The 63,633-nt window shown below is 33.2% G+C and overlaps 1 protein-coding gene, 1 long non-coding RNA gene and 1 pseudogene across 5 annotated transcripts; all 3 read right to left on the reverse strand.

The window, feature by feature from the left end:
• Positions 1–6,342: 6,342 nt before the first annotated feature.
• Positions 6,343–25,467, reverse strand: LOC137837378 (uncharacterized). Of its 3 annotated transcripts, none has more exons than XR_016520580.1 (3): positions 25,275–25,467; positions 7,883–8,086; positions 6,343–6,621 (listed from the first exon to the last, which is right to left on the reverse strand). It is a non-coding gene; the product is annotated as an uncharacterized LOC137837378 (long non-coding RNA). The 3 variants fall into 3 exon arrangements; XR_016520579.1 differs by adding an exon at positions 8,778–8,894 and having other exon boundaries at positions 6,343–8,086; XR_016520578.1 differs by having other exon boundaries at positions 6,343–8,086.
• Positions 18,189–25,265, reverse strand: LOC150027985 (uncharacterized; annotated as a pseudogene). Its single transcript, XR_016520577.1, has one exon. The product of XR_016520577.1 is annotated as an uncharacterized LOC150027985 (transcript).
• Positions 25,468–37,043: 11,576 nt separating the features above from the next.
• LOC137838414 (uncharacterized) lies at positions 37,044–44,725 on the reverse strand. The gene is made up of 10 exons (XM_068647660.1): positions 44,651–44,725; positions 44,220–44,558; positions 44,021–44,110; positions 40,022–40,189; positions 39,754–39,821; positions 37,928–38,060; positions 37,795–37,850; positions 37,474–37,594; positions 37,208–37,387; positions 37,044–37,121 (listed from the first exon to the last, which is right to left on the reverse strand). Exons 1-10 carry the CDS (start codon positions 44,723–44,725, stop codon positions 37,044–37,046), a joined length of 1,308 nt encoding a protein of 435 aa, XP_068503761.1.
• Between the last annotated feature and the right edge of the window lie 18,908 nt (positions 44,726–63,633).

Genomic DNA, 63,633 nt, shown 5'->3' on the forward strand with positions numbered 1-63,633 from the left:
GGTTGTGGCATGTGGGTGGTCCTAGAAGGGTTTGGATGGCTACTTTTGGAACAATCCCTTCGCCTCGACATCAAACAATCAAGTCGAGTACAAGGCACCCATAGTAGAATTGACCTTGGCCCAATAAATAAAAATGTCATATGTAAAAGCTGCTCTCTAATGACAGTCAACCACATGATCAGGGAGTTTTAGGTAAAAGATCCACTTCTTCTCAGATATAAACACAAGGTGTTTGGTATAAAAAGTGATTGCATCGAGTACATAAAGAAATGTTCACGATGCTAAGAGTTCATAAACATGATGTACTCTAAGCCTGAAAAGCTACACAACATCAACCCTCTCTAGCACTTCACCGTTTGGGGAATGGACATCATAGGATTATTCCCACCCAAAAAAGTTCAATGCAAATTTTTATTAGTGGTCATCCACTACTTTACCAAATGGATTGAAATAAAACTCTTTATGTGGAGGAACATCATATGTCGATATGAAACTCCTCACAGTATCATAACTGACAATGAACGATAATTCATCGATCTAGGAATCATTAGTTTCTATGACAGTGTCTCGACATAAAGCATGTCACGAGCTCAATTGAGCACCTTCAAACCAATGGCCATGCCGAGGCTACAAACAAGGTCATCATGTACGAAGTAAAGAAATGATTAGGGGTCACTAAGGGTAAATGGAGAGAGGAACTTATACAGGTCTTATGGGCATACAAATGCACACCCTAGTTGGCAATTCAAGAAACTCCATACAGCCTAACGTATGGAACTAATGTTATGATCCTGATTAAGGTAGGAAAACCTTCATTAAGAAGACAACTCTTCGACATGGACATTAATAGCTGGAACCTTGATACCAACTTGTACTTGCTTAGCGAATTAAGAGACCATGCTCAAATTAGGGAGGAGGCTTGCAAAATTATAGCAACAAGGAGATACAATTCAAAGGTTAAGCCACGCTTCCATCGAGGAGATCCAGTTTGGTGAATGAGAAGCGAAGCTAGAAAGACTAACGGTAAATTCTCGACAAACTAAGAAGGGTCGTTTTGGATTCATAGTGAAAAATGGAACATACTGACTCAAGCACCTCTCGGGTAAACAAGTACTAAGAACCTGAAATGCAACACACTTGAAATTTTATTTTAGTTAATTTTGTGAACGAATTTATTTGTAGGTGCATTCTTTCCTCAGTCGGCCTTTCTCTAAGGAGGGTTTTAGCCGAGAAGGTTTTAATGAGACACTTGAATAAAATAATCTTAAAATTTCCAATTATGAAGAATATTTCGGATAAGGACAGTTCAATGTGAATACTCCCGACAATCTAGTCAGCCTAACACGATTCACGTTGATTACTCCCAAATTTAAAGAAATCGGCCTAGGAGGTTTCACGAACAAGCGATCCCTCTTGATTTAACTTAAAATAAAATATGATAAAGCACTAAAAATTAAAAGTAATGAAACAAAGAAAAATATATCACTAAAGAATATTGAGCTCAAAGTCGATCAACACTTACAAAAATAATACTATAGCCAACAACATTAAAAGGCTACACAAAAAATTACAAAAAAAGAGGGCTCTCAGCCACCTCATTCATCACACTCATCAGCCCCAATCTTGGCCCCCGACAGTAACTGTCCTTGGTACACGTCCTTACTGATGGAAAACCGTCCAGCCTCATACAACAATATAATAAGGAGGATGAAGACCTAGAGGTTGTTTATTGATTTAATTGCAAGTAGGGGTCTATTTGGGCCTTTGTTTATATTTGTAGGCCCAAATCAAGAGAACAACTCTAGGTTGAAGAAATGTGCAAACATATTCAAGAAGACCTCCAATTCATCAAAGCATAAACAACTACTGGAAGAGGTCAAGCCCAAGCCCAAATACAAGTTCAAGTTTCAGCTCAAGCCCAACACATAGAAGATCCGGGCCAACTAAAAGAGCTATGGCCAGAAGAATTCAAGAGAATTGGAACACTGCTACTGAGGGCAAAGAAACGTTCCTCTATATGTTCAAGCCACAAGCTTAATGTAGAGTAGAATTTATTTTCTGGCAAAATTAGTATAGGAAATTACTGTAAATTTTCTTAGAATTTAATTTTGGCACATAAAATCAACCTAGGTTAATTTAGAGTTTCTAAAACCTCTAAATTCACCTAGGCCAATTTAAGCAAGGTAAAAGAGTACACAATTAATACATGCTCCATGTGTTAAATGTGCTGCACGGCTACCTCCACATGATCCATATGAAACATGTGCTAAAAATCTTTTCAACACATGTTAAATATGTTTCATGTGCCAAGATGCATTAGGTGGACATTCCAAAGCTATTTCACTTGCATTTGAAATCCATTTGACCGATCCTCCAATACTATAAAAGGAGGAGCCTACCTCATGTAAAACCAAGATTAATCATAGAGTGAAATTGCTGCCAAATTTTTGTGCCAATTCTTCACTCTTGTCTACTTTCTCTCTAGGATAGGCAAGTTTAGTCTTCAACCTTCATCTTCCAAGTGAGCTGGCTGAACCACTCACCTTCATGCTTGACCTGCACCTCCAAGGCAACCGTGATCTCCATGTGAGAGCCTGGTTCGTGAGCAATCCATGTAAGCTTCCGCAACTCCACCAGAGTTAATCAATCGGATGAAAGCATGCACCTATCAAGTGGTATCTAGAGCCAAGGTCTTCAAGAGATAAGTGCTTTCATCTTGTTTCTCTTTTTGATTTTGTTCTTCCATTGTTCTTGCTTGTCTTGTTGTATTGAACCTTGTTTTTTTATTTATTTTGATTGTTGTTTGGATCAATCCAATCAGTGCAAACATGTTCAAATTGATCTTGAGCTTCTATATTGCAATTTTATGTAGGATTCTTTTGTATTTTGGTATACTGTTTTGATTTTGTTAGGTTTTGAGTATTTCTTGATGATTCAATCGGTGCAATCTGTTTAGTTTTTGAGTCTTTTGATTCTATGAATCTATACATGTTATGTTAAAGTCATGTGCTTCCAAGAATTGTCATCAAATCCTAGTAGTACTTTCCTTGATTGATTTGGTTTCTTGATTTGATCTTGAGTCCAGTTTATAATCTGAATTGTTTGATCCTTTGGTGCATTTTTCTTTTAGATTTGAGTTCATATTTGTGTGATAGATCCACACAAATTCTTATACAATCATTCTATTGTGTCTTTGCAAGTTCTCAAAACTATTTTAATTCCATATTAGGATTTATGGAAAAAGTTTGCTGACTGTTTTGATCAAAGAATTTGATTCTGATGTTCAAAAATTGTGAAATTCTTATATGACGAAGTATAAAGGGCAAGGAGAAATGTTCTTGGTTGACCAACCAGAGACAATCAACTGATTGGGTTGATAGACCAAGCACTATAAAACTAGAGAAAGACTTTAAGTTGAACATCTCACATAGCAAGTGAAAGGCTTGTATCAAGGCCTAAGAATTTAGATGTAAGTAGGTATGAATGACATTTAGAACTCCGAGAACACCCATGTTAAACTCATCAAAGGGAAAACAAACATGTGCATTTGTAAAGATACACACATACATGTAGAGAAATCCGTAGAGAGCTCCCTCTCGACCATGACACATGTATCTACACGCATTGAGTCTATACCAATCTCCACATCCTTTTAGAACTAGCGCACTTTTCGAGAAAGATTCGACCATAAATGACCACCAATGCTTAGAAAAGTACTCAGTCACAAACGTATATACCCAATCATAGCCTGACTAGAGTGGACGGTCACTCTCGGCCTGCTCCACGACAAGGTCCTCATCTCTACCCGGAGCATCAACCCAACATATTTTCATCCCAAAAGCTCAACTAACACCCACAATAGCAATCAAAGACTCGTCGAAATCTTTCGATGAGCACCCACCCGAAGAAGTCAACACGCTTGAAGAGGAGGACATCACTAACCTAGGAGAACAATGAGCTCTTTACATCTAGCCACTACTCAGATTGATAACATAAAGACCCACCCCTATTTATAGAAATTGAAACACAAGCAACCTAAACAACACATCTCCCCTAACCATTAGATCTCTTCGCATCCAACGATCGCAACCATACCAAGCACAAATAATTAGAGACAGCGTTTCAGACCCTTATCCAACTTGTACTAGAATATTCTAGACTCTTTTGAGACATGTCCGTCGAACCTGGGGGCTAGTGAGGATTGAGATGTAGTTGAGCATGTCTCGGTCAAATAGGTAAACACCTATCAATGAAAATAGGTAAAATTTTTTTGCAAAAGTATGCTCTCGAAGAAAGTTCTCGAGTCTAGGGGACTAATGTCCCGTATATGGCAAAAACCATATGGCCAATACCACATATGTAATATTAGGCCGAGAGCACCTTGACACATCTAGATGATGACAATAAATCTTTATTAAAAATCATTCACATAACAAAAATTATATAAACAATGAAATCGAAGACACATTGAAAATTCAACGTGAGAGAATAATTAAGTACGAGACTAATCCCAAATCAACTTAATAAATTGACCATATTATAAAACTAATACAAGGTTAATTATAATATTGATATTGATATAAATCCATTTGTGGTGATGTCCAATACAAATCTATAAATAAGTTGGTTTAAGACAAGTAAATGTTGTATTTTTAATAACATTTATCACTTTCAATATTGGAACTACTTAAGCGATAGAGAACTCGAGACAAAGAAGGAGACTTTCTTGACCCATTCAAAAACTATTATTTTGCATAAATTATTGAGATATTTTAGTTTGCATTGATCATGATATTGAAGGATTAGAGTTAACGATTTATGAAATGAGAATATTTTAGTGAGAAAAAAAAAATTAAAATTCTATCTTTACTGGGCAAATTTGCATGTAAACTTAGGCCCACTGACTAATTTAAAGACATTTTGCAATCTTTCAAATGTCTAACCATTGCACTTATAAACTTTCAAATCAAATTATGCTTTTAGTCAAGGTTTAAAATAGAACAATATAAAATAAATAGATCAAATTCAAAGTTTTGTTAACCAGAAATAGATAAAATAAATAGATATTTTAATGTTCTTAAAGTCACTTGCAATAATAAGAAAATTTCGCATAAAAACCATGAAATTAAATACATTAAAAGTAGATTCTAATAGTTGTAATGCATAAACTCTACCTCTATTTTCCTTATTAATATGCACTTCCAATTAATTATCAACACTTCATGTTAGAACGAATATTCTCACATTTTTAGGTTAGGATAAGTATCCACACCCCTTTTGGTTACACCATGTATTTACATCTCTCCAAATTATATCTTATTAAACTCCCTTGAGATTAAGAACACTCAATTCATTTCTGGTTAAAAAAGATTTACAGATATTCGCAATATATTACAACTGATAAAATCAATTTAAGCAATACAATTATAAAAAAAGATAATAAAGATATTTTGTTTCTTAAAATAAACGTTATCAATATCTTTTTGTTCCACAAAACTTGCAAATAAAATCTTTTGTTTTTTGATATTATATTACTTTAATTAATTGAGTTTTTAGCAAGTATATGTATTATGAAGATTTCAATTTTCACAATTAACTCTTAAATACACATTCAATTTGTTCATCAAACCATCATACTGTTTATTATGAACAAAAGTTACAAACACTTTGAAGGATCTACTATAATACTGCAATAGTACAAAACACTATTAGATAATTCAAATAACAAATAAAACATTCAGTCTGAATTTTTTGTTATGCAATTAATAAGTCTTATTAAACTATCTATTATAAACATATGTTGTAGACGCACAAAGAGTCTACAACATTCAAAATACAAATAAACCATTCAGATTGTTTTTTATATCATCAAAACATAAACTCTCATATATCTTATGGTCATCAAATTGTTTAATGAATCATAGATTGTTTATGACCATCCATCTTATATTCGATAATATAGGGTCTCAACAATTATCATGCAATATAATGCCGTGCTTAACCTCTAGCACAAGATTTTTGTTCAAAAGAAAAAGTAATTAGAAATGCAACTAGTTTAACTTTTACATAAAGACATGATAAAAGTTTGTGGTGGGTATCCACAAACTTTAGAAGCAGAATACAAAACAAGTAGGACAATTTGCAAGTCGCAATCAAAATAATAAACCAAAGTACTACAAAAGATTAAATTGAACACTTCAGCATCATAAATCAACGTCAACTATATTAGCTACTAGGTACAAGGTATTGCAACTTGTCCTTTTTGGCAGTTTTCACGTTTTATCTTCCCAAAACCTTTTTATCCTGTTGAACTAACACCACAGTAAACAACTTACACCATTCTTTTTGTATAATGATATTTATTTATTATATGATCACATCCTTTCACTCGATACCACAAAGGTCTTGTCATCCCTAGTGTATCAAATTGTTCATTTCAAATGTCATGTCATATCATATCTCTTCACTAACCTGTACTTGTTATATTTTGTAACACAATATCTTTAACTACTTATAAAATCAATAGAAATTACTACTTGGGTGTGTGGAAAACAATGGGTTAATAATTGTGGTAGTGGTACTAAAGAATCACTTGTCTAGTTTTTTACCTCACTGTAGAACCTGCACAAAAAAGAAAACGTTTTCTTTGATTTAAAAGCTCTAAGTTTATGCACAAAACTTGTGATCAATATCAGCTGCATATGAAAAAATGTATTTTGTTTTGAACATAGACAAAAGAGGGCGGGTAGAATATTGATCCTCCTATAACTCAACATTTGGTTTGGATAAATAAACAAAATGCAACCATTAATCATAATGAAAAAGAGAAAAGAAAAAAAAACTACCTTGACAACTTTAGCACTCTCAATTGTACAGTATACTCGTGGCCTTGTCTGAGTATAATAGTAAGTTGATACCTTGATGGGGCCAACTGAATTTAGATTAAGCTAGTTGACATTTCAGCAAAATTGTGAATGCAAGTGTTGTGTGAATAGCATTATTTCTTGAAAGAATAACTACTGACAAATGGAAAACTTCTTAGAAAAAGGATCATGTATAAAATAGTTTCTGCATTTGGCCAATTCAAAGTGATTTTTTGACTGACATTTTTAAAGCTAGACTCCACCAAGTAGATTTTTGTCAAACCAACTAAATCCACGGATCCAATGCAAAAACTGATTAAGCATCATATTTACCAAGACCTGGCTCCATGCAACTAATTTAATATTTATAACAATGATGTCCAGAGAAGTAAAATGAAGGGGTAAAAACCAAACCTATTAGATAAACATCTAGAGTTTGAGAAGCAGTGCAGTAAATTTCAAATATTAAATTCTTACAGGTCTCAAATGGAAAAGTTCCTTGGATACCACACAAGATAGATTTTTTGAACACTAAGACATTTAATTAATTAGTCTTTCTACTTTAGTCCACACTTGTGCTTCAAAAGCATTATTGATTTGCCATCACAAATTAATACCAATACATTTAGTGTACACTGGGACACAGTAGACAGTGATATTAGAAAAAGACTTGGAAGAATGGTCTATCTCTTAACGTTGAACTCAATAAGAAATTTTTTAATTGATTCAAGTATGATATCGACATCACTTTTGACTTAGGCAATAGGATCTTAACAGAAAGCGAAGTCGTCATAAAATGCACTCGATAATATTCCGCCATTGGCTTGCAATGGACAAATGAACCATTACGTGGAACTTCTTTTATCATTATCAAAACTTCAACACTTTAGAACTCATTCCATTTCTTCAGTTTTAAGAAAAAGATCCAACCACGAGAAGTAAAACAAAGCAACAAAAGATTCAAATGAAGGAAAAGAAAACAAGCTAACAAGGAAAATAGTAGCAGGGTTGAAATGTACCTTTCATGGGGTCCAAAGAAGTCTGCAATTCAATGTATATAACTCTCCACATTTGACTTATGGACAAAAGCAATAGTCTTCCACTCATGATCCATTATTCTTGTACGCCAAAAAATGTTTAGTCTTGCATTTTTGGCCCACGCCAGTTTTGTCTAGAGCATCCACATCCACCAAACTAGTGTGATGACCAAATTTCAAGCATGACTTTGCAGGCAATCACATATTCTAATTAGAGTTTAATTAAAAGAAGAGGAACATACACTTATATAACGAAATAAATAATACAGAAATAGAAAGTGACTAAACGGAAGTAGCGGAAATGACCATGTCAAATGAAGCTCTAATAATAGTGAAAATGATTACTGCAAGCCATATGACCCATGTCATCCTAAACAAGTATTTTTCAAAGACCAGTGACACAAGATCCAAAGGTAAAAAAGAAGCCTTATGGAGAATGGTGGGTTAATTACTAGAATTTGATACAATGACTACATGTGAAATAATTGGACTAAAAGATGTGCAAGAGAGGATCTTCATCAACCATGTTACAAGAATTACATATGATGTTGACAACTAACAACCAGTGCCAACCCAGAGAAGAAAAAAAAAGTTTATGCTTTAATACTATTCCTAGGTAAGACATTTTGAAGTATGTGTTTCCCATAATTTCTGCTTTTACTGTAATAAAAACTCAATTTAAATAACATGATCATCACAAGGTTAAGAGAAGTGTCAAAGGTGATTCAATGATATTATCAATAGCAAGTTTTTTCTAAATAATTTACAATTTTTTTAGACAATTCCATGAGAAAGATATAGTAAAGTTTTAATAAAGCCACAAAGCGTGTAATCCGCTTTATATATCAATATAGATAATCTGAACAATACAAAATACCTTAGCAGCAGTCTCAATAATGCAAAGCCAGTTAAAATGTGAGAAGTAGTAGTCTCAACAATGCAAAACCAATCAAAATGTCAGAAGTATAAAGTGCAGATCCTAGGAATCCTTTACCTGCAACCATCAATACTGAATGTGACTTTTAATCTCCAGAGATACTTATAACTGACTAACCAAGTCAGTTAGGTAACTGATAACACCCTACTATAGTTACTGCAAGAGTTTGATTTGATACAAAGGAGACACACACTCACCTCTTCTCATACTCATTCTATACAAGGGTCAAGAATTCATTCAGAACAAAACAAATTTGTGAGCATATCTTTCTCTCTTTTTCAACACAATGAAAATAGATTACAAAGAAAAAGTAATTGAAACAAGGTCTGATTAATAAGAATCATAAAACAGTGTGAAATAACAAAAAAGTTAAAGCAAAAATTATTCTAGTTCTCTGATAGACACATTTGTTTTTAAATTTAGTCCTTCACAAGTCTAGTTTTAGCAATTAAATTCTATAAAGTTTTGATTTAGTTCTAGCATACTTTTATTATGGTGTATGAAAAATGGCACAGAAGAACTAAAGCATCAAAGGATTCACTTGATAAACCACCAGCACATGATAAGCTAAGGAACTATTATTTTACTTTAGATTGAAATATATCATATTAAAAGAAAAGAAAAGAAGAATAGGATAGTTGAGTGAGCTCTCTAAATTACAATTATTTAAGTAACTGTTTAAGTCATTTCACAAGTAACCGAGACCATAGCTCTATATTCTACTTCTGCACTAGATCTCACCACAACACTTTGTTTCTTGCTCTTCCAAGAGATCAAGTTATCACCAATGGAGATACAATAGTTGATCTTCTATCAGATGAAGATCTACCTAATTAGCATCTTAATAACAAACGACTTTAGTATGGTTCTTTTGACCATACAACAAACCTTTTCTAGGAGAGTCTTTAATGTACTTCAGTTACAAATGACAACATTCCAATGGTCTTCACATGGAGAATTAAGAAATTGACTCACCACACTGACTGCAAAGGAAATATCAAGACGAGTAACTGTGAAATAGTTCAATTTTCCAATTAATCTTTTGTACTTCTCAGGATCTGAAAGAGGCTCCCCCTGATTGGGTAGAAGTTTGACATTGTGATCCATGGGAGTATCAATAGATTTCAAATTCATCAACCCAATTTACTCCAAAATATCCAATGCATATTTTCTTAGAGAGATAACAATACCAGTATTGGATTGTGCTACCTCAATCCCCAAGAAATATCTGAGTTTGCCAAGATCATTGGTCTGAAAGTGTTGACAAAGGTATTGTTTTACTTGTGAGATGCCATGATGATCACTTCTTTAAAGAACAATGTCATCAACATATACTACAAGATAGATACACCCATCACTTGAGTGACGATAAAAAACTAAATCTCCTTCACTGCAAGTCATACCAAATTGTTGAACAACATTGCTAAATTTTCCAAACCAAGCCCTAGGAGACTGCTTGAGGCAATATAAGGATTTGCAAAGACGACATACCAATCCAGAAGACTCCCCTGATAAAAAAACCGGAAGGTTGCTCCATATAAATTTCTTCATGCAAATCCCCATTAAGAAAGGCATTCTGAACATCCAGTTGATAAAGAGGTCATCGTTTAAGAGCAACCATGGCTATGAATAAGCGAACATAAGCCATCTTTGCCACTGGAGAAAAAGTATCACTAGTCTAAACCAAAAATTTCAAGACGAGCTTTGAGACGATCAATAGTACCATCAAGACCAACTTTGATAGCAAAAATCCACCTGCAACCAACAACAAATTTCCTAGAAGGTAAAGGAACAAGTTTCGAAGTTCCATTATTCGTAAGCATGTTCATTTCATCAAGCATGGCCTGACGCTAAGAAGAAATAGACGAAAGGCAAGTATAAAAAGATTGAGATAGTCCATGGTAACTCAAAGCAGTATAATGTGGGTAGAACGTATATCTTTACGGATGGCAATAGGAAGATCAGGTTCAACTATCGGAGCCAGAGGGGGTGGAGGTGTTGGCACTAGTAGAGAGTCAACTAATGAACGATGGGACGTCTGACGACGACTATTCACCTAAAGAGTTGGTGGAGGTGGTGAATCTTTAGGTGCATTAGGAACAAGGGGAATATTAACTTTGATTAGATGAAAACACATACGGACAAGGACAACACTTAAAGTAAAGGGAAGACTCACTGAAGATAACATCAACTGAAATAAAATAACGGTTAACAGAAGGTGAGAAACATTTATATCCCTTTTGTAATCTAGTGAACCCTAGAAAGAAACATTTGTGTGACCTAGGAGATAATTTATCAAGATCAGAACTAAAATGATGAACAAAGCATATGGACCTAAAAACTTTGGGAGGTAAGGGCTGGAGAGGGTCATGTGGAAATAAAATAGAATGAGGAATTTTATCCTCTAAAACAAAAGATGGCATGCGATTAATGAGATAACATGCACTAAGAACAACATCCCCCCAAAAACGCTGAGGAACATCACCATGGATTAAAATAATACGAGTTGTTTCAGTTACCCTATTTTGTTGAGTTGTATAAGCACATAAAGTTTGATGAAGAATACCATGAAAAGCAATAAAAATTTAAAAAAAATGAGAAAGATACTAACGTCCGTTATCATTGCACAAAATTCGAATGGAAATTCCAAATTGATTTTTAATTTTATTGTAAAAGATTTGAAATATCGAAAACAACTCAGAATGATTTTTCATTAAAAGCACTCAAGTACATCTTGAATAATCATTAATAAAAGTAACAAAATACTAAAATCTTAAATTAGACTTCATACGACTTGATCCCCAAATGTCAGAGTGAACTAAGGCAAAAGGAGATGAAACATGTTGTGAGACACTACTAGGAAAAGAACTACGACTAATATGATATGTGGCATCCGAATCTAGAACCCAAGGACCAAGGAAATTAGAATGGGTAAGGCCAATAAAAGATGTACCTGAATGTGCAACAAAAGCAGTAGAACCAATGTTCTGGCGATCTTTTAGGGTTTAGGATTTAAGATTTAAGGTTTTTAGGATTTAGGGTTTAGGGTTTACTCAGATATTCTGTCATTGTACCATCAAGATGTTTGGGAGCAACAACTATGAGGAGATTTTGACACACCATAAAGACGTGGGAAAAATTGAAAAAAAAAGATTTTTTTTTCAATGATTCAATTTTCAATCGATTTGTAAATAACAAACGGATTACGAGTCATTTGTGTCGATCTCACTAAATTCGATAACAATATACATATCAATATATGCAAAAATATGTTTTTTTCATTTACAACGTATCATTGGTGTATAATAATTTTGCCTGTTCTCAAACTTCTGCACATGTCTCAGGTTCGAAAAAATTGTTTAAAAGATGAGTGGATGGTAAATTTTATAACAATGCTTGATTGAGCATCAATTTTCAACCAACAGGAGACCTCATCTTCAACAACACTGGATGGGTAAGATGATCAACATAACGATTTAAAGAAATAGGTGAAATATATTTATGACATAATTTACAAATGTGATTACAGTCTCTATTTATAGATTATTTACAACCTAATTAAGTAAAGAAATAATAGGTAATGAAAGCCATAAATAATGGGTAATTAAAGTTGTACAAATCAAATCAAATCACTAACAAATATGTCCTAATAAATAGAGAATGGAATCTGCACTTAATTACGAAATCATTCTTCTGATTATGCAACACTCCCCCTCAAACTGGTGAATGTTTATCTATCATTCCCAGCTTGCAAGTAAGATCTTCAACCTGTTTTGTGGGAAGTCCCTTAGTAAATATATCTACCAATTGGAGTCTTGAAGGGATGTACTCAGTGGCTATAAGACCATTATCCAACTTCTCCTTAATAAAGTGTCGGTCTATCTCTACGTGCTTTGTTCGATCATGTTGAACTAGATTGTGTGCAATACTGATAACGGACTTATTATCACACGCCAAACTCATAGAAGCTTCATATTTTATTTTGAGGTCATCAAGTATGATCTTCATCCACAATAGTTCACACACCCCTTGAGCCATGACTCTAAATTCTGCCTCTGCACTTGATCTTGCAACTACATTTTGCTTCTTGCTCCTCCATGTCACCAGATTTCCACCCAAGAAAATGCAGTAGCCTGTAGTGGATCTCCTATCAACGATCAATCCTGCATAGTCAGCATTAGTATATACTTTCATGGATAACTTTTCCCCCTTTTTGAATAGCAATCCTTTTTCTGGAGAGGCTTTTAAGTACTAAATAATTCTATTTATTGTCTGCAAGTGTCTTTCTCTTGGATCATGCATAAATTGGCTAATCACACTAACTGCATAGGCTATGTCTGGCCTAGTGTGTGATAGATAAAGGAGTTTTCCCACAAGTCTTTGATATTGTGTCTTCTCCACTTTTGGGATTTCCTCATCATTCCCAATAGTTGAAAGAAATAGATGAAATATATTTCTGAGATGATTTACAAATGTGATTACAGTCTCAATTTATAAACTGTTTACAACCTAATTAAGGAAAAAAATAATAGATAATGAAAGCAAGAAATAATGGTTGTATAAATCAAATCAAATCACTAACAAATCTATCCTAATAAGTAGAGAATGAAATCTGCACTTAATTACAGAACATTTCTCCTGATAATGCAACACTCCCCCCTCAAGTTGGTGAATGTGTATCTATCATTCCCAACTTGCAAGTAAGATCTTTGAATTGTTTTGTAGGAAGTCCCTTAGTAAACATATCTACCAATTGGAGTGTTGAAGGGATGTACTCGATGGCTATAAGACCATTATTCAGCTTCTCCTTAATGAAATGTCGGTCTATCTCTACGTGCTTTATTCGGTCATGTTGAATTGGATTGTGTGCAATACTGATGGCAGACTTACTATCACACACAAACCCATAGGAGCTTCATATTTTATTTTGAGATCATCGAGGATGATCTTCATCCATAATAGTTCACACACACCTTCAGCCATGGCTCTAAATTCTTCTTCTACACTTTATCTTGCAACTACATTTTGTTTTTTGCTCCTCCATGTCACCAAATTTCCACCCAGGAACATGCAATAGCCTGTGGTGGATCTCCTATCAACAATTGATCGTGCATAGTTAGCATCAGTATATATTTTCATATAGCAATTTTTTCCCTGAAGAGGCTTTTAAGTACTGAATAATTCTATTTACTGCTTGCAAGTATTTTTCTCTTGGATCATTTATGAATTGGCTCCCCACACTAACTGCATGAGTTATGTCTGGCCTAGTGTGTGATAGATAAATGAGTTTTCCCACAAGTCTTTGATATTGTGTCTTCTCCACCTTTGGATTTTCGTCATCATTCTCAATCCTATGATTATGCTCTATTGGCACTTCTGTGGTCTTGCAACCCACCTTAGCAGTCTCTTTGAGGAGATCAAGGATGTATTTTCTTTGAGAAATAAAGATGCTCGGTCTATAGTAAGCAACCTCTATCCTAAGTGTTGCATAATCAGGAGAATTATGCTATAATTAAGTGTAGATTCCATTCTATATTTATTAGGACAAATTTGTTAGTGATTTTATTTTATTTGATTTGTACAGCTTTAAACACCCATTATTTTTTGCTTTCATTACCTATTATTTCTTTCCTTAATTAGGTTGTAAAACAGTTTATAAATAGAGACTATAATCACATTTGTAATACACATCAAAAATACATTCCATCTATTTCTTTCAACTTGGTGTCTAAGAGACTCTGTTTCTGCAATCTTTTGGCAGCCTTCATTGCTACAAATACTTTTCCGAACAACCTTCATTGTTGTAACTTTTCTTCTCCTCCGTTGATCACTACCATCGTCGACCGCCGACCATCGCCGACCGCCGACCATCGCCGACCGCCGTTGACCGCTGCTGCCAGAAAATTTTACCAGCATTTTTTTTCCCAAACAAAATCACCACCAGTTTTTCCTTGCAAAGCCCAATTGGTTTTGTCTTATTTCTGTCAACTCTTACCAATGTCGACTAACAATACAAGCTCTCTTAGCTCCAATGATTTGCCGATGTTGCAAAGCAGCTATCGTCTCGATGGAAACAACTACCTGCAATGGGCCTAGTTGGTTCATGCTACTCTCAAAGGAAGGAAGAAATTGAATCACCTAGAAGGGAACCCTTAAGCCAAAACCGATTCTAAATATGAAGACTGGGATGATGAAAACTCTTTTATCATGACCTGGTTATGGAATTCTGACACCAGAGATTAGCCGAAATTGTATGTTCTTCTCCACTGCTAATGAGATTTGGGAAAACCTTTGTCAAACATACTCTATGAAAAAAATACTACAACATGGTACGAGATAGAAAACAAGATCTTTCATACCAGTCAAGGGAGCCTTTCAGTAACAAACTACTATGGTATGTTGAATGGTTTATGGATCGAATTAGATCAATATCAAAATTTGAGAAATAAAGATGCCCTGTCTCGAGTAAGCAACCTCCATCCCAAGGAAGTACTTCAGCTTCTCAAGATCCTTCATCTCAAATTGAGCAGCCAGTCTCTCCTTCAAAGTTTGTTTTTCAATCTCATCATCACCTATAATAATCATATCATCTATATAGAGCAAAAGTAAAGTGAGTTTACCATTTTGAGAATGTTTTATAAACAGAGTATGGTCACCTTGGCTTTGTCGGTACCCCAAAGATACCATAGCTTGAGTAAACCTTCCAAACCAAGCACGAGCTGATTGTTTAAAACCATATAGGGTCTTCTTAACTCTGCACACCTTATTCCCTTCATTAATAGCACCATAACCAGGTGGAATCTCCATGTATACTTCTTCCTCCAAGCTTCCATGCAAGAAGGCATTTTTAACATCAAATTGATGCATCGCCCAACCAAAGTGTGCTGCCAAGGAGAGAATAATCCTGACTGTATTCATTTTTGCCACTAGAGCAAAAGTCTCCTCATAATCAATCTTTTAGGTTTGAGTATACCCTTTTGCAACCAACCTTGCTTTATACCGATCCAGTGTGTCATTAGACTTATACTTAACTGTGTATATCCACTGACAACCCACTGCCTTCTTAACTTTTGGTCTCTCTACAATCTCCCAATTCTCATTTCTTTCTAATGCGCTCATTTTTTCATTCATGGCTCGAACCCAGTTTTCATCTTTTAAGGCTTCTTGTATTGATGTAGGGATTCTGAAAGAATCAATAGCTGAAAGAAAACTTCGGTGCGGCATAGAAAGTCTTTATGTGGACACAAATTGGGATATAGGATATTTGGCACAAGATCTTTGTTCTTTTCTCAAGGCAATAGGTAAATCATTTAGGTTAGGTTCAAAAGAAGTATTTAAGATGTCCTCAAGAGTCACATGGGTATGAGTTCTTACCTCCGATTCAGACAATTGAAGTTGTTGTTCGTCTAGGACGGGTTCTTATTGCCTTCGCTGATATTGTTTTCCAAAATATTTGTCCTCATTATTCTTCTCTGATAATGATATTGGTGCAGGGTCTTTGTCATCCTCCTTAAGAATGAAATCCTGCAACAAAGGAAAAGGTGACAACTCAAGAACCTCAGCTTCTCGAATACTCTTTCCCCTTAAAGCTAAGAACTAGGAAAGAAAGACTCTGTTTCATGAAAGTGACATCTTTGGAAACATAGACTTTACGACTTTGAGGGTGATAACATTTGTAACCCTTTTTGTTGGGGGCATAACCGATGAAGACACATTTGATGGCGTGAGGATCTAACTTACCCCGATAAGGATTATGAACATGGACAAAAGCAGGACAACCAAAGACACGAGTTTGAAGAGTAGTCAACATGGGAATTGAAGGATAGAATGTGGTCATAAGCTGAATAGAAGTAACACCCTTTAGAACCCGAGAGGGAAACCTATTAATCAAATAAAAGGCAGTCAGGACTACTTCCCCCAGTAAGATTTAGGAACAGACATTTGAAAAAGTAAAGCTCTAGTAACCTTAAGGAGATGACGATTTTTCCTTTCAGCAACCCCATTTTGTTGAGGAGTGTCCAGACAAGTTAATTCATGAACAACTCCATTTTCCTGAAGGAACTTGGAAAAGTTTTGGTTCACATATTCTCTTCCATTATCATAACGCAATCTCTTAATTGGATTTTGAAATTGTGTTTGAATCATTCTGTAAAAGTTTACAAACAAGTGAAAAACTTCAGACTTATCTTTCATGAGGAATATCCAAGTAACCCGAGTACAATCATCAATAAATGAAACAAACCATTTTGCACCCGAGATATTGGGAATAGGTGAAGGTCCCCATACTTATAAATGAATAAGATCAAAAGGTTTAGAACTTTTATTACCATTGGGAAGAAAAGTTGTCCGATGGTGTTTAGCAAACTGACAAACATCACAATGAAAAGACTCAACAGACACTTTTGTAAATAAAACAGGAAATAAGGACTTTAGGGTACTAAATGGAGGATGACCAAGACGTCTGTGTTGAAGTCATATCTAAGAGGATGACCAAGATTCAAGGCCTTGCTCAAGATTAGAAGTGTGTGCCTATAGTCTAGCACACTTTTTATTTTCCTCATGTTGTAAATAATATAACCCGCACTGTTTTTTAGCAATTCCAATAGTCTTACCCATGGCAAGATCCTGAAAAACACAATGGAAATGAAAACATACCACTACACAATTTAAATCTTGGGTAACCTTTTGAATAGACAAGAGGTTATTGGATAGTTTAGGAACATGAAGCACATTTTTTAAAGGAAAGGAAGGTTGAAGGTAGATGTTACCACGACCAATAATGGGGTATTGGAACCATTAGCAATAGTAATGTACTGATTACTAGATAAAGCAGTGTAGGATGAAAAATAAGAGCAATGAGGTGTCATATGATCAGTAGCACCAGAGTCTATAATCCAGATATTTTCAATACTAGAAGCATTACAGGATAAGAAACTAATACACTTACCACTCATAGTTAAGGAACCATAGCTAGATGTCTTACTAAGGCAGTCCATGAGAGCTCAAAACCAACTGAGCTTTGCAGATTGGAAAAATTTGGTCCTGTCCCCAAAAAAAAGTTCGCGAAAATTTTTTCTGGTGGCGGTTTTCGGCGATCAATGGTCTGCAGGGTCGACGTTGGCGGTCAATGGCGGTGGCAGTGACGATCAATGGTGCAAGGTGGTGGTTAATGGAGAAAAGAGAAGGAAAAAAAGAAACAACAGTTGCAGCAATTAAGGTTGTCCAGAAAAATAATTGCAACAATGAAGACTGCCCAGAAAAATAATTACAACAATGAAGGCTGCTAATAAAAAAAAGATTGCAGAAGTAGAGTCTTCCAGATCAGGAGCTCTGATACCAATTTGAAAGAAATAGGTGAAATATATTTCTGACATAATTTACAAATGTGATTACAGTCTCTATTTATAGACGGTTTACAACCTAATTAAGGAAAGAAATAATAGGTAATGAAAGCTAGAATTAATGGGTGATTAAAGTTGTACAAATTAAATCAAATCAAATCACTAACAAATTTGTCCTAATAAATAGAGAATGGAATGTGCACTTAATTACGGAATCATTCTCCTGATTATGCAACAATAACCTTGACTCTTAATATCTGAGGCCCAAGTATCATAATTGGTTACATCCAATTTGTCAATGGAGAGATGAACATTGACATAATTAGTATATATAGACGGATCAGGCATAGTGGCAGCGGAAGAAGCTATACATGACAAGGACAAGTCCAGTCACCGACCAATTGGCGGCAACAACGACGACGACTCCGGCGAGACTCCAGTGGCAGCTTTGGCAAACTCTGACGGTGACTCTGGTGGCAGCTCTGATGGTGACTTCGGTGGCAGCTCCAATGAAGACTCCGGCGTCAAGGAGGCGGTGGGACGACGGCTGGAAAATACCAATGAACAGTGGGTTCACCAAAAAAAATTGAATCTTTAACCTATGCTCTAGATACCATATTAAAATAAAATATAAGAATAATATAAATACCTTGTGTATATAGAACACATAGGCTTATGTTTATATAATAAAAAAAAACATATGGACTAAACCCATTACATAAATAGAAATATCTAACAATATCTATAATATCTAATAATATCTAACCAAAATTCCTCCTTGATAAGAGAAAATTTTGGCCTCATGATATTTATTGTTATGAGCTGCATCGGTAAACACCTAAAAACATTGAGACAATGCCACTTGGAGCCCCCATCAAATTCCATGAAAGTATTGGCATCATAAACATTCTAAGTAGAAATATCAATCACTTCGGCTACTGCTGACGAGATCTTGCACACTGCTTTTACACCTTTTTGGTTAGTAATGCATGTTAGCAAAGAATAACATGTATTACAAGCCAACACAACAAATTGAGAAAAATAGAAGTGTATATAAAAGAATTATCTCTTGTGAATAGCAGCGGATTCTTCAAAGTAATTTACATTAATAAATGCTGTCTTCTTTTATGGTTTACACTCACAAAGAAGTTATTCAACAACCACCAATAAGCACTTAAGCCTTTTCAGACTAGGTGGTGCCAGTGTATTAATAGCTAACTAGCATCTAACAAAAAACAAAGTTAACTAACTACCAACTGATGCAGTTGTTCAATACTAGTGTAATACAGTGAAATAGATCAAACAATGTTGTCGTGAATTATATTCATACAACACAAACCATTGACCTCTAAATCCTTCTTAATGGTTTCACCTGTTGTATGTATCACTGTAGTCAAGAAAAAACCACAAACAAATTATTTAAGGATGTAACCAATGGGACTATTGCACGGGAATGGGTAGAATTAGCAAAATAAAACAATGCATAACATCAAATGGAAAATTGTGATACCAAAGCCAAACATTGGTAATGAGCTGTAGACATCTGTGACCTACACATGCAAAATCTAAAACATAAATGATCTCATTAAAAAGTGAACCAATCTGCAGAATGGAAATATAATTTTATTTTTTATTTTCAGTATCTAGCAAGATTTGAAAAGTATAAAATAAATCTAGTACGTATGGTTTTATTAGCAATAGAGTGTCTTGTTTAATAAAATAAAACATATTAATAAAAAAGAAAATAACTACCGAAAGGAAGATTTGAATGCTAAAGAACCACAATTTATTGAAAATGGTTTATATTAGAGCGATTATGTGGACAGGTGAAAAGACAAAAGGGACACAATATAAGGTCTAACTCAGAAAAGTGGCTGAACAATATTTGTTCATGTGCGACAATTATGTATTACTCTATTTTTACAAGTGTATTACTAATGTTAGTCTTGGTTAGTGGTCAGTAGAGCAGTCACTATGATAGCTGTATATGTATGCTCTATATAAGAGCTTCTTGTAACAGATTGCAACTACTTCCAATAATAACATATTCAGTTTACTCTCTTTTTTTCCTCAAAATTATGTTTCAATTCTATTAGAGCTAGACTATCTAAAAGACTCAAAATCTTCCTCCTTCCCCTTCCGCTACTGCCTATGTGAATATTTCTGAGAAGCTCAATGATTCGAACTGTTCTGCTATGGCAACAACATGTGGGATTGTGCATCAAATTACACTGATTGCAGCATTGTGTAGTTGAATCCTATTATTCCGCTTTGATTTCTCATCAAAGCTGATTACGATTCTGGAAAGTACTTATCCAGCCTTCATTCCTCTCAAGAATGGGATAAGATCCATGAATATTTTCAGACAAACAAGAACAGGAGTGAGGCAGCACGCATTGAGCTCCAATCGAAGGTTCTTGAAGATTGATCTGTCAGACTTTTTTCGCATCAAAGCCCTTGTTGATTGCCTGGCTTCTATTCACAATCCGTAGTTTGCTTCAAGAACAGATGGATGTTGTTCTAGAAGGACTACTACAAGAGTATTAAAATCAATTATTATCCAACACGTTTTCACAACTGTGATTGCAATCCAAGGTTTAAAATCATGAACTGTAGATCACCTGACACGGACATAATATCTTAATTGTGGCCACCACTGCCATTGCATTTTTGCATTTAACAGCCACAATCATGACAGAAACTGAGATTTAAAATCCCGCAAAGACATAAATCTCTATTTATTCTTAAACTATGACCATGCAAAGACAACTACACCCTCTACTCATTATGTACTGAAGTGGCCACTTACATAACCAAGATGACGAAAATCATTATACAAACCGAGCCTGTTCAATATATAACATCCAACTAAACTACATTTCAGCTGAGATAGTTAATGAGCAGTGACTATTTCAAAGGAGCCTATTCAAGTGATATATCGAGAGATGAGTAGCTGGGTTCAAAACAAAAATTAAAAGAAGGATTTAGAGTATGTGAAGTTATGAACCATAGGAATCCAAAGACCAAAACATTTTAACATCTTACTCATATTCTTCTTAAAACAAAACTTGAGAAATGCCTCCCAACACAAGATAAGCAAGGGGGAAAACAAAAAACAGACCTACTCAAGGTGAATTTCTGGAAGCTTACATGAACTAGATTAATCTAATATTCAGCGTCCAGTCATTCTGAGAGGCATCATATGTATTTTTTTAACCATTCTTTGCCAAGGAGAATATTTTCATCAGGAAAATGTCATGATCACTTAAGTCTTCTGGTTTTAAGATTAACCTTAATGCCAACAGGCACTTGAGACAAAGAAATAATCATTATCCGTGGACAAACCATCTTGTTAAATGTGCTACCAGGCATAGGCAGTGAAGAAATTCTTAAACATGCAAGCCATTTAGCAATAAGCCAGTATTGGATACTGAATCACCAAGACCATCAGAGTCCATCTTCAATAACCAGAGAAAAAGTACATAATAAAAAAACACAAGGCTAGTTGGATACGTTCTTAGTGTATTATTGAAATTCCGAAATGGATGCAAGAACAGGAAAAGGGTCACAACTCAGTATGAGTCATACCCTACACTCACTAACAGAATTCAGACAGAGACAAGAAGGACAGGTAGAGAAAGAATTCAGTACAGAAAGGTTACACACCGATTTCCCCCTTTTTTTCCATCTCCATGATCCTTAAATCATGTAATCTTCACGTAGTCACCCCACTTTCTATTAGGCACCTTCTCTCTCTCTCTCTCTCAGTCTTATGTGTGTCTCTTATTTTTTTATCCTGTGCCATGTGTCTCATGCCTCGAACCGACTCAGATTTTTTCCCTTTGCTGCTTGGTCCTTCAGTAACCTTTTTTTTTTATATTTGAGTCCCTTACAATTCCCCCTCCATTGACACTAACCTTGTCCTCAAGGTTGAAATTGGGATAATGCTTCTGTATCACTGCGACCTCCCTCTTCCTAAGTTGCTACCATTTCAAGCATGCCTTCCCACTAAAGCAATACCTGCGGTATCTGCTGTCTATTTTTTATCATAATTACCAATTTACCACAGTCCAACACTTTTATTGGCTGAAGTAATGGACCTTTTTCATTAGTCAATAGCGAAATTGGCATATAAGGTTGTGATGCATCTCCCTTAAATGATTTAAGGACTGATACATGGAACACAGGGTGGATCATTGCACAAGTAGGTAGTTTGAGTTTTATAAGTCATCATCATTATTCTCTTCTTATCGACTTGTATCTTCATATGTAGTTGAGCTCTTTCTAGATTTTTCTTCAACTAATCCAATGGAACATTTCTCTATTGCAATAGCTCCTTGATTGAAAGAGGATCTGAATCATTAACGTTGCTATTGTTGCAAGATTTGTAAGACTGTCTCTAAGTGTTGTAGATGTGTGTATCAACATGGACTGTAAACCAAGATATCATAAAGAAAAACAATAATGATTTTCACAACTGTTGTTGAAAGATCTTATTCATGAGGCTCTGATAGGTTGTTGAGGCATTAGTCAACCCAAAAGTCATGACTAGCCATTCGTAATGTTCTTGGTGTGTCCTAAAGGTTGTTTTCATCCTATATTCAGGCCTCATCAGAATTTGGTGATAGCCAGACCTCAAATCCAGCTTGGAGAAATATTGATCCCCATATAATTCATCTAGCAATTCATCCACAGTCGGCATTGGAAAAGCATCTTTTATTGATACCGCATCTAAAGGCTCTATAATCTGTGCAGAACCTCCAACTCCCATCTTTTTTTTTCTTAACCAAGACAACAGGAGAAGGAAATGAATTGTTGTTTGGTTGTATGAGGCCTTTTTTCAACATCTTTTGTATCATCTTTTCAATTTGATTCTTGTGGATGTGCGGGTATCTATACAGTCTTACTTTCACTGGGTCAACTCCATGAACCAAATTAATCGCATGATTTTGATCACTTTTTGGTGGCAACCCAGTAGGAGTATCAAAAACCTTTCTATACGTATGCAGTAATTGAGTCAACTTAGGTTCCACATCACTCGGAATTCCCTACAATTGGTCCTTGAGATTTTCAGTCGGTTGACATTGCAACAGGGAGGATTGTTCAGTGGAATTAGTGTTTTGCAACCTTCTCAAATGATGAAATTCAACTTGTATCATGTAATTAGATTTTTTTCCTTGTGATGTGACAAAATGGCCATCCACATAGAGCTTTAGGGTGCTGAAATCTGCCACATGTGGTCCCAACGTTGCCAACCAAGAAGCTCCAATACTAAATCTACTCCAGTTATAGGCAATAGGAAAGTTGATAAATACAAGACATGGTTTTGTATTTTCACCTGTATGTTTCTTACACACCCTTCCGCAGTCATTGTACTGCAATTCCCCACCAAAACTTTGAACTGAGGGGTCAGCTCAATTGGTAACTTCAGAAAATTAACAATTTGTGGTTGAATAAAATTGACTAATGAATACAATACACACCCTACATTTGTCCTTGAAATTTCAAGGTGCCCAAACCATTAGCTCTTTTTAAAGCATTGTAAGAGAGATAATGCTCTGTCTCCAATATTTCTACATAGGGAGGAGGGTCTGGATCTATTGTTTGCTTCTCGAATTCATGAACTTGCAGCAAAAACATGTGTTTATTTGGGCATCTATGGTTTGGGGTGAACTTCTCATCACTTGTGTAACATAAATTCTTTTCTCTTCTAATTTGCATATCTGTTGGAGTCATTCTCTTCACATTGCTAGCGTTCACCACTTGAGAAAGAGGTCTAATGTTTGGTGTATGGAGGAATGGGGAAGGTTGGTGTTTTTGTTTTGATGTGATGGTATATTTGAGTGGAACCTATTGGCTAAATATAGAAGGGTTTTTATTAGTATATTTTTCCTCATACAATCTAGCTAGGGCCACACCTTTTGGAATGAATTATGGGCCCTGAGCAATCACGTCCCTTTGGATTTCTGGTTTTTACCCACTCAAAAAAACAAACCAACAGTGCATCAGTTGACAAGCATGTAACTCGGTTTGATAAAGCTATGAATGAATGGTACAACTCACTCACCGATCCAGTTTGGGACAACTTGAACAAAGTAGAGAAAAATCAATGAAAGCACCAACGTAATAACCAGAGAAAAATCACCAAAAAAAACACAAGGCTAGTTGGATACATTCTCAGTGTATTATTCAAATTCCGAAATGGATACAAGGACAAGGAAAAGGGTCGCAACTGAGTATGAGTCATACCTTACACTCACTAATGGAATTCAGACGGAGACAAGAAAGACATATAGAAAGAGAATTCAGTACAGAAAGGTTACACCCTGATTTCCCTCTTTTTTCCCACCTCCATGATCCTTAAATCATGTAATCTTAACATAGTCACCTCACTTTCCGTTAAGCACCTTCTCTCTCTCAATCTTACGTGTGTCCCTTCTTTTTTGATCCTGTGCCATGTGTCACATGCCTCCAATTGACGCCGATTCTTCCCCTTTGTTGCTTGATCCTTAAATAACTTCTTTCTTTATATTTGAGTCCCTCACACCATCCTATCTAGGGCTTACTAGCAAAACCTCCTAACCAAGTGGATCCTATATCAACTACTATGACCAAATTATATTATATAAGCATATACACAATCACTTTAAAAGTTCCTTAAAATTCACTTACTAAGAGATCCCTTTTTAAATCTAGAGCCCGTCACCAAATCCCCCTATTAGCACCTTGAACTTCTTAAGACACCGTATTAGTGATTTTTGTCAATGTCATCTTTCTTAAAAGAAAAAACAAAACATTCATGTGTGTAAATAATTAGTATCTCGTAATGATTTCACAAACATCATCAGCAACAACAATAAAGGCGCCTTTTCTCTATTACTCTCACCACTCAAACACAATTCCTGTGTTCTCGTTCTCTAGCAAAGTCAGCAACTTTTGGGGCCAAAGACGCCACATTGTCAATCAACAAAAAAGAAAGCCAACCAAACCATTGAACAAACTCAGTCCAAAAAGGACAGACAACAAAAACAATCAAATTTACAACTTCACTACAAAATTTCACAAACCCATATTTTAAACAATAAAATAAAATTACCATGGCGGGCTTTCCAGCAACAAGTGAAGCACATTGTGCACCACCCCATCAATGAAAGGGGGTTTGAATGTGTAGAGCTCCAATGTCAATGTGCAGAGGAAAAGGGCAATAGAATTTTTCCCGCCAAAGCTTCACAGCGGATGAACTTGGGAAAACCCGAAACAGCATTTGCTTCGTTCTGCAGAATCTGATTCTATTTGCTATTCAATTTTATTGTTTCTTGGGTATTGGTAAAATTTAAAAGTATATAAAAAAATTATTTTATTATTTTGATTTATCTAGTATTAATTAAAATTAACCACATTGATGCTAAAAAAAGTAACTATATTTTAACAAAGAAAAAATAAGTGTTTAAGTTACCATATGTGAAATATTGTTAGTTTTGAACATTAGAATTCTATTACAATTTTTTCTTTATAGGATACTTCAGAAAATTTTAAAAATGTGTTTTTAAAATCATTGAATTTAATTTTTTAACGATGTCAGAAAAGAATAAGTAAACTAGGGTTATAGTACATTTTAATATCTAAAATATAAAAATAATTATATGAGTATAACTAATAAAACTAAATTGGTATGAGTACCATGTGAAGAAGTTAAGTTAAACTTTTAAAATAAAATAAAAAATGCATTCATTATTGTATTTTCTATCGAAATTGTTTTAGTTTTTATTGGTCAAAATAGTCAATGATTTGTATGCGAACAAATTTTTAATTTAACTTTTGAGGATTTAAAATGTTAGAAAAATATTTACTAAAACCAATTTTGATAAAAAAAAATAAAGGAACCAAAAGCAAATTTTCCTTTTATCGTTATGCATTAATTATAAATATTATTGTTAAGGAACAAGAAAATAGTTGATTTTGAAGTACAAGAACCAAGAGTGATTTTCTTCAATACTACTATCTATGTCAAATAAATTGATGAGGAGTTCTAACAATAAAATAAATATATTATGTGTTGAACAAGGTGTCTTGATTTCTCCAAATCTAAGTGGAATGCACGAAGATCCTTGTTGCTGGTTGTGTGTGTCTAGAAGTATTTCAATTTGTTAATTCACTCTTAATGATGATCCAAGGTTAATTAAAGCTTAAACATTTTGAAAAAGATGAGTTTTCTAATGAGTGTGAAAATTCAACCTGTTGAAATGTCGATTCAACCAAACACTTAGTGGTTTTTGAAAAGGATTTGAAAAAACTTGACTTTGTTGTCAAATCGATTCAACCGATTGATTCGTGATTTCAATCGACTGATTTTCTAAAAACCTTAACAAAATTCTATTAAGTTGTACAAATCTGATTTAAATGATTCAAACTGATTTTGGTTACTAAATTAAATGCTTTGACCAACTGATTGGAGTATAAAAAAGTTGTTTTACGCTCGTGGTCATGAATTCACATAAGAAAGTTCAATCAAAAGAGTTTTTCAAGATTTTAAAGTGCTTTGGATCATTCTCAAGTGTGGAATAGGATTGTCCTGTATTCTCTGTACTTTTAACCTTTGATGGTACACAGGTGTATTCCATTCCTTTCTTTCTTGATCACTGTATTTCTGTGTGACTTGGTGTTGTGTAGTTTCAGAGGTTGTTCTGAAAATTGTGTGGTGTTGCCAAAGGTGGTGTGTGTTCTTGAAGGGTTCAAGATCATCACTTTGGTGTGTTGTTTGTAATCAAGATTTAATTACTTAATGAATTCTCAGTGGTTGTTGAGGACTGGATGTAGCTCTTGATAAAGAGTGAACCAGTATAAACATTTTGTGTTAATCTTTCTATCCTTACTCTCTTTAAAACTACTTTAGCTTTGATTTTATAAACTGCTGGTATAAACAACTAGTTGTTTCGCAAAAACAACAAGTTGATTTTCTGCAATCAAACTAAAAACAACTTTCTAATTGGCTGAATTGATTTCTAATTGATTAATTCTTCATTTTCTTTCAAGAAGATCATACAATGATGATTCTTCCTCTAGCTCATCATCAAATGGAGATGAAGAGGAAAATTTGTGCTTGATGGCAAAGGGAGAATCAGAAACAAGCAGTGTAAGTTCCAGCACTTCCATAAACTTTGGAAATTACAGCCAACTTCATGATGCTTTTAAAAAGACTCATGAAGAAGCTAATAGGCTGACCCTTTTGAATAACCAATTGAAAGACTTGAATAATTGGTTGGAAAACAGAGTCAAAACGTTGAAAGAAGAGTTGAACTATTCAAAAACTAATTTTGAAAATCTGGAAATGATTTACAAAAACTCATCTTGCAAATGTGACTCTAGCTTTTTTGAAAATTGTGAATCACTTGAAAAGAAAGTCCACTATCTTTTAAAAACTATGGACAAGTTTTCCAAAGACCAATCAAACTTTGAAATTGTTCTTGCATCTCAAAAATGTGTTTTTAGCAAAGTTGGACTGGGTTTTAATCCACACAGCAAGAACAAATCAGTTTTAAAGCCATTTTCTAGCTTCTTTGAAAAACAACCGATTGATTTGTCGAAACAACCGGTTGTTTCGTGCTTTTACTGCATGAAGAGGGGCCACTCTGTTACATTCTGCAGAGTAAGGAAATATTATGTTCTTAAAGGTATTTTAAAGTGGATTCCTAAGGTTTCTAAGGTTCCCAAGGTTCCTACTAACACTCATGGATCCAAATTTATAAGGGGACCAAATCTTGCTCCTTGATCTTGTTTCTTGCAGAGTTCTTTGACAACAAACTAGCACTTATGATACCTGGATTGTGGTTGTTCTAAAGCACATAACAAAGGATAAATGCAAGTCTGTCAAATTTATTCCTTAAGCAAGAAAATCATGAGAAATACGGGGTTAACAACAAAGGCATTCTTGGGAATCAAGAAAAACTTGGATTAAAGAAGAGGTGCTATGATGAAGACTAATCAAAGTGATGCTTATTATTTTGGTTCAGAAGCATACACCTTACTCATATTCTTGACAAGTAAAAAATTCATTATCCATGTAAAGTTGTCTCTGTCCAAAGCTTTTTATGAATTACAATCACATTGGTGGTCATGGGGTTGATGAATATTTATAAATGTGATTACATTTGGAGTCTTCACCTTGCTTGGAGGTGGTGAATGCAAATATATCTTTGAAACAACTAGAATATTTGTTCTTAGCAGAAGAGAAAATATTTCTACCAAATCCACCTCTTGATCAAATTTTAGAAGTTGAGAGACTACTGCTTACATTTGCTTGTATGAGTGGTTTCAACTGTTTCAGATGGATGTGAAGAGTGCATTTCTCAATGGAATCATCAATGAAGAAGTATATGTATCACAATCATTCGGCTTTGAAAATCACCAACATCCTAACCATGTGTATAAGCTGAAAAAGGCCTTGTATGGACTCAAACAAGCCCCAAGACAGTGGTATGAGAGGCTTAGCAATTTTATCGTGTCTCTTGGCTATGAGAGAGGAAAAATTGATAAGACTCTTTTTATTAAAAAGTCAAAATCTACCATCATTTTGGTTCAAATTTATATTAATGATATCATATTTGGTGCTACTAATGATTGTCTATGTGAAGAATATGTGGCAGCTATGCAGGAGGGTTTGAAATGTCTATGATGGGAGAGGTATCCTTCTTTTTAGGGCTGCAGGTCAAGTAATCAAAGGATGCATCTTCCTAAGCCAAACCAAATACTGTAAGGAGATTCTCAAACCCCCTGCATCCATGTTGCTCATATCACCCACAATTAATGTTGCTATCTCATCAGTTGTAGGGGTATTGTACACTCTTGGATCTTTGAACCGATGTCTAAATAACCTCAATCCAAAATCTAAATATACATCGGTATGTACAAAATCTCTGACCCTTCTAAAACTTTTTACCAGAACATTGTTCTCATCAATCATCTTCATAAGATCTTGAATCAATGATTTATCATCAAGTATTTCAAATTGGACCTACATACAATTTAAATAAATATTTAGTTCAAAATGATCTTATAAATGAATTTGGTTAAGATAAAGTAACCTAATGTAACACATATTCAAAGTGAGATACTCTGTTTGAGACTTCATTTTGAGTATCATATATGTAAAGTTGTGCAAACTTGGGAGTTGATCCACTCCCAAAGAGTAAGCTTCCAATCCTATGATAGTTTTGTCCATGCAGAATAAATTGAGGAGGTCCAAATCCATCATTTACTGAAGACTGAACTTTTCCTCCAATTGAAGTAAATGAAAACATACTATTGTAACTTCTAATATTTTTTAGATAGTGTTGGCTTCATGTATCTTGACCATTTAATAACTCTAGCATCAATTTAGGAGGTTCCTTTTTGGCAACATATAGAAAAATCAACCTTTAGGTAAGTCTTTGCTTTCAGAGATCTTTCTTCATACCACACATCGGTCAAACAATATTCACATTGAATATTAGGTTGTCCAAATGAAAGAATATCTATTGTGAAAAATTAAATAAGGTTATATATTACCTTGACATAAATGTAATTAATTTGCATAGAGAAGTTACAGTTAGAGACATGCACCTTCATTTTAAGCTTTTGAATACAATTGGGAAGTGTAAACTTCTATGCTCTCATCTAACAACAAAACACAATAAAACAAAGTTTTGAAACAATTAAATAAACTAAAATTAACATTTAAAAAATTATTATTACCATTCTTTGTTTCATTTTGCACATCTTCAAAATTCAAGCTCTTAGTCACTGATTGTAGGATTTCAACACTGTATGTATTGGGCCTCTTATCTAAGTTTATTGTGTTATTAACTACACTTCCTAGATTGAAATTACCTATACAAAATATGTTCAAAAGTGCAATTACGTAAGTATTAAAACATTTTGTAAGTAACAAAGTCAATATCAATTTGCATTGACTTTTAGTCATCTTAAATAAAACATATTTATATATTAATTTAAACGCTTCGAATTTATTGGATTGAAGGAATAAATGTATGAACATCATTCATTGTTTAAATTTATATTTGTAGTACTTCTTCCTAGGTGATATTTTTTGTGCAACCCAGCAATTAAGTTTTTGCTATTTCCTCCTGCATCTTTTGCAACATCTGGATTAATACAAACAAAAGATCATGTTTGTATATTAGTATATGCTTAAATTTGTACTATCAGTATAAATTGTAATCAGCCTAAGTGAATGAGGCGTTATGAACTCACCATGAAGTTGTTCTATAAGGAAAAATTGGGCATTAATAATTGTTACCATTGATGACAATACTTTTGTAGTTGAATGCATGGTGTTGAATTCTTTGTTAGGAGTCAGGTTTTCAGAGACTGGATAATCTGTGCCCATAATACCGGATGATTGACAACAAAATTGTTGACTTGAGTTGGCAGTAGTTTGACCTAAAACAAATAATTCAAATCAATAATATGAATTGTGTTTAGTACTATAATTAGTAAACAATGCATTGTAAGAACATGATGTAATTAACAAACTTAAGAGGTAATTACATTGAATGACCTATTGTGAGAGTTAAACGAAATGAAATGTCATTGTTAGAAATGAATTGATTGAATGGTTTAATTTTTTTTTTTACAATTGAATTTAGTTTAGCGTTAATTTTAAATGTAATTGTAATATACATATAGGTATAATATCTGGTCTTTTGATATTTGTATTGCGCAATTGAGACTGTATATTTTTTTCTCTTGTGCCATAGTTTGCATCATCAAGATCCAAAACTAAAACAAAGTAATTAGAAAAATAAAATATATAGATAAGATAGTGTAGTTTGAACTAAACAAAATAGATAAAATTAAGTGTACCATCACTTGTCTCATATAAGGATATTGTTTTCTAATTTTGTTGTTTTGGTTTTGTTGTTCTTCCATTTGTGGCATTTTCAGGATGACAAACTAAAGACAATAAATTAGAAAATTAAATAAAAAAATGTATAGTAAGATATGAAATTTAAACTAAAACAAAACATAAAATTCAGCTTACCATTGTTTATCTCAATTAAGGGTTCTCTGTTAGGCATGACATGTTCTGCAAATAACAATACATTCTATTATACATATATGTAAATATAAAATAAGATAGCGTAGATTCAATTTAAGCTCAAATGCTTAACTCAGTTAATGGTATTTCATTTGGAATGACATGTATTGGAAATAACAATAAATCGAAAATTCTAATACTATAATTAAAAAAATGGATTTATTGGGTGGAAAAAGAAAAAAACCATATAAGAATGTTTCTAGTATATGGTATCATAAAATGTTTTTTCATTGTTTTGGCTAGGATATAATATTTACGAATAAAAACTACATTGATATGGATGTTCACAAAGAAAATGAAGAGCATATATGACTCAAGAAACCTAAATATAAATGTAGTTCTTTTACCTGATACATAATTGTTTGTCTGAGAATGGGTAACAATTCTAATTGTAGTAAACTTTCTCTTTCTCTTGAGTTCCTCCATAAGTTCAGAGGGTATTGTACTCAAAGCAAACTATTTTCAGAGGATACAAATGTTGTATTGTTAAAATTACTTAGAGTGTAGACTATCTTTCTTTTAGCGCCAATTTTTAGGATACATTTGGAGGAATATTTAGTTCCTTATGTTTCATTACTTTGACATAATATAGTTAATAAAAATACTTATGGAATTAGTTACTGTGCACAATATATATGTCGGAGGAAAAAGTTAATAACTTTTGAAAGTAAAAAAGTTAATAACTTTTGAAAGTATATGAAGTTAAAAACAAAAATCAATTAAACATTTAATTGAGTGTAATTAATACCAAAAACTAAATATAATATTTGATTTCATGGACGATTAATAAAAAAAAACTAGACATGGAACTTATTTGAAGAGCTCATATGGTTTTAATGTGGTTTCAATGTAACTATATTTAATTATTCAATGTTGTTAAATATAAAAAAAAGGTATTTTTCATCAAGGATACCAGTTGTACTCTTATCCATCATGTTGTGTAATAATCAAACCAATCTCAAAATATACCCTAATTAAAAAATTATAATAAAAACAATAAACTGAATTAGCAATTTAGGTAGTATCAGTGTCAAATCATGAGAGGTCATGCAATGAATGAATGGAAGTCAATATCTAAAATGAGAACTTAACTTTTAAACTGTGCAAACAAATTTGCTTTTCTATTTCAAAGAACGTGTTTCTATTTTAAGCATTGTCATTAATGAAATTCTTGTTTGACTTTAGAAAAAGCCCACCTGCAGGGAAATATACTTGTAAGGTTGTATACATAACAGATTTAAACTAGCAAGTATTTCTAAACAATAACCTTAAACAATTTCCAAGCAAGTTGTCAAAAAGATGAAACGAAAGCACAACATTTTAAACATTGATAGGATTATCTAAGAACAGGAGTATGCAAAGAAATGGGAACTTTACGTAGGTTTCTTCTGGACAATTGAAAAACAACATTTTTGTTTAACAAAAAAAAAATGAACACTTGCAAGAATACCTAAAATTTGTATAGGAGCCACAAAAGTTCCCCTTTTACTTACATTGTCGGTTTCCATAAATGGGCATTGATAGCCTGGAATGCCTAATTTCAGAAAAAAAGAGAAATGATTTTAACCTTAAACTTGTGAATGATTTTTTAATGAAATGCTTTAACCTTAAATCTGTGAACTAAATGCATGTAAAAAGGAAACTTTAATTAATATTTGTGTGCATAATCAACAAATATCCAAAATTACTTTCATTTTCGATTCCATGCATACCTCTAAAGTGGGTATTGATACTAAGTTTTTATGTTGTAGAGCTTATGGATACTAAGAATAAAGATATAAGAAAGTAGAAATGAAAACAACAAAACCCACTGGATTATGCTAAATGTAGAAAAGAAGTAAGTCAAACTGCTGGAAGCACACACGTTGAAAACTAAGGTTGTTTCTCTGCTAGAAAAAAGATAACTTTACTTTGAATATTGAAATTCGTACAGATGAAAACTGGACAATGAATTGGGAAGTAAGCTTAGAAGACCCAATGGTTTATTTGGTGTTTCCATCCAATGTCTAACTTATTTATTTATTATTCTTATTCTTATTTTAAGTTAAATAAGTTTCAAAATATTTTTATTTTTATTTGTAAATTGTATTCATTTTGATGGCTAATTATGTTACTTTAAAAGTGTCTGTAATATTATTATATTATTATACTTGAATTCATTTTTAAAATAAAATTAAAAAGTCATTTCTTCAACTAATTTGAAATTTAATAGACAATTTATTAATGGTATTTAAAATTTCATAAATAGTATATAAATTGAAGATTTAAATTTTGTTTTATTTTCTTATTATAATAATTAATATAATTTAGAAATTGTTCATAAAGAAAAATTTACTTAAAATGTGAGGAATTCAAATTAAATATAGTACATAAACAATTTATGATAAGATTACATAAGTTTACAATGTAAGTAGTACAACAATTATAAGAAAAAAAAGGATGTCATTAATTGTCTCCATAACATTTACATTTTAATAATTTCAAGAAATTTAAAATGTTGCCCATAAATATATAAATTTGAATGTTGGCCACCAACTTCATGATATAGATACATCTCCCAAAATATCTTTCACTAATATCTGCAACTAAAAGTAATAATTTATGTAAAACGTATAATTAATTACATTATAGGAGCACAGTTTAAGTAAAACTGATAAAGAAAAATGTGTGTTTCTTAACAAAAACATGTTTTAAGTGAATGACATATTAAATTATTCCACCACCTTCTTTAATATAAATTGAAATCAAATATAATACAAATGATAATATATTAATACAATCATATAGTACTTATAGAAACAAAATGAAATTTTAAAATCCATATATCATAAGTAAAAATGTATGCCTAAACTTGTCAAACAATCAAACAATATAATCTATTACTAAGTAATTAATAATGAATAATATAATCTCAGTCACCATTCCACAATATTAAGACAAAATAAATAACAAGTAAAAATAATGAAAGTTTTATGAGTTTAATGTACTGACAAGTGTTATAGCGTTAAGAATATATAATAATGCCAACACATTATAAACACGCCTGATAATGAATGAAAATTTAAAAAGAGTATGTATCGAAATTTGAAGTAATGCCTACAACAAATACAATGAAATGAAATCAAATAAATAAACATAATAACAATAAAATAAACATAAATATTAATAGCAATAAACTATTCTGGTTTCCAACAAAGAGAAACCTTTTCCCTAAGTGGGAAAGATAAGAAATAAAAAAACTGAAATAAAGCACAAAAAGTAAATAGTTTTTCCCTTTCAAAATAATAGAAAGGATTATCCCATAACATTAAGAAATCTAATTATACACTTTTTCTTGTCTTTTATAGTGACTTCTCATGAGTAGCAGAACCCTAATATTAGAATAAGGCATCATCATATGACATTCAAATATAATTTTGTCGCCTTTACGAAAGGAATGAAGACTACAAAAAACTTTCCAGCCCTTGACCAGAGAACTTCCATTGATGTGTACAAAAGACAATTTCATGTCAAAATGTTCAAAGGGACCCTTGGTCAGCGATTCCCTCCATTGAACTTCCTTCAAATAACGATTAACATCACTTTGACAGACCGCTCCCATAAAAACAGTTATATGGAAATAGCTTTGACCAACGTAACGGAAGAGTATAGGGTGGTCGCCTTTAAAGCCATAAAAAGAACTCAAAGTCGACCATCCATCCAAAATTTGGGGAGACAGTATATCCTGGTTATAATATACTATATGGATGTTCCCTGCACTATCTGCAAGGGTCCACTCCTCACCAAGTTCTCCTTGGTATTGAATCGCGAATGCATGATCAACATAACCATTATATCCATTATGAAAAATAAAAGAAGTCAACAAATGCATTAACGGTATAAAAGTAGGTATTTAATAAAATAAAATAAAAACTACATACTTCTCCACGGATGTTCATTGATAAAAAAAGACCTCGTGTATCAATGTCAGGAATTTCTTCAGGAGTATAAGCCATCAAAGTTAATAATAAACAATGGAGGATGAAGCAAGATGCAACAATAATATAGAAATATAAAAATGTAGAAAAAAGAAAATAGTAGGATTTTGAGTAATAAAAATCAAAGTGCGTTACGTATTTATAGCCAAATATCAGTCATGACCCTTTGATATCCATTATCTCAAACAACATATCCTTTTAGTTCAATTTTAATTTTAATAATTTAAAATTAAATAAATAAGAAAATAGTCTATCATGAATAGAAATAAGAAGAATATGTTACCTGTCGTTATTCATACACTATTTATTTTTGACCTTTCAATTTTCCACGGCCTTATACAACAAGAATTTTTCCATTCAAGTATAGTATTAAACAATAAATAAATAATAAATAATTACTAAAATTAATTTCTTTTTTATAACAAATAATAATAATATTAATCAAACATTTATTCTTATTTACTATTAATTAGTATTATATTACATATTATATGAAAAATGTAAACAATTAACATAAAATAATAATATCGTTTAGAATTAATAATTAATAATAAAACACATAGGCTAATAGTTTTTACCTACTCTATGATATTATTTTTGTAATATATATATATATATATATATAATATAATATATAATATATGTATATATAATTAATATATTAGTAATTAATATATATAAATAATAAAAATATTATAAGGACTTTAAAAGAAAAAGTCAAAACTGAAATAATATTAAAATATACATAAATTGAAATGATTACTTACTATCATATCTAAGAAAAATGCATAGAAATGACTACATTGAAAAGAGTGTATTGAAAAGAGTGTATAAGGGATTGAGAACGATAATGGAAAAATAAATAAAATTAAAGAATGCATTAATTGCTCTGACAGTTATTTAATTAAAAATGACTTAGTTAAAACAAATTTATGTGAATACAATAACAAAGATAAAATAAGAAAAAGCCCACTAAAATATTTATGACATCTCTAAAAAAACTATTAAAAACACATATAAAAGATAAATGTGCAAAATAAATAAATGTGCACAATAAATTTGAAACACATATATAAAAAAGTTGTAAGAAATAGTCATACATACTTGTAATAATTTGTTTTCTTAAAGGAAAATATTATTTAAATAGGCTTAAAAAAATGGAAGAACATATTAGTTATAGAACTTGATTATAAGAAAATTGTAGAATAATTATAACATAATTGACATACTTGTAAGATTATGTGTCTAACATACTTCCAAAAACCAAGCCATTATATTAATTACACAAAAACAAACTGACCTTCTTAAGTAGAAGGTCAAAATAGATAACTTTAAAAAACTATTATAATGTCAAAATTAACTATAACGTAATTACGTACATGAAACATAACACCCATTGATGAAATCAGCAATATTAAATAAACAAACTTTGAAATGTAATTGTACTAATACATAATAATATGTTGTGATTAGAAATTTAAAAAAGTCAACAAAGTTACAAATACAAACTAAAAATGTCTAAGACTGGCACGAATACATGAAAAATCATCATTCATCATTAACTTCAATATGAAATTATAGTACTTCCTTTTCGATCTTGATATTTTTCCTTAATACCCTCAATGGGACATCATCTTTGGTTGTGTGCGCAGGTGAAACAAGATCTCTTTTAAGCACTGGAGAATGCAATTCAACAGATTCATTGGAAAATTTATTAAACAAATCTTGCAACATTAAGTACAAATATTAGTAAGATTAAATTATTTAAATTAATCATTTAACTAAAAAATACCTAAGGAAGTGCTATAGAGGAATCATCCTGTTCAACATCCTTAATACTGCATAGTCTTTTCTTATGAGAATGAAGTTCCTTGGCAACATCAAAATTAAATTAAAAGATATACATAACTAATTTGGAAATAAAATGAAAAAATACAATAAAATAAAAATACATACCACACTTTCAAGACCACCATCAGAAAATCTTTGGATAATACTCTCATTAATACAATTTTTTTTTACACGGAATGATTGCTCAAACCTGTTAGATTGATCTTTAACACAACCAACTTTAAACAGCACAACTTTGTCTATCAAAAGACACAATTCTTTGGGTAGTACACCACAGGCAGCGTTCTAAAAATATAAAAACAAAAATATAAATTTATATACCAACCTTTTCTTATATGCATCAATAAACATATCCACTATTGGAAAATTACCTTGTCATGACTATCAAATAATTTCTCACAAGATTTATTGACAAGTGTAGTTGCATTCCTGTCAAAAAGAACAAAAGTGGTGGAGTCTATATCATCCATTACTCGCACCTTCAGCTTATACCTGAGATATAAAATACAAAAAAGGATTAACAAATATAATATAAATAGATGTTATTAATATAAAAAGTAATGAAAATAAATTATGGCATTTACAAAGAATACCTTGGTTGCACTTTCATAACATGCTTATTACACTTCTCACAAAAAAACATTTTTGAATCCAGGCAAACGACTTTATTGCATAAGCAAGCCATGTACTACCATTCATCATTAGCTACAATATGTTTTATAGCAGCTAAAACAACAAAAGAGCTTTCCTGAAAACCAAAAGAACTTCTGAACTTAAATCATACATAATCCATTTAAATAAATTGCTAAAACACAATAGTGATACCTCCTTGCAATCCTTCAGGCCTTGAATAGTGTTTCTTGGAATCAAGTGGATGAATTCATCATCAACATTATGTTTTCCAGAATCACATAACTGACTCAGCCCTTGAGTAGGAAACTTTGTAATTTCCATCATCCTACACATGTTAAATTTGTGATTAGAAAGTGTCATAATTTTGAAGTATTGAATGACAAAATACGTATTAAAGTAACATTTTCTTAATTTCGGTTGCCTTTTTAGGCTGTATGTTATATTCTATTTTCGTACAGTCCAAATAGTTTTGGAGACAAACCTTGTCTACAATGAAATAAAATGCATTATGTTATTAGAAAATTCTAAAAGAATAATAATAAAAAAAATAAGTTACAGTTTCATGAGTTAATACCTTGGAAAATCTTTACTTTAGCAAATTGTACACTGATGACCACATTTTGTAACTCTTCAGATGACAAAAAGGCATTGAGCTTGATGACTTTTTACGACAAGTGCACCGCTTTGTCAAAAGTAATAATTGTCCATAAGAGCGGATATCGATCCCACAAGGAACAGTGAATAATCAAGTACAATAATCGCTAAATATAGAACAAAACAATTAAAAGTGTGTTGAAAGTGGTTGTGTTGGCGATGATCAATAAGAAAACAAACAAAGAATTAGTTGTTTCAAGTTGGAAAAATAAGGATTAGGTTTCATCTCTCTCACTCTCATGTATTTTGATTAACATGTCAATATTAAGTTCTTTGATTGAAATTGATGCCCGTATAAAAATCATTTATATCGATTCCTCGCATATAAAATCCTTAAGAATGTTTCCTAACTATCGATCCCTCGCATAATTATAAGAATAACTTAGAACGAAGCTCAGACGTTAATAACAATTAACATTTCAAGTCTATTCCTAGCACTCAAATATGTTAAGTATTGTTGTTTAGGTCCAAACCCTAAAAATACCTCCCGGTCAGATTTAAGATTCTCATTTTGTCACGGAAAGTTAAAAGTAAAACAACAATACCAATAATCAATCAAGAACTGAATATTAATATATAAGATATCACCTCAATACATAAGTGTTTGAGTAGATTACTCTCAATCCCAAAGGGTAGAATTAACCTCGCATACTTCTAACACCTTCCATTCTCCTAATTGGGTTACAATTCACTATGTGGTGTTTTTCTCTCAATTTGGCACACTAGGGTTAAGCCTCTAGCCCTCTATTTATACTAGTTTTCTAGGGTTAGGTTGTTTTCTGTGTCGCGCTAATGGGCTAAAGGATAAAACATAAAGAAGGCCCAATCTTTCATTGCATCTTTTTCCATTCTGAGATCTTCCAGCTTTCTCTATTTAGCTCAAATTATTCTCCTTTACTCCAAATGCTCTTATTCAAATAAAGCTCATAAAAAATATAAAAAGGTATAAATTCATAAATTAAGGATTATTTTATATGTAAATTAGCAATAAATCCTCATAAGTGCCTATATTTTAGTATGAAATATTACTTAAATTAGGCACTTATCAGAGCTCATCAACATAATTGCCAAATAACGTACACTTCATGCGCAAGTTTTTTTTTTATCAGCAAAGAATTAAATTAATAAAAAGGAGATACTTCAGGGGTTGGGTATCCCAACCCATTTAAAGATAAAGAGAATGACACCTATCTATATCTAGAACGGGCACCATTACCCTTTCTAAATGTACCTACCAGGAACAAAAAAAAACATACTCCACCTAGAACATGAACCATATCCTAGATGGCATGTTGTTGTAAATTAAAATTAAAATTGTAAGAACACATATTTTGGATTAGTTGTACTACAAAATATTAGCTTACTCATCAGCTTCAATGGAAATCACATTTAACTTAGTTGATGAGCCTGTTCTATTAATCTCTCTCAGTGCCTACACCGGTCAGTAAACCAATAACATCTAGAAAAATGAAATTATGTAAGAACATATGGAAAAAAATATGTTGAACCCAAACCATAATAAGTAAACTTAGCAACTAAATAATCAGTATAAAAAATAGGGGCTCTTATCACAGACATTGCGGTGTACTGAAGTATTCCACATGATACCAGATCATTACCTACACAGCTTACCTTAATTCCAAATTGGAAATTAATTTTGTACTTGTGAGAGGTTGTTCTATAAGATCCTGGATTAGTTTCCACACTAAAGGAGTTGAAGGAATAAACCTTATCCTCTAAAATATGATTTTGAAATTTATAAATTAGTGTTTTTCTAACATAAACATGAATTCTATCACCCTGAAAGAGAACATATAAGATTAACCATGATTAGAAAAATTGATATTAATATTTGGTAGAAGACAATAAGAAAGGAAATGATAGAATAGTTCACCTCCTTATCTTGAATCACCATTTCCAGTGAGAATGGAAACTTGATTTTCTTGAAATTCGAGACAAACCACAATCGAATTACTCTTGCTATTAGAATCCAATTTTCATTTTCTGGATTGACGTCTTTTATTGAATTTGTATTTTGTCTTAACAAAGACATTGCAAGGATGACTTTTTAAGTAAAAGGAAAATGCAGAGTGCAAATGCTGATGATAAATGTGATTCCAAAGAACATGCCAAGCATGTATTTATATAAAAGATGTTGTACTTATTTACTTTTAAAAAGAAAAAAATAATTAAAATTTACAATTCAAAATGACTACGAATAGTGAGAAAACATAATAAGAGTATTGTGACACAAAGAAACCATTTCAATATTGTTTTTCCACTCCAAATAACATGTTTCTACTTTAAGCATTCCCATTAATGAACTTATTTTTTGACTTTAAAAAAAGAAACATGCAGGGAAATATAATTGTTAGGTTGTATACAAAAGAGACTTTGACAGACATCTATCTATAAACAAATCACGTTAAACAACCTTACCTCCATGCAATATGTAAAAGAGATGAAAACTAAAGTACACAATTTAAAAAATTTACAAAATGATGTTACAACCCTAGAATTGTAAAAAATGGAAACTTTACGTAGGTTTGTTTTGCATAATTGCAAAAGATCCTTTCTGCTTAATATAAAAAAAAGGAACCTTTGCTTAGGAAATCTATCTATAATACACAAAATGCAAGAATACAAACTTGACGTAATAAAATTGACTTTTCAAACCCTGATGACTACGAAGAGTGAAGAATGTAAGTATCATGAAAAAGGAAAAATCTTATAAATATACATAAAAAGGTTTAACACAGTTTGGGAAAAATGAATATGCTAAGCAAGACCCTAAGCCCTAAACATACTAGAAAAGGTAATGTGGTGTTCCGAAATGTTAAAATAATCACAATCCATGATGAATATGAAAACATATAAAACAACATAATTGTAAGTTCTTACCACTTTCATTTAATGATGTAGTATTGTTTTCCCATGCGTACAAAAGAAAGAGAAAATCTCACCTTGGTGGTTGATATACCGTGGATTCAAGTTGACAATGATGGAAATGAAGGAAACCCTATGAAAGTAGCGGTGGCCGAGACAGAGCAAATGTGAGAAACAAAAATAGAGAGCCATATTCATCAGGTAAGTTAATCAAGTGATAAAAAAAATGTAGGAGAGGCACTGAAGGAAGAAACCCTTTGTGTACACAATGACCAAAGATGAAACTTTTACTTACCTTCTCGATTCATGTAGAAATATAAAGCACAAAATCCACTTGTGATGATAAATCACTGTATACAAAAATCTAGAACATCGTAAGGACTCCGCAACAATGTAGACAACACAATAAAGAAATCCCTAAGAAGGCATGAAAGTAAATGCATTTTTTAAGAAAGGCTTTTTATGTGTTGGAAAAAGTATGAGTTGCCTTTAATTGATTGTTCGTGGACTTAAAAAATGGACAATGAATTGACACTATGCTTACAGACCTAATGGTCCATTTGCTTTTTCAAAAAAGTTCCTCACACACACCGAAATTAAATAACATTAAAATCTTTTGTATTTGAATTGTTTTAAAGATTAATGTTCTTATGTTCGTACTTATGTAATATTATTATATTATTATACTTCATTTTTCATTATTTCAAAAAATGGAACCTTGCTCTTTTCAAAGTTGTTAGACAATTACTTTGTGTTATGTAACTATTCTTGTCGATTGACCTGGTCGCCGGTAGACTCTAGAAATAGGCTATGACTCTGTCTGCCTCTACTGGAATTTGCTTTCCTTTGGGTGTTGCAACGTGGCTCTGTTGAAACAGAGGGAGTCCTACATGTTGATTGCACTCCGACGATCAAGTCAGTATAGGGCTTATAGAAACAATGAGTAAGTAAGTAAGTAGTTTCATTCTTAGAAATGGTGTACCTTTACCAGGGATCTCAAGTCCCTTTTATAGACTACTTTTAGGTTACTTCTTGTAACAACTCTTCTCTCATGAGAACCTTATCTCGAGTGAAAGTAGGTCTGATGGGAGGAGATTCTGTTACAATGTGCGCAACCTTCGTACGACAACTACCTAAATCTTTCCTCCTTGGAGTGCATAATCTTAACAGCATGGTCGCAAGGGTACCAACTCATGTACCAACATCAGGGGGCCTATCTGTCCACTGTAGGCATACAAGCCTTTCACGTATCATACATGCAACTTATTCCTAAAACCCTAGCGCTCTTGGGCTTAGGCGTTTTTAGAGAATATTTTACTTGTGCTAGACCCGAATGTACTAAACACACCACTCATACTTTTTCGCTGATCAGGCCTTATACACGTTGAGTATATGAACGAACCTCAACGCACACACACCTAAAGCCCACTTACGTGGCCCATTAACTCGACCAGACCATCGAGCTGACCTGCTTGACATAGGTGCCGATGTCCAATCACTGAGCACTGAGCTCAGTACTGTAGTCCAGTACAGTAACATTTTTCAATTTGTCTTATTTTTTTTATTAAAGTACATAAATTATAGATATCCATGGAGTGAAAGAAATGATAAAGTAACATATTCAAATAGGAAACACAACATAATATATTCCATAATAACAAATAACAAGAAAATTACATTAGTTTAGAATATAATTACTTAGAAGTTCATAATTAAAGAACACTAAATTTAGTCCACAAAATGAACATTACAATAAAAATTCTAGAATTATATTGGTCTCCTGGCCAGCAGCTACATCCTATAGGCTATCTTTAGTCAATCCTGCAATATAATTTTAGAATGTCAAATGTCAAATAAATATTAAATAATTCAAATGATAAAAGTAAAATAAGAATTAATGTTAAAAGTAAAATTAAGTACATCAATTCGAATGAATCAAAATGTATGTTTCATAACATAAATGTGATTTTAGTGAAAGGCACATTAAGTTATGCAACCACATTAAAATTCAAAATGATAAGAAATAAATATTATAAAAAACAATATTACAAAATATTAAGACAAAATAAGCCATGAGCAAAAATATAAATCCTAACTCTGAATGATTTAATTTTGTAAATAACATATACATTACAATAATTTGACTCTTATGCATTTCTCATGAGAAAAATTGTGGTGATGATACGTGTTTAAACTTATCCTGAGAGTCCTCTCTATTTGTATTATAGATAGAGATAGATAATCACAATCAACAATCTAGAATATTAAATGAAAATAAATAAGAAATGATAAAAAAAACATGAAATAGTTTTTATCGGTTTAATGTACTGAATATTTTTATGGCGTTAAGCATATCAAATTATGCCAACACATTATAAATATGTCAGATAATGAATGAAAAATTTAACATATTATGTATGCATATTGCAGGAAACAAATACAATGAAAAACAAAGTAAATCCAAAAAAATAAGTAATAGTTATGAAATAAACCACAAAAATTAAATATTTGTCTTCGTTTCAAAACACTGGAAACGATTAGCCTAAAAGGATAACAAAAAAAGTCTCCACCTTAGTTAACATAAAGGCTTGTCATCAAGAGCAAAACCCTGATATGAGAAGAAGGGTTCCTACTATCGCATTCAAAGATAATTTTGTTGCCTTGATGGAAAGAACGAAGATGACAAAAAATCTTCCAGCTGCTACCAAGTTTGATGGTTCTATAAGGAAACCTTCCTTTTCAAACCTTGCATTCGACCTCCTTCAATAGTCCATGCAACGTAACTGTTGTGAATCTACCTTTGTGAAGATATTCAGAAAATGCAGCAGATATATCCTTCAAGAACATCCAAATAATAAGTAAACAAAAGGAATATAATATAAGGTACGTCATTTTTTTTAAAAAGGAATGCTAAACTCACTAGAAAACTTGCATGGACGTGTACCCGAGACAACTTTATGGAAAAATAGTTAAAGGGACCAATTCTCAGCGGTTCCCTCCCTTCAACTTCGTCCAAATAACGATTTACACCACTTTTAGGGACATCTCCCATATAAACAGTTATATGGAAAGCGTTTTGGGCTACATAACAGAATAAGATAGAGTGATCCACTTCAAAGCCATAAAAATCAGCCAAAGTCCACCACCCATTCATTATTTCTGGAGACAATAAATTTTGGTTATAATGTACTATATGTACATTCCCTGTGCTATCTGCAAGGGTCCACTCATCACCAAGTTCTTTTTGAAACTCAGTAGTGAATGCACTATCAACATACCCAAACTATAAGCTTTAAAATAAAGAATAAAAAGTAAGCAACTATAGAAATTGTGTAAAAGTAGAAATTTAAGAAAATACACACAAAAAATACATACTTCACCGCGGATGTTCATTGAGCAAAACAGACCTCGTGTGTCAAGTCTAAGAATATCTTCAGTAGTAGGCGCCATGAAAGTGAATAATATAACAAGAACAATAAGCAAGAGGGAAAGAAAGTAGGATTCTGAATAATAAATGAATATGTTGAAAGCAGTGTATAAAGAATAGAAAACGGCCACGATATAAATAATAAAAAATACTAAATGAATAATCATTACTAAATAATAAATAAATTATAAAAATAAATAGTTTTAAAATTTTTCAGAATCCCAATTGTTTAATGGTGTGATAATGACTACTTGTTGCACTAAATATCTAAGAAATCTGCATTGGAAGAAGAAATGAATATCTTCAAGCAGTGTATAAAGAATAGAGAACGGTCACAGTATATGGAAAAGGAAAAAATAAAGTTGGGACTTAATTGTTCTAACATGTATTTAATGATGTTAATTATATGCTTCCTATCAAAAAAATGAAAAAGAATAAGAAATAGAGAACAAAGACAATGGAAGATGTTGAATGCATCAAGTAAACAATTAAGTACAGGTTGTAAACAAAAAATTAATTCCCATACCATAAGCAAAACAAAAAAAACATTAAACAGAGACACAAAATCGACACTCAGAAATGCATCATTTGCAAAAATCTAAAGAACTGCATCACTTGCAAAAAAAGTAACAAACACAGAACTAAAAACATATAAAGAAATGAAGTTAAGAATGAGCTAAAATCTTGAACAGAAAACACTACAAATCTCTATCATAAACTTCAATCAGAAAACAAAAATAAACGTTAAACAGAGGCACAAAATCGACACTCAGAAATGCATCATTTGCAAAAATTTAAAGAACTGTATCACTTGCAAAAAAAGTAACAAACACAGAACTAAAAGCATATAAAGAAATGAAGCTAAGAATGAGCTAAAATCTTGAACAAAAAACACTACAAATCTCCATCATAAACTTCGATCAAAAAACAAAACAAAAACGTTAAACAGAGGCACAAAATCGACACTCAGAAATGCATCATTTGCAAAAATCTAAAGAACTACATCACTTGCAAAAAAAAAGTAACAAACACAGAACTGAAAACATATAAAGAAATGGAGTTAAGAAATCGATTGACAGAATGATGGATTACAAAACCATGTATCCCTGGGCTCCTAGTCCCCTTTTAGAAGAAACTTTGAAGTTTACCACTTGTGAGAAAATAGTATTGTATAGGAAGAGCGAACAACACCCTAAGAAGAGATGTCTCTTTTGTAGAGAGGAAAATAAGTTCGTTAGGGTTGTGCCATGTAGGGTAGATGAACCAGTCTGCTGTGATGAGGCATCAGACCCTGATGGCTCTTTCTGTTTCTTCTACTCCACCGTATTCAAAAATCTTCTTCTTCGCCTACCCCTTTACAACTTCGAAAGAGCCCTCCTTAGAGAAATCAACATCACCCCCGCCCAGCTACATCCAAATAGTTGGGCGTTTGTTTAGGGATTTTCCATCCTATGCCACAACTTTGGCCATCTGCCATCTGTGGAAGTGTTCTTATACTTCTTCGAAGCCAAACGCCTATGTCGCCAGTTGTGGGTGAACTTCAACGAGGTTAATGGGAGAGTTTTGTTGACCCTCTTCCAGCAATCTTACAAAGGCTTCAAGGGCAAGTTCTTCAAGATCCGCTGCAATGACAACGATCATACCCTCCTGGAGGGGTTCCCTCTTTACTGGACTGAGGAACCCGAATTCCAAAAACCCAGACGCCTTGAAGACCTGCCCCAGCGAGAACAAGAGGTGGGCCTCTTCCTCTCCAACCTCAAGGTGGTGTTTGACACTGCCACCTTGATAAAGCATGAGTACTGCCCTACGAGTCTTAAGGCATACATTAGTATCCCCCTTCCCTTTACTCTTGCTAGTGATGTCTTTTATGTGTGTGTTTGTGGAATCCTTCTTTGTCTTTAATGCAGACAACATGCTCAGACTCAACAAGAAGGACTTGGCAGCCATGGCCAAGAAGATGAAAGTTGTTTCGCACTCCTCCCCTGCTAAGGAAATGAAAATGAAGGCGGTGGTTGAGGTGGATACAAATTCAAAGGAATCTTCATGATCTTTGTGCTACAAATTTTCAGAACTTTGATGACAAATTTCAAAGCATGGATACACGTTTTCAGAACCTTGATGAACAGATTGAAGTTGTTCAAAACCAACTTTTTTAGCTGCAGTATGGGAAAGAAGATTGAAGCCAAGTTTTGTTAAATTTCTATGCTAGTATTGCTTTATTTTGAACTATTCTATTTTTATCTCTTCCTAATTCTATATGTGAAGACAAATATGGGGAGAATGTGGTTTTTGTGTTGTCTTATCTGTTATAACTCTGATTTAAGTGTGTTTTAATTTCTGTTGCAGTTTGGTTAATCTTGTCATTGGTTGTGGCTGATTTTTCTACTCTTGTGGTTATGTAGAACACTTGTTAGTATGTCATTATAACCTGCTATTAGAGATGCTCTGGGATTGCATAGTTTCTGTTTTGCAGGTGCTGTTTCAGATTCAAACAAGATCAACACAAGCAACCAGGTATTTGTCTTCATCAAATAAAGGGAGATTGTTGATCAAGAGTGATCAAGAGCTTTGAAGAATCCAAATCCAAGGTGTTTGATGGAAGGCCAGAGTTTCTGTTGAGTGTTTGTGTGGGGTCTAGGGTAAAATCATTTGTAATCCACTCCTTGTTTGAACCCAGAACTGATTTGATTTGAAAACCTTTTCAAAATGGAATGTTTTTCAACTAAGGAAAAAACAACTTGTTGTTTTGTCGAATCAATCGGTTGTTTTGTTCTTAGGAGGTTTTGAAAAAGGTTGAAAGTTATTTGACTTGGTTGACTTAATTGTCAAACCAAATCAATCGGTTGTTTTGTGTTTTCAACCGATTGTTTCTTTGAAAGTCCTAACAGAATTCTTTTTTGATTTGTGAATCTCTCTTAAATGATTTCTAACTGAATGCACTCCTGTTTTAAATGTTTTTAAATATTCTTTGGAGTATAAAAAGTTTGTTACACGCTCCTAGAATGAATGAGATATAGTTTTGAGAAATCATAGTGCAAATTTAATTTCAAGTTTTCAAGATTAACATCAAACTTTGGATTTTCAAGTGTGTGGAATAGGATTGGGGTGTACTTCTGAACTTTAAGCTTTGTAATACCTAGGTGTATTATATTCTCTTCTTTCTTGATTACTGTATTTCTGTAATTCAGTATAAGTGCAGAATCAGAGGGTGTTCTGATTTTTGTGGATTATTGTGCCAAAAGGAGTGTGTTTCTTAAAGGGTTCAAGGTCACTCTTTTGGTGGTTTGTGTTGTAATCTAGTTTTGATTGCTTAGTAGAAACCTAGAAGTTTCTGGGGATTGGATGTAACTCCTGGCTTAAGAGTGAATCAGTATAAACTGCTTGTGTAATTTTCTCTTACTCATATCTCTTTTAAAAAAAATTTAAGTTGTTTTAAATTCTACTGGTATAAACAACCGATTGAATCGAAGAAACAACCAGTTGTTTTTCTGTGCTTCACTTTAAAATAGATTGTATTCTTGGCTAACTTGGTTCCTTTTCGGGATTTCTTCACCGAGTTTCATTAAACCTTCAAAAGTTTTCGAAAATCTCTTTCAAACAATTCACCGACCCCCCCTCTTGTTTAAAGGTCATATATTCTAACATTCGGTGCATGTGAAAGTAATTTTGGGTGTCATGAAATTTGTTGGCATCACAACATTCATGATCGCCTGGGAGAACGGCATAGGGCGAGCCCTAATGCTTTGTTTGGATTAGAGGTTGTGGGTGAGTGGAAAGTTGAGGGTGTGGGGGAGTGGAAATATGAAGAAAGTGTGGAGAAAGTTAAGGGTGTTGGGATTGGGGGAGGTTAGAATGGATGTGTGAAAAAGTTTATTGGAAAGTGTGAATGATGTGATAGTTGTGAGAGTATTTTAATATATTTTGAATAGTGTAAATTGAAAGATTACAATTTTACCCTTGTATATAAATAAATAGGAAAAAGAAATTTTAATTAGTTTAAAGGACATTTAAGTTAATTAAAATAATTAGTATTATATTATTTAATTTCTATTACATTATGTTATATATAATAATAAAGTATACTTTTGTCCATGTGTGTAAAAAAATAATAATAAAATTATTATTAATTTTGTACATAATTTTTTATAATTAAAATAATTGTAAGTTTCAATTATAACTTAAAAAATAATATAAAATTGAAATAAATTAAAAAATAGAATATAAAAATGAAATATGATTTCTTCATTATTAATTTTATTGATTGAAAAAAAATTTATTAGTTAAATTTTTGTTTGTAGATAATTTTAATATTATTAATGATTATTTAATAAATGTTATGTTATACAAATATATAAATATATAATTGTTATTAATTATGATTTTGATTACTATTAATAATAACATTAATATAATTTAAGAAAAGATGTCATGAACATTAATTAGTTGCAAAAATATATAAAGTCATTACATTTGATGTAGAGAGAGATAAATACATGTTAATTTGAAATTATGCAAAACTTAAAAACATAATAATGTTAATTAGAAAAAGAAAAGACATCCCCAGTAATAATATTTTAACCCTTCTTGTGGAAACCTTCAAACGTGTTTCTAGAAGGCATATCTTATTCTGTTGTCTGATAATGATTGCATATTTGTCATCGGATGACTTTAAACTAGAGGGGGTGAATTGTTTAAAGGGGTTTTCACAAACTTTTCAAAGCTAGAATGAATTTATTTCAGAAACCAATTGATTCAGCAATTCAGTTAGCCAAAACAGCAAGCAAAAACTGTAACACTAGAAAAAACAATCGGTTGTTTCTTCGAAACAATCGGTTGTTTATATCAGCAAACAACAAACAAACTGAAATTAAAGAGTTAGGGATAGAGAGATTGTACACAGTTGTTTATACTGGTTCACTCCAAACCAGAGGTACATCCAGTCTTCTCAGAAACCCTAAGGATATCCACTAAGCAACCACACCTTGATCACTTACACAACAACCAAGAGAATGACCTTGAAAACCTCAAGAAACACACTCTCATTGGCCAACACTAAGATTGCTGATCTTGAACACCTCAATAACACACAGCCAATCTCAGCAAAACACACAAACGAATTGTTCAGCAGTTTACAAAGATTACACTTGTTACAGATGAATATCTGAAATCAATACAAGTAGAATCCTATTCCAGCACCTTTGATCAATCTCTCAACTCTTAAGCAATCTCAGAACTCTTTGAAAAACTCTTAATTAAAAACTTTGTCTCAAGATTCTTAATCCTTAAAAACAGTTTTTCAGAATATATTCAAGAATATAGTTTGTTATCAAATCTTAACAAACTCTTAATTGCATTTAAAATAGATTGGTCAAAGCATTTAATGACTGGAACGTATTCAGTTAAAGCATTTAAAGCTCAGTCAAAGAAAACAGTTTTTCTGTTATGGTTTCAAAACAAACAATCGATTGTTTCCTCGAATCAATCGGTTGTTTTGTTACTTAACAGATTTTACCATTTAAAAACAGTTTTCAAACTTTCTCAAAACACCTAAGTGTAAACAATCGGTTGTTTCGACAAAACAATCGGTTGTTTCAACTTAGTTTGAAAAACATTTTACTTTGATAAAGATTGAGATGCTAATTGTTTGAGATTTAATCTAAGGGTGGATTACAATATTAAACTACCCCAGAACAAAGCTTAAACAAACACAACAACACACAACAAAGCAGAGGCTTCAACATCCTTCAAAGGATTTGGATTCTTCAAAACATTGAACACCACTTGGTTCAACAAAAAACATAATAATGTTAATTAGAAAAAGAAAAGACATCCCCAGTAATAACATTTTAACCCTTCTTGTGGAAACCTTCAAACGTGTTTCTAGAAGGCATATCTTATTCTGTTGTCTGATAATGATTGCATATTTGTCATCGGCAACGTCTTCATTGTACCATTTGAAAAAATTACAGCCTAAAACAATGTCACTTGTAATCTGTTTTGAAGAAAAGAATAAAATTCAACAATTAAAAAATTTAAATAACCATAGTTAAGTTTGCATGAAACCGAATTGAATTAAATTTACCTTGTACTTGGGACAACCCCAAAATCGTTTTCCGACATTTTTTTAGTTGTTGTTGTTCTCAAAACAACAAAGTGTCCACAATCACAAATAAGAGCAACGAACGGACTTGTGCTCCCAGCAGCATGGGTAAAAGTACCACGTGATTTTGCACCACAACCAGTGTAACTAGAGGATGATGTCATGTCATGCGTAGACATTGAAGGCTATGTAATATTTCGGGTCCATTATCTATATAGGGTATTCTCTCACAAGTCATGCATATAGAATCTACAATAAGAGGTTGATGACTGTAGAAGAATCAATACATGTTGTCTTTGATGAGGTAGATCACAGAAACATCCAAATCCCAAAGACCAGAGCTGAAGAGGATGAACAGAGCATCAGTTTGGAGAAGTTGGAAATCTGTGCAGAAAAACAACCGATTGATTCGCAGAAACAATCGATTGAAATTCTGCAACAGAGTGAGCTGCCCAAAGAGTGGAGGATTCCTAGAGATCTGTCAGTGGAAAATATCATAGGGCAGATAAAGGAAGGTGTCTCCACACGTAGCTCCATCTCAAACTTCTGCAGGCACACAACTTTCGTCTCTCAAATTGAGCCAAAGTCAATTGATGAAGCTCTCAAGGATGAGAAATGAGTTGAAGCTATGCATGAGGAGTTGAATCAGTTTGCAAGGAATGAGGTATGGTTTCTTGTCCCTAGAACTGATGAAATGAATATTATTGGTTCGAAATGGGTTTTCAGGAACAAGTTACATGGAGATGGTGTGATCACAAGGAAAAAAGCAAGGCTAGTTGCCAAGGGCTCCAATCAAGAGGAGGGCATAGATTATGGTGAAACCTTTGCTCCTGTTGCTAGATTGGAGGCTCTAAGGCTGTTGCTCGCATTTGCTTGTATGAGTGGTTTCAAACTCTTCCAAATGGATGTCAAGAGTGCCTTCTTGAACGGCTACATCAATGAGTAAGTTTATGTAGATCAACCACCGAGCTTTGAAGATCATATATATCCCAACCATGTCTTCAAGTTGAAGAAAGCTTTGTATGGACTGAAGCAAGCTCCAAGGCAGTGGTATTGAGGCTTAGCAATTTTTCTTCTATCTCATGGTTATGAAAGGGGAATGGTAGACAAGACTCTCTTCATCAAAAAGTCAAATGCATAAATAATTCTTGTGCAAATCTATGTAGATGACATCATCTTTGGTGCTACACAAGATAGTTTGTGTGAAGAATTTGTGGCTGCAATGAAATGTGAGTTTGAAATGTCTATGATGGGAGAATTGTCTTTCTTTCTTGGATTGCAGGTTAAGCAAACAAAGGATGGGATCTTTCTATGTCAATCAAAGTATTGCAAGGAGATTCTCAAGAAATTTGAAATGGAGAGTTGCAAAGAAGCAAGCACTCCAATGCCATGAAGCTGTTACATGGATGTTGATGCTGCTGGAAAGAGTGTAGATCAAACAAAATACAAAGGATTGATTGGCTCTTTGCTTTATCTAACAGCTAGTAGGCCGGACATCATGTTTGCGGTATGTCTATGTGCAAGATATCAAGCAAATCCTAAAGAGTCACACTTCAAAGCTGCAAAAAGAATTCTGAAATATCTCAAAGGAACATCATCTGTTGGGTTATGGTATCCTTCTCACTCTCCAATTCATTTAATTGGTTATTCATTTGCAGGTTGCAAGCTAGATAGAAAGAGCACAAGTGGCACTTGCCACCTTCTTGGCTCAATCCTAATCTCATGGCATAGCAAGAAGCAATCATGTGTTGCTCTCTCTACTGCTGAGGCTGAGTATATTGCTGCTGGAAGTTGTTGTTCACAGATTTTGTGGCTCAAACAACAACTTGCAGACTTTGGATTACAAATCAGCAAGGTTCCTTTGATGTGTGATAACATAAGTGCCATCAATCTTACCAAAAATCAGATTCAACACTCAAGGACTAAACATATTGAGATAAGGCATCATTTCATCAGGGATCATGTAAACAATGGGAACTGTGAAGTGAAGTTTGTGGAGATCAAACTGCAGTTAGCTGACATCTTCACAAAACCTTTACCAAAAGAAAGGTTCTTCTTCCTAAGAAATGAGTTAGGTATCCTTGATCTTAATAATCTCTCTTAAATCTGTTTTGATACATGCTAAAGTCTATTTGTGAAGACAAATAGGGGGAGAATTAATTGGTTCTTGTATATCTTTATCTGAAACTATGTAATCTATTAAAATCTCTTATATAAAATTGTTTTCTGCTGCTGCTGATAGAAACAACCGATTGTTTCGAGTAAACAACCGATTGTTTTTCAGGTTTTATACTTTAATTGTGTGAAAAACTAACTTGCTGCTGTAAGAAGAATTAGACTGTATATATGCTAGGTTTGCAGGTACTGCTTCAGATTGAATCAGATCAAAGACAAACACCAAGGATTTGTCTTCATCAAATAGAGGGAGATTGTTGAACCAAGTGATGTTCAAGCTTTGAAGAATTCAAACCCTTTGAAGGATGTTGAAGGCTTGGTTGTGCTTGCTGTTGCTGAGCTGTCTTAGTTAGGATCTGGGGTAGTTAGAGTTTTGTAATCCACTCTAGATTGAATCCAAAGCATAGACATTCTCAATCTTTTAAAAGAAAAGTGTTTTTCAAACTAAGTGAAAAACAACCGATTGTTTTGTTGAAACAACCGATTGTTTTATACTTAGATGTTTTTAGAAAAGATTGAAAATTGTTTTTCAAATGGTTGAACTGTTAAAACCAAAACAACCGATTGATTCGAGGAAACAACCGATTGTTTGTTTTGGTACCATAACAAAAAAAACTGTTTTAGCTTTGACTGAGCTTTAAATGTTTCTAACTGTTTACGCTCCAGTCTTTAATGTTTTGACCAATCTTTAAATGCAATGAATAAGTTTGTTAAGATTTGATAACAAACAACATCTTTGAATATATTCAGAAAAACATATTTGAGTAAGAAGATTTTTGAACACAAGTTTCTGATTTTCAAAGAGTTGAGATTGCTTAGTGATTGAGATTGATCAAAGAGTGTGAGATAGGATTTCTGCTTGTATTGATTTCAGATTTTCTTCTGTAACAAGTGTAATCCTTGAATTCTGCTGAACAAGTTTGTTTGTGTGTTTTGTTGAGAAGTGTTGTGTGTTCTTGAGGGGATCAAGATCAACATTCTTAGTGTTGGTGTGTTGGCCAAGAGAAGTGTGTGTCTTGAGGGGATCAAGGTCACTTTCTTGGTTGTGGTGTAAGTGATCTAGGTTTGATTGCTTAGTGGAATTCCTCAGTGTTTTCTGAGAAGAATGGATGTAGCTCTGGGTTTAGAGTGAACCAGTATAAACATCTGTGTGCATTCTCTCTATCCCTAACTCTTTAAATTCAGTTTTGATATTTGTTTACTAGTATAAACAACCGATTGTTTTTGCGAAACAACCGATTGTTTTACTGGTGCTGTGCTTTTAGCTTTGTGTTTTGAAAAACTGATTTCTCAATCAAGGTTTTCTCGAAGTAATTTCATTCAAGGTTTAAAAATTTGCGAAAACTCTCTTTAAACAATTCACCCCCCCCCCCCCCCCCCTCCCTCCCTCCCTCTAGTTTAAAACCATATATTCTAACAATATTTACTTTAACCATAATAGAATTCAAATCTTAAAGAACTTGCATTTAAAATAATATGAAGCTTAATGTTAAATATTAATTTGTCAATGTTCAAGGTGAAAAATAACAAAAACAACAAAAATAGCAATAATAATGTTCAACATGAAAAATAGAAATAAAATAAATGACAATAACATAATGCAAATACACAATCAATGGACTTAATGACAATGAATCTGATTCAGAGTATCCTCCATTCTGTCCATCCTTTGATCAGTCTGCTCCATCCTTTCATCAAGCCTGTCAAAATGAATGTTAACGTTCATCATGCTTTCTTTCATGTCTTGCATCCCCACCCAAATTTGGGTTAACATTTCAGTTTGACTGGGGATTGCGGGTTGAGGTTGAGCACCTTGAAGATGTTGTTCTGGCAATTGATCCTCTTTATCATCTCCTTCGTCCTCCACTTGAGGCCTACGAAGTTGCCATACACCATTGACCTGGAATATATTTAATTTGGTCATACTTTTTTTGGTGAAATAATGATTTCATCCAAGCATTACCGCTTGTTCATTTTCCAAGTCGAAGCCATACACCTTGCAAGATGCGTGTTATCAAAATTGCATAGGGCAGCGGCATGTTGTTATCCCAACATTTCATCATGTATTGCATGATGTAATGTGGCCAATTAATCTTTATGTTATTTTTTATGCACCAGATCATGAAAATATCTTCATTTAATACTTGTGCGAAGTTGCTTCCACGAGGGCACACCATAGGCACCCATGTGTAATGTAGTAGTCAGTCATTCATTGTTAGACTACCAACATTTCTGACATTCTGTCCCTGAACATCTTCACGAAGCATGAACAATAATGCTAAGGCTCGATCAAAATTGCATTCCTCAGGGATCGTCCCAGGTGTTAACTTAACACCGCCATACCTCATATCAACAATATTCATCCAATCCATTTCATTGATGTGTATCCGCTTGCCACAAATCTCAATGGCAAGTTCACCAAGAGGTGTGATCTTCAGATTTGTATAAAACACTTGCACCAATTCCTTATAGTAGGGAAGTTTCATTCCAAGGAAAGTTTGTAAGTGTTGGAAGTTTAGAAGCTTTTGAAATTCAAACCCTGGTGTAGCAAAAAATGGAGAATGCATTGCTTTCAGAGTTATGACTGGTCTTCCATGAAACTCTTTTTCAAAGACCGTCATTTGCTATTTTGAAGTAAAGTATCTTGAATAATCGAGTACTTTTTCAATCCCCGTTGCTGGTGGAGGATTAACGGCATGACCTTCTGCTGGCTCTTTACCCTTACGGGTTCTGTGACGTTTCTGGGATGATGATGCCATCTATAATGCAAATAGTTCAATATATAGAAAAAATTAAATATTCATGACATCAAATATGAAACTCAATTTTAAGTAACGGAAAGTTATCACAATATCATAAACCAATTAAATGCAATTATCAAACACAATGTAGAAGTGCAAAAGTGAATAATAACAGTTCTAGTGATAATTGTCAATAATAATAGTTCTAGTGATAATTGTCCAACAAGAAACATACATAAACAAATTACAGACCAAGTGAAATCAAATTAAGACATCATAAACTGAAGTAGAAGATATGGAGGAACGACCGACGCATGAAATATGAAATCAACGCCTAGTCATGAATGCAAACAATTTGGTCATGCGACGCTCGTATGGCATCCCAAATAGTTGCTTAACTCTGCCTGGATGCTCACATAAAAACTCGTAGCATTGATCTATGACTTGTTCGTCCTGGATGTTAAGCTCCACGAGCATTGCCCAAATATCAAACTCTGAGTATTGGTATGAGGCATGGTGTCGATGGTGGTGTACATGCTCAGCATATAGGTCATTTCTTCGTCTAGTTTCGGCAACTATATCTTGAGCTGTCGTTGCCTGTGCACGAGCGATATCCATCAACTGAGAGGCATTTTCATTTCCATCATTCATTGATGACACGCATTGTTGAAGATTATTATTCAACAATGCAAAATGTTCATCAATACCGTCCATAATAGGGCCTTTTCTCTTTGATCCTCGAGATGAGGATGTGCCCGCAGAGCCAGCAGACAACATAAAAGGAGTGTTTGACGGCGTGTCAGAAGGAGTGTCACTAGATTGGACATGAGGACCAGGTGATCGTGGGATGTAGTCATCTGCCTCCTCATAATTCGGTTGGTTAGGGATATAATTCATTTTATTGTCCCCAAGGTTGACACTAAAATTGCTCATGTCAGGAGGTGAATTCATGTCACGGGCTGTCCTGACCTGACTTCCCGTGGCTCTATCATTAGACCCCAACTCCTCCATGAGTTCATAATGGGGAATGGGATTCACACGCCATTTCGCTGCAGATGGTTTGGCCTACACACATGTCACATTAGTATTTTATGCCAAATGTGAAGTCAAATGTATTTGTTCAATAAAAAATACTTATCATCGTACCTTAATCAGCTCACTCCAAACTTCTTCCTCGGCTTCAAAACGTTTGGTGGTCTGGTTCCATGCGAAACCACTCAATCCCCCAAACATATCATGGACTTCCCTCCACCTATCCTTGAGGCTTTTCTGACGGTTCTTCACATTATTTTTCTTAATACCCGATAAGCCAGCCTCATTTAAAGTCATAACTATGTTAGTGTATCTTTGAGTGGTCCAGCTACCATCAATTCTACACCCTTTTCGTACCTCATCAATCATTGCATTAGGCAAAATTAGGTCCATCTTCGTCGTCCACTTCGTGAACTCTCGATAAGAACCTGATGAATTTGAAGCAACATTTTTCCCACAATCCATCTAATTAACTTAAATAAATTTAGGATGACAAACATTGAAAAATCAAAGGAAATATATTATTTCATGAAATTAATTGTTTACAAAATCTTGCCACATTTTGTTTGCTATAGTGTCCTTAATATGACACCCTAGCCTATAATCATGCTCACGAGCATGGGTGGTGGTTGCTTGGACATCTTCTTGTAACAAATCATTATCTACTTCTTCAATTAGAGACTCGTCATTGTCGACCCTGGGAAGAAAGTTTTGCAGAATACAATAACCTAAAACAATTTTTGTCATAGTATCGACATCATAATGTGGCTCAGTCCCACTGGCTATAATTGGAAATCGTTTTTTCAGTACCCCAAATGTTCTCTCAATTACATTTCTAAGTGATGAATGTCGAAGATTAAATAGCTCTTTAGCATTTTGTGGCCCTCTTCACGAATATTCTTTCAAGTGGTATCTAACCTCGCGATAAGGTGTTATTATATTTGATTTTAACATAAAACCTGCATTACCAAGATAGTATTTTCCTACAAAGATATTGGAAAGTTGCGTTAGTATATACTACTATAACCTATTTATTCTTCTGCACACTCAATCCCCTAAAACTAACCTTCTGGAATAACCAAAGGATTGTCTCGTACCAAAGCGTCATTTAATATCCTTGAATCTGAGGTTGTTCCTTCCCAACCGGCCAGGATATATGTGAACTTCATGTCAAAGTCACACGCGGAAAATATGTTTTGAGTTGGCCAATCTTTTCTCCCTCGAAAACGAGGTGCATCAGCACGTGAAACCTTAACACATACATGAGTCCCATCTATTGCCCCTAAACAATGCTAATGTAAACCAAATTTCATAAGTTTTATTAAACACAAAATAAATAAAACATTATACGTGATTTAAAATAATATTATCATAAACAAACCTTAAAGTAGGGGTAAAATCGATTGTTGTTAAGGATGTGCGGTTCTACAACCGTTCCATTTGGTTCAATTAAGAATTCCCTCTTCAACCTTAATATTACACTCAAAACATTATGAAAGTGACGGGAGACTGTTTCTCAAGACCGATGAAAAAAGAATGACACACTTCGATTCTTCACATTATGCCCAATAATGTGCAGAAATTTCGCAACTTGTTCTTCCACGGTTGATCGATATGCATCTTTAACAAGTCCAGTTCCCCATATTCGTTGAAATAATTGAAGGAAAGTTTTTGGTCACATGCGAATAATATCACAACATTGTTCAGTGTGAACCAAATACAGTTCCTTGTAGTACGCACCGTACGTAACAAATTCAATCCAAAACCAATCATACAAAGGATCATCAGTGAAGCACCTTCAATATTTTTTTTAATTTGTTCTTGTATTTGTGAAATTAAATTCATGTTCGCCGCAACAAGGTCATCATAAATTGCAATTATTTCCTCAAAATGTACCATCTCTGCCTCGTCATAATGGCTACCCAAATTCATAATGTTATCCACGAAATCTTGAACTTTGATCCAGAACCATGATTATGGATAAGTGTCAAAATATTAATTATAAATAAATAAATATATTATTTATAAAGAATTAAATTTTAAAAAATATAAAAAATAACATTCCAAATTTCTATTTCTATTCTGTAAAAATAATAATTTCAAATAAATAAATCTATTTTTTATAAACAATTCCATCTTAAAAAAATATTAATTATGTACACATATTAGTAAAAATTCTAATTAATTATGTAACCTTTTATGTAAATTATGAGAAATAAATTATATATATTTACATAACATTATGGTATGTCTATGTAAAATGAAAAAAAAAATATAAATATAACATTCAAAATTTGTATTTCCATTGTATAAAAATAATAATTTTAAATAAATAAATGTTTTTTTAATAAGCATTAAATGTTAAAAAAATATTAACTATCTACACATATTAAAAAAATCGAATTTATTAGGTAATTTTTTTCTATTCTTTTTAATTACTACAATATTTGTTTTAATTTTTTCATAATAACATTAACAATTTATGTAAACTATGACAAATATCGTCATAAGTTATATGTATTTCATATACATTATACATTATACATAATGTATGTCAAATGTCCAAAAATATAAAATATAGCATTTAAAATATAAAATATAAATATAACATTCAAAATTTCTATTTCCATTATGTCAAAATAATCATTTTAAATAAATAAATAAATTTCTTTATAAATAATTAAATGTTCAAAAAATAGTAACTATGTACACATATTATTAAAAATCCTAATTTATTATGTAATTTTTTCTGTTTTTTTAATTAATACAATATTTGTTTTATAAAATAACATTAAAAATTATATTTACATTCTTGTAAAAATAATAATTTCTAAAAAAATAATCAATTATGTAAAATTAAATAAAAAAATTATTTATTTACAGATTCAAAGTTAAAAAAAAAAATACTATGTACACATTCATAAATTTATTTATTAATATTGTTAAATGTTAAAAAAATCTTTTGTATATTTGATTTTTCTGTTTTTAAACTACTGCAACAATTTTTATAATTTTTTAATAACAATATTATAAAATAACAGAATTAGATCTCTAATTTCAATCTATAAATTCAATTCATGTCACAAAAATAACATACTCAAATTTCATGAAATTTTTACATTAACAATATACAATTTTAGATAATCAATTTTCTAAACATTCACATCTAAAATTAAAAACTAATTAACAAGTACTTTAAAATAATTTAAACAAATTAAATTCGAAATAAAAATAAACATCCAAACACAATTTAAAAAAAACACACACCTCAAGAGAGCATAACAAAACCACAACACAATGCAAGTCTAAGATTTATCAAATTGTGCCTGAAAAAAAAAACATTCAAAAATTAGTTCAAAAAACATAAAATCAAAAATCTGGAAAATTAAGAAGCATAACCGATTATCACCTCAGTGTAAAATAGCACATAATCGATTATCCAAAGGTTTAAGCCACAAAATTGATTATGCTTCCAGTTCAAAAATCACCATAATCGATTATGCTTCCAGTTCAAAAACCACCATAATCGATTATGTCACAAAAATTTTACAGATAATCGATTATGTCATGAGCATAATCTATTATCAACTATTTTTTTCCACATAATCGATTATGGCATACGTTCATTTTCAGTGATAATCGGTTAAGAATGAAACTAAATTCACACAAAGCTCACTTGAGGTCACAAACGAAGAACCAATCGCACTCTCGTACACTATGCTTACTCACTACCCTCTCTAAGCTCTCTAGGTCTGTGCTTTGAGAAGAACTGAATTGCCTCTGCTTTGCGAGGTTTGTGAGGTTGGGAACAACATATATAGTGTTGCACCTCTTTATTACGCTCATCCACTCTCTCACCAACTTAGTTATGCATTCATTGAGCTTTGAAGTTGGTCAAAGAGATTCCTGAAAATGGTCAGGAATCTCATGTGCTTGCTGAAAAGTTTCTTCATATAACATTGTGTGCATGCATGGTTCAAGTCCAGATATGTCCAAAAATCTAGTGAGCGCACAAATGACTTTGCACTCATCCTACCTGGCACTCACTCCCTCACCCTCTCCTTTTTCTTCACTTCTGAAAGCTCTCTCATTTGGCCTAACTTTCCCCTCACCCTCACTCACACCCTCCACCATCAGCAGATCCAAACGGGGGTGGCACCCCACATCCGTCTACGGCTATAGTGCCACCCCCCAATCCAAACACAGTGTAAGTGATAGGCGGGCTTTGCTCCCCTACTGCGTGTTCCCCTAAGCGTTGTAGATCGCGTCGCAGTTCCTCATTGGCCCTGCAAAACTCTTCATTGCTTGTCTGCGACGCATCCAGCTCGACCCTGAATTGGTCTTGTCTGAGTGCCTGCTCGGCTCAAACCTCAGCCAAAATCCTCTCCTGATCAGCCTTGGATATTGCCACTGTCTTCTGGAGAGTATGGATTGATGGAAGAGGCCCAAGCCCATGATAGAAAAAGCACAAGCCCAAGCCCAAATACAAGTTCAAGCTTCAGCTAAAGCCCAACAAATAAAAGATATAGGCCAACTGAGCTTCATTGGATGTCTTTCTCTTGTAATTACTTTTGAGTACTTTTAGTAGAACATAAAGGGAGGTGTAGATATAAATATAAGAGGTGCAAATGTATAAAGCTAAGCCACACCTTCCATGTGACATAAAAAGAAGGTGTAGGTGTAGATTTAGGAGGTGCCAAAAAAAAGAAACCAAGTCACACTTTCCTTGTGACTAGGAATTGGCTCCAAATTCAAATGCTTCTCATTTGAATTTGCCTCCACTTTCTTTTGAATTTCCAGCCCTCTAAACACTATAAATAAGAGGGCTTGGCTCATGTATTGGAAAGACTATTTTGAGTAAAGTAATGTTGCCCAAGTGCCATTCAATTTACTCCCTTGCCAAATTCTCTCTAGAATTAGGTTTTTAGTCTTCAACCTTCACCCCCAAATGGAAATGGCCGAACCACTCCAACCTTCACTACTTCTCATGTACCTTCAAGGCACCCAAACTTCCTAGGAAGGCCTTGTTCCACTCTCCTCCACTAAGCTTCCGCAACCATCACCATCAAAATCAAAGAAGAGCTCATAGGAATGCCATCATGGATAGTCTCCATGAGTTGTTGCAGGGTGAAGTTGTCACCTCCTTCCTGTCCAGATGGACCCTGTTGAGTATTTCTCATATCGCCTGGTAGCTTGGTCACAACTGTAGATGGGACCTAGATTTATCGAGCCCCACGGTGAGCGCCAAATGTTCTTGCCAGTTGATTTGGTCGCTGATTGACTTCAAAGACAAGCGGTGGCTCCGCCTATTTCTGGTGGACTCTGTGCTTCCCTTGGATGTTGGAATGCGGCTCCATTTGAAACAGAAGGGGTCTTACCTGTTGATTGCACTCTGACGATCAAGTCAATACAGGGCTTATAGAAACAATAAGTAAGTAAGTAGTTTCAGTCTTAGAAATAGTGTACCTTTACCTGGGATCTCGAGTCCCTTTTCTAGACTACTTTTAGGTTACTTCTTGTAACAACCCTTCTCTCACGAGAACCTTATCACGAGTGAAAGCAGGTTTGATGGGTGGAGAGTCTGTTACAACACGCACAATCTTAGTACGACAACCGCACAGAATCTTACCTGCTCGGAGTGCATTGTAACATCACTTTTTTTAAAAACAAAAACAGAACCCCCTCCACGCATTTTTTCTTCCTTATCTCCATTTTCTCTCTCTCTCTCTCTCTCTCTCTCTCTCTCTCTCTCTCTCTCTCTCTCTCTCTCTCTCTCTCTCTCTCTCTCTCTCTCTCTCTCTCTCTCTCTCTCTCTCTCTCTCTCTCTCTCTCTCTCTCTCTCTCTCTTCTCTCCCTTCTCTCTTAATTTCTCACTTCATACCTAATTTATTTTAGAATCCGATCGGACCACGTTGTAGCTGACGAGTTAAGGAACATTTCTACCCGATCAAGTTTTTAAACAGAGTAAGTTCATTTTTACTCTAAATATCCTTTGTTCTCTATTTTTCCTTAGGATTTAGTCATCAATCTTGGTGGGGTCAGTTAAGAAATTTAATCCTCTCAACTTATTCTACTATATGCTGAATTTTTGTTCTGTTTGGAAAACTTGCATTAGGCCCGTAAATCTTGAAGCTTATCCAGACTGTGAGGAATAAAATTCTAGAAGTTGCTTAGAAAGCAAGCAATTGAGGTAAGGGAAGCTAAATTTAATTTTTTAATAGCACCCTAGGATAGAAGATCTGAATGTGGAAGGGACGTGGTCCCAATATTCAATTTCTCTTGCAGGGATGTTGTGTGTTTATATATTGTGTTGTTTGTTTATATATTATTTAAACTAGTAAAAATATTAGATTTTGATGGTTTAGTATTTAAGTGTTGTTTTTTTTCTGTTAAATAGGATTTTGAATATTGTGGATTGCATTTTGAATGATATTGTATGATGAAAATTGTATGAAATTGATGTCATACATTTGGGATAATGTATGAGTTGTCATTTGATGGTACATTAAGTATGAAAAGCCTATGTTTAACGGAGATCCTCTGGCTTCACTGATGATCTAAGTCATGTAGACTAAGATATCAGGTGGTGAGAAGCTGAGAGGGAGTTCATACACATCGTGTCCCACTGTAGACACTCGGTATTGGATGTTTGAACTTATTCTGATCCTTTCTATTGGATTTGCTAGTAATCTTTGGATCAGGTGTTAGTCTCTGGTAGGGGCATACTTAATGAGTCTTCTAGAAGATGAAGTGAGATTGAAATGAAATCCAATGATTGTGATTGAAAATAGATCCATGTGTGATCTATATGAATGATGAAATTGATATTGAAATTTTATATGACAACATTTAAAGAAATGTTTATAAATGATTTGTTTGATTG

Source organism: Phaseolus vulgaris, chromosome 4 (genome assembly GCF_051622355.1).
Source record: "Phaseolus vulgaris cultivar YP4 chromosome 4, ASM5162235v1, whole genome shotgun sequence".
Lineage (NCBI taxonomy): Eukaryota > Viridiplantae > Streptophyta > Magnoliopsida > Fabales > Fabaceae > Phaseolus > Phaseolus vulgaris.

Coding starts and splice junctions, on each gene's coding strand:
- LOC137838414 (XM_068647660.1), bottom strand. CDS start 44,725: ATGGCGCCTACTACTGAAGATATTCTTAGACTTGACACACGAGGTCTG. Junction 44,111..44,219: donor TTTCCATAAAGTTGTCTCGG/GTACACGTCCAT, acceptor ATGTTCTTGAAG/GATATATCTGCTGCATTTTC. Junction 37,851..37,927: donor GCCTGAAGGATTGCAAGGAG/GTATCACTATTG, acceptor TTTGGTTTTCAG/GAAAGCTCTTTTGTTGTTTT.